This window comes from Macrobrachium nipponense, chromosome 12 (genome assembly GCF_015104395.2).
Source record: "Macrobrachium nipponense isolate FS-2020 chromosome 12, ASM1510439v2, whole genome shotgun sequence".
Taxonomy (NCBI): domain Eukaryota; kingdom Metazoa; phylum Arthropoda; class Malacostraca; order Decapoda; family Palaemonidae; genus Macrobrachium; species Macrobrachium nipponense.
In genome coordinates this window covers 90,527,664-90,599,752 of record NC_087205.1, presented here as the reverse complement: position 1 = coordinate 90,599,752, position 72,089 = coordinate 90,527,664, and positions in this window count along the sequence as shown.

The following is a 72,089-nucleotide window of genomic DNA, read 5'->3' as shown; positions in this document are numbered from 1 at the left end:
GTTCTTTGTAACTTCCTTTCGGCTCCTAGCTGCAACCTCTTTTATTTCTTGTACTGTAACTCCGTTCATATTCTCTTTCTTCCAACTTTCTATCCACCCTCTCCTAGCAATTGTTTATAGAAGTTTTCCTCCTGTTACACCTTTCAAAACTTTATACTGTTAACTTCCCCTTCAGCGCTGAATGTCCTCATAGATCCAGCGCTGGGCCTTTGGCCTAAATTCATTATTCTACAAGCAAAATGTAAATACTTGCAGTTGGATTTTTCAATAAGAATTTTTACAATTAATCCGCAAACACAGCTTGAGTGATGAAATATGCAAAGAATTTCATTTTCATTTGGAAGAAAGTACTTTTATCATACTGATACATAATATACTTATAAAGTAAGAAAGCAGACCTTATAAGTCATTTTATTTCCATAAAGAGTCTTATGGAATAAAAAAAAAACTTTATGAAATAAAGGATCTGAATTGTCAGTGTGTACTTAAAAAGGAGGAAACTGACTCGCCTCGATTAGATGTGCAAATGAGGAAAGAATTTCGATTTTGAAACTCGTCTCTGTTTTTGTAATTTGATCATGCCTTTCTTAAAGAAGCAAAAGATCACCGCTACAGGACATCATTATTTCTAAAAAATTTTCCTTGACCTTGAACTCAAGGCTTCGTAGTGACAAGCGTATATTTCCAAAAAGAGCAAAGAATTTGAGAAGTTAAGAGGGCATGTGGGTGGCTATTACAATTTCATATGTATCTAGTAAAAAGGACAGTAGATTCTATATATATATATATATATATATATATATATATATATATATATATATATATATATATATATATTTACATATATATATATATATTGTGTGTGTGTGTGTGTGTGTGTTTCCTCCTGTAACACCTCTAAAACCTTTTACTGTGAATTTGCGTTTCAGCGCTGACTGACCTCATAGGCCTAAATTGTGTGTATATTCTCTGAAGCAAACCCAGAATCGATCCCACTTGCATTCCGTAATATATCCAAATATAAACCTCTCCAAATGAAAGATCGTGGTATTAAAAACGTTAGCGTTTTCCTTATGAAATTTGCCTGAATTTTCTGTTCATTGATTAAATGTTCCAATGCAGTGGTTATTAATCTTCCTATGACCACTCCCCCTCTAAGAACTGCTATCACGCACCCTCTAAGCCATCTATCAGTGCGGTGAGCGGTATCTACAAAAGAAAAATAAATAAATCTTCTCTTCTGTGTTCGAGTTTGTTTTATATTTATCTTCCTCAAGAAGATATACATAAAACAAACTTGAATAAAGAAGACAAGAAAAATAGATAAATACAAAAAAAGCTAAATAGCTCAACGAAGGTGCAGTCGGATAATGTGGGGCATCTGCATAAACAGTGCCTACATTAGTTATAAATGAGACTTACATAATAGGATATGCTATAACCAGTAGACCCGAGAGCAGCCCACGAATGAGTAAAATAAAAGAAGACAAAAATATAGAATAACATAGAATCGAATAACAAACTGCCATTTTAACAGGTGTTTTTAGAAAGAAGACTTTTACTGGTTTGGGAACAAATTTCTTTAGCTTTTGTCCGTTGGTTTTTAAACTTAATGCATGCAAGACATTATTGTGTAGAGCTTATAATTTGTCATGCAACTGGGTCAGATTCCATGAGGAAGTACTTTTCTTGCAAAACTATTTTAGCAGAAATTGCTATCCATCCCACCTATTTGAGAAAATCTTGAGAGAGTTTTTAAATGACATTGTTAAATCGAAAACACCCACTTTCAATGTACCTAAAAAAGAACTGTATATATCTTAGCTCACCGTCGTACTCAGCAAAATGTACCCATACGTTAATTTTAATTTCATCTTCAAGAACCTGTTAAAAATCAGAAGTCTTCAAGTTCAAGGACACCCTACCGTAGTTGATGCGATCTTCAACGGTATATTTGTTTACTTGTCCCAAATGTAATTTGGGAACCTATGTCGGCAATTCGACTCGGCTGTTGAGGGTTTGCATGGTTTATTTATTAGAACGTACATGTAAAAAATAAATAATGTGCACGTTAAACAGTACAGAAAAAATTATTCCTAACAAAATATAGCATATATTTAAAATTTTCGTTAGTGAAACAATGAGTTTATTGTCCATAGAATTTACCAGGTTTTAATTTATTTATTGTACTGAATTTAGAGGTTACATTTCTATTCAATTATTTTGTGTTTCCACTTATAACTGAGAACATATGAAGGTGTCTAATTTGTGTCCTTTTTATTTGATCATAGTTTTTAGTGTAAGTAGTACTAATTATGGGTTTAATTGTGAAGATCACTTCATGTAAGTTAGGAATATAATGTTTACACCTTATGCATTAGAAGAAAATCTTGCACACACATCACGAATAAGCTAGAGGTCGGATCACACCTGTTTCGTCACTTAAGGACCAATAATTGTGAGAAGGGATATGTAAACTAAAAAAAAGAAAAGCCTCACAAAAAACATTAGATCTTACAGCTCTGATTACATAATAACATTATGTCGTTTTGCCTTTTAACTTTAGATTCCTTAGATAAAAATGAACTCTTTACGGCATTGAATACGATAATTGGAAACTTTTATGAAGAACCCCCGGGAGGGGCGGTGAAGGTATGGGAACAAGAGGGTAGGAGTGACATCCACCCTTCTCCTGCATACATATTTGTCCGCCCTGGGTGGGAGCATGATAGGTAGGGGATCAGGAGGGTAGGGGAGACAGCAGCACCTGGTTCCAGAGCATGTAGCACACACCAAGATCGTATGAAATAATTGGCATTTATAGAATGTTTCTTCTATCAAGTCTATCTGAAAATAATTTATATATAGATCAAGACCTTGTGACAATGGACATCCATACATAGGCGATATGTTTAGAAAAATGACTTTTTAGAGGTATACGGATGGTTCCTTAACAGCATTAAACGGTTAATTGGATGCTTCGAGAATTTTGGATTGTCTTTCAATTATCTTTGAGTTCTTTTCATAGCCTCTTTCTTTTGGTTTTTTTAAATTCTTTCAATTCTTTAACTTTTGTAATATTTCTGCAGTTTTCATATCTTGCAGTTCTGGGGAACTTCTTACAACACTCAGCATTAAGTATATTCTACCTTAGAACATAATTTGGCAAATGAAAATTGAGATACTGTGTTTCTAAGATTATATTTATTTACTCATTTCATGATACAGACAATTTCAATCGTGCTCACAGTTTTCCAGCTCAGTGTGAAAAACTGATAAACTTTTGCATAGCATTACAGCTTTCAGGAACAACATATTTTGCTTTGAATAAATGCACGTTTTCTCTAAGTTTCTATGTTTTTTTTAAGTTTCTATGTAGAAAAATATTTGAATTAAAGTTCTTTAAATCACCAATAACAAATCTTCATCAAATCTATATTTACAGTTCTTTGTGAAATGCTTACAAACGTTATCTTGCAGAATGCAGTTGTGTTTTACGTAAGATAGAAGTCTTTATTTCAATTCTGAAGGAAAATTTAAGTAGAATCTTATTTACAGTAAAACCTGACAACTATGAATAAAGTTGTTGTGTTCCTGTTGACTTTGAAGCCACTTAGAAGTGGAACTACATTTTAAGGAAATTCCTAACACGAGCATTTATATAACACACGAAAGTATATTTTAACATTGTAGAACTATAATAAATAAAACACAAAAACCTATTTTAACAACTATGAAATCAGCCATTTTTTTTGTAGAACTTTACCTTATCAATGTCAACTCCCCAAAATCACACATTTGACAATGAGAACTTAAAGTAACCTTTCCATATTTAATATAGTGTCTCATTATAAGCATTAGAGAGGATGCTTCAGATCAATAATATTCTAAGCCAAGGGTTATTTACAAAAGGAATAAATTTTGGCGAAATGCTCCCAGAATGATCCCTTCATTAAAGAATGATCAATCTTTAATTGTTCGAACTAGCATACAACAGCACAAAAACAACAGGATGAATAAGAAGAATCATGCGAGAGTAGTGTCTCCGTTTAATGTTTTCAGCAAACAAGTCAAGCACTGTGAATCATTACCATATTTGGACATAACTGTTCCCAGCAAAGTACATCAGCATGAAGGAAGCTTTTTAGACACTTTGGAGAAGTCCTCCAATTTGTGAACCAGTTTTATGTTTTACCTTCAGAGAAAACTGGGATTTTACTGATCACTTTCGTGTTGTTGATCTGGAGAGAGTATATAGGAGAAACATACTTCCGTTTTGAACAAATAATCTCTGCATTTCAAAATTAAATTTTTTACCTCGTGTTAAACTTGCTCTGTGAAACTGCATGATCACCCGTTAGTCCTTTGTTCCATAAATTAAACCCAGATATATTTTCGTGTACCTGTATAACATCTTCATCAGCAGTGACGAAAATGCTGGAACCGCAAGAAATTAGAACTTTCAAACTTTCATTAGGCGGTAGAAGCAAGCTCTCAATCAGGCTGTTTCTCTTTCAGAAAGGAACAAAAGTCCTGGAGAAACAAAGAAGAAGGACAACTAAGTCTCGTGCAAAATCTCAACAACAAAAGAATCTTCATTACTTCAAAATTAACATACTAACATCAACAAGTAGAAAAACAATAATAGTCTAAAGCTCTTGACCAATCAGGAATCAGTATCCCACCCTAAATTCTCTTCTCGTTACAATGATAACGCAATATTCCATACTGGAATGTTTTTGATTGAAATGAACCTTTTGGACACACAGATTTTGAAAGCCAGTTACTTTGTGGGAAGATGCGTGCATGTTTTTTTTTCTTCTCTAATCATTGCTAATACTTTGAAGCCATATTACAACAATAGGATAAAATATTTATCACATAATATCTCTTCAGAATTGGCCAACTGTTTTTAATGCGTCTGAAAAACCACAAAAATTACAGTCACATCACAGATATGTTGGAAAGTTTTCCAGAATAATTAGATAAATTGTAGGTTATGTTTAGCTTTGACAATGACAGCAATGTGATCACAAAATAACCCAAAATGTGTTTTACACGAAATTATTTCTTCTTATCTGAAACAACAACAATTCTTCAATGTGGGCAACGCGATTCATGCACACGTCTGGATTCTGGGCTCTATTTCATATGGCTCTCTTTTCCATCGTGACCTCCAGGGGCACAGATGGGCCTAATGAATGATTTTCAAGACACTTTGAATGACAGCATAGCCACTCTTCAACACAAACATACAATGTATATATATATATATATATACATATATATATATATATATATATATATATATATATATATATATATATATATATATATATATCATTGTCGAATGTCAAAGTATCAAGATTAAATGAAAAAAAAATGTGCACTGATTAGAGATCTTAAGTTGACTTCCAAAATGCTTTAGTTGATTTCGATGTGGCACAACTGCAGCCAACAAGAGATTTCAGTACTACTGCCGTCAGGATTGCAAGCTGAACCGCTCAATCGCTGGATGGTGACATAGCGTCCCATTATGGGCGGATCCTTGGTGAAGATGATCTCCAGTCCTGGTGAGGGGGGTCCAGGGAAGAATCCAAAGACCTCATACTCTGAGAAGTTGGCTTCGGTCTTATTATCGATCCCCACACGAGCTTCAGTGTTGTAGTAATTATAATAATCCTGATTTGTTTGTAAGAGAAGTAACATCCTATGAATTGGCCTCTCGTTGCGTAAATCCAGCTTAAAGTAAGGGTTGAAGCCGTCTGAGCTTATATAACAGTCGTCATAGGGGTCACCAAGATAGATCCCATCTACCATGTTTTCGAGCTTTCTCCAAGGAAACTTGGTCCGAGCCGGTGCCCCTTCTATGCCCGCCCCGACGGCATAGTCTGTGACCTTCCTCGTGTGTCAGGCGACAGCATCCTGGGTATTTTGCTCTTGATACCCACCCACAACATACATGTCGTGGAGATAGCAAAAGTCAGTAGATGAGGGCACGAGACAGCACAGATTGCACCAACTCACTTCTAGACATGATGACAAACAGGCGTATTTAGCCAACCGAGTAGGAGTCTGCTGCTGTATGAACTTGGATCCACTTTGTTTTGCAATCAGCAGCAGCGACTGAGAAATGGACACATACTGGAAAAGGTCTCCTGATGTAGAAGCCGTTGCACTCACGACGACAACCAGTAATGCAGCCAGGGACCAAACCGCCTTCCATTCCATTGTGCTCATGCGTCAGTTACTCTTACAAAGGCAACAGGGGAAAAAATGAGGTTTAAAGCGACGTCCTCGATGGTTATCTTTCGAACCCTAAGTTCTCCCGATTTTTCAAAACTTTCTCCCACGGAGGCCTCGGACCACTGAGGTTGACGAGGTATCGACGGCTAATGGAACGCGCTGTGAATTATCACGAATTTGTATTGGGAAATGATCGGTTGTCGTCGGATAAGTGCTTAAGACGTTGCGTGTTGATCAAGGTTCAGCAAAATCTTTGCACTTGAATTTTGCACCGCTCCTCGAATTAATCACTTAGGCGTACATTAAGGTACATTGAGGAGAGAAAATCACTCCACATTGTCCCACATGACTTCTGGCCTCCTCTCGATCGTTATGCCTGATACTTAACAGGTCATTACTTTCTGCATTTGCTTGCTAACTGTAACTCCAAAACTAAGTTTCCTTTGCTTCATATTCTTCTTTCTTTCACACACTCCTTTTTGCATGCGATTCATTTTCATGATTTGAATTCTTGTCAGAAGTATGGGGAAAGCAGAATGAACTTCTGATCATTTTAAAAGATTCGAATATCTTACCTGGAATATAGCAACGAAGACTTGGAAGAGGTCTAAGTATTCTATAGAAATGTAATATTCGCCAAAGATCGGTTTCAGCATTCTGTGGAAACACAATAGTCGTTATCGATTTGCTTTATTCTAAATAAGAATCTACTTGAAGGTCAATACACTGTCATCTTGATGACTATAAATGATTGATATCAATTTCAAGTCTAGATCCTCTATACTGTGTCGTGTTTAGAATGTGTCAAGTGTCACAAAGCTTCGCGCCAATAGAGGATTTGGGTCGCCAGCCCGGGTAGAAGCTAAAAGCATAAACTTGCCTGTTGCGAAATGACAAGAAATCCGAAGTGATCAAGACGCACTATTTCCATCTGAATGCATTTGCCGCCCTCCTCTTCCCCTGGCGACCAGTTTGGATGAAATTGGCCAGACTATTGATCAACCTGCATATTCCATTTTCCATCCTAACTAGTGAAATGTGGCGTCAATGCACAGTTTCTAACGACTAGTGCTGCTGGATAAATTCTTGCGTAGTTATAAAACTATCACACAGACACACACACGAGGGTCTCCTAAATCTTGCAGATATATTACTTTCTCGGTAGCCGAGTTCGCTCCCGACTGTCGCCAATGTGGAATCAAAGGAACTGATTTCTGGTGATTAGAAATTCATCTCTCGATATAATGTGGTTCGGATCCCACAATAAGCTGTAGGTCCCGTTGCTAAGTAACCAGTTGGTTCTTAGCTACTTAAATAAAAGATCTGTTCCTTCGGGCCCGTCCTAGGAGAGCCTTTAATCAGCTCAGTGGTCTGGTTGTACTAAGATATACTTAACTTGAACTTTCTGAGTAAGAGTCACGTTGCATCGTCAATTCCTTATTAGTAGAAAGTGTATCGGGAACAAGAACTTTTATAATTGCAAGAAAATGTTTTGCGCCTAATGGACGGGAAAAGCCTAGTAAACCAGTATCGATTAATTATCGACGTCACGTGTGATCATTCGTGAATTCGACCTACGTTAATACTGTGATTCCTTGAGAGGGTAATTGAGAGTAGGTAGGTTTGAAAGGTGTAACAGGAGAAAAACCTCAAAGCAGTTGCACTTTGAAACAATTGTTAAGAGAAGGTTAAAAGTTAGACGGAAGAGGGGGAATATGAACGGAGATACAGTAACAGGAATGAAAGGGGTTGCAGCTAGGGGCCGAAGGGACATTGCAAAGAACCTGAAGTATTGCCTACAGTACGCTGCATGAGGTGCACTGATGGCATACCTCCCTACTGGATTGCTCTTGATATAGGTACTACTAGAGTTAGTTGAGGAAAAAATTTACCCCTTTTGGCACTGGGGGTCATCGTCAATTTGGACACTGTAATGTTTAGGGTATAGTGCCTGATAAAATCGTGGATGTGACATACACACAGCATAAAAGCACACTCGTTCAATCTCAAAGTTACGCCATGAGAAAGTACTGTCCTTTAATGCTCCATCGTTTCGTCCACAAGCAAAAAGACCCCGTTGGAGGGTAATGCCGTTAGTGCTCCTCACTCGGTACACCTTAGGCATTACTTAAGGTAAGTTCTTTGGCCTAAATTCATTATTCTACAATCAAAAGTATATACTTGCAGTTGGATTTTTCAATAAGAATTTTTACAATTAATCCGCAAACACAGCTTGAGTGTTGACATATGCAAAGAATTTCATTGGGAAAGTACTTTTTTCATACTGATACATAATATACTTATAGAGTAAGAAAGCAGACCTTATAAGTCATTTTATTTCCATAAAGAGTCTTATGGATAAAAAAAAACTTTATGGAATAAGGATTTGAATTGTCAGTGTGTACTTAAAAAGGAGAAAACTGACTCGCCTCGATTAGATGTGCAAATGAGGAAAGAATTTCGATTTTGAAACTCGTCTCTGTTTTTGTAATTTGATCATGTCTTTCTTAAAGAAGCAAAAGATCACCGCTACAGGACATCATGATTTCTAACAAAAATTTCCTTGACCTTGAAACTCAAGGTTTCGTAGTGACAAGCGTATATTTCCAAAAAAGAGCAAAGACTTTGAGAAGTTAAGAGGGCATGTGGGTGGCTATTACAATTTCATATGTATCTAGTAAAAAGGACCAGTAGATTCTATATATTATATATATATATATATATATATATATATATATATATATATATATATATATATATATATATATATATATTTTTTTTTTATATAGTGTGTGTGTGTGTTTCCTCCTGTAACACCTCTAAAAACATTTTACTGGTGAATTTTGCGTTTCAAGCGCTGACTGACCTCATAGGCCTAAATTGTGTATAAATTATCTGAAGCAAACTCAGAATCGATCCCACTTGCATTCCGTAATATATCCAAATATAAACCTCTGCAAATGAAAGATCGTTGTATTAAAACGTTAGCTCTCTCCTTATAAAACCCCACGGGGACATTTGTAAAATACAAATTTGCCTGAATTTTCAGTTGATTGATTAAATGTTCCAATGCAGTGGTTATTAATCTTCCTATGGCCACTCCCCCTCTAAGAACTACTATCACGCACCCTCTAAGCCATCTATCAGTGCGGTGAGCGGTATCTACAAAAGAAAAATAAATAAATCTTCTCTTCTGTATTCGAGTTTGTTTTATATTTATCTTCCTCAAGAAGATATACATAAAACAAACTTGAATAATGAAGACAAGAAAAATAGATAAATACAAAAAAAGCTAAATAGCACAACGAAGGTGCACTCGGATAATGTGGGGCATCTGCATAAACAGCGACTACATTAGTTATAAATGAGACTTACATAATAGGATATGCTATAACCAGTAGACCCGCGAGCAGCCCACGAATGAGTATAATAAAAGAAGACAAAAATATAGAAGAACTCAGAGTCCGAAAGGTTTAAAATCTCTTATCGTCAGCTAAAGAGGGAGCACTGTAGGCATTACTTAAGGTTCTTTGCAGCGTGCCTGCGGCCTCTAGCTACGATCCCCATTCGTTTCCTCTACTGTACCTCCTTTCATATTTTTTTTCCCTTCATCTTGCTTTCGACCCTCTCCTAACAAGTGGTTCATAGTGCAGCTCCTGTGAGGTTTTTCTCCGGTTACACCTTTCAGACCTTATTACTATCAATTTCCAGTTCAGCGATGAATGACCTCATAGGTCCCGTTGCTTGGCCTTTGTCCTAAGCTCTATATTCAGTTCAGTTCAGGAGATTGATCCTCGAATTTCTATACCACATACTAAATAGTGTGAACAGGGCAAAGAAAACAAAAATAAACTGCAGGTCCTCCAAGATCAAGTCTGCGATTTGTCAAATAGACGTAGTATATTCGCCGAGTTATTTGCATTCGTAATAGCCTATCTATTTTTAACCCCCTTTTTTTGCACTTTCTACTACAACCTTAAGCTTAATTTAAGTGTTTTATATTGATGTTGTTGTTTATCTGGCAAGATTTACGAAAACTCACAAAACCCTTCAACTTTTCCATGGCTCGTTGGACGAGTCGGTTAATTGCTCGACTACCGCGAAACCAGAGGATTTTATTCTGTTGATAGAAATTCATTTCTCGATGTGGTTCGGATCCCAAAATAAGCTGTAGGCCCCGTTGCTAGGTAATCAATCGGTTCTTAGTCACGTAGAAATATCTAATCCTTCGGGCCAGTCCTAGGAGAGGTGTTAATCAACTCAGTGGTCTGGTGAAACTAAGATATACTCAACTTTCTATAAGGTACTTTGAATGCCTGTCGTTTGTTCTTTTTTATTTTTTTTCCCACGCCGTACTGAAGTTTTATACCTTTTGAAGATACCATGATTTGATTGTATTTCACATGTAAGACGTCATCATTACCGTCGCGAAATGTAGATCTGTTCGTAAGGCTGGACGCCAACAAATCAGATATTTCACATCCAGCAAGACATTATGACCAACGTGAGATATATTGTTTTAGTAAGACTGTAAACACTGACAAATGAGAAGTCGGTGGCTTTAATGTGCCTCTGATCAATATATAATCGGGATTGTTCTTTGTAGTCCCCCCCCCCCTCCCCGCCCCAACCCTCACCCACCATTGCACGTGTAAAATACTAGAAAAAAAAAGAAAAAAAGCATCCCCCTGACAAATCGCACAATGTTAGCCATATCACCGATGACAAGTAGTGGATGAAATGCAGTCCTTTGCCAAAGTAGAGCCGTAGTTGGCATCATTATCATCATCATCGCCTTTGTTGTGATACTTCCAGATCAATTTACCGGATGGCATTTTAAGCTCTTTAAAGATGACCGCCACCATTTTACCGAAATGGAGGTCTTTGGTGAATCTGTTGTAGCTCTACTCGGCTGACGTTTCAACATGAAATTCAGCCAGAACCACTGTGGATGAATATAGCGCTTTTAATCTAACGATGCCTGCTTTGTTGCGATCGCTTTGCACTGTTGTTCAAAAATTCGAGATAAACGTAAATATTAGTACCTCATCTTATTCATCCTAAATTAAGATCCAGCTTTAAAAGTTGTTTGGTAATATATATACTAGATTAACAGTGTTTCTCCTGACAAAAAATAACTTGGTAATATATGGAGTTTTGTTCAGTTGGTGTCGATATTACTGCAGTCGTGTGAATTTTGCTCTGCAATGCAGGTGAAGCCATTCAAACAAACGAAAGCGTTCAATGTGAATTAATGGCATAAATGTTTTTTTTTACATTTGTTGTAGATCCGAAGCCGAAGGAAAACCTTTTCATGAAAGCTTTCCAGTCGTTCAGACTCGTGACCAATATCAACTAAGCAATCTAGTTCGACAGTGTCCAATGCGTGAGAGAGAGATATGGAGGGGTTGTGGGCGGTGGGGAGCGGTTTGGTAGCCGTATTTCATGATTAATTGGAGGACAGAGACGAGAATTCCATTCGAAGAACAGAGGCGTAACTAGAAGTCTATTAATGGGGGCCACCTGGGGGGGCATAGCTGATTATGGGGGGCTACTGGGAATGCACAAATTATATTACTCGTTCTTTTTTTAAGTCATATGGAAAGATATCAAGGTTGTTTTAAAATATTTTAGCCTATCAATTGTGAATCACGTTTTTATATAAAAGAACGAAAATGGATTTATTTCTTTCAGTTAATATAGTAAAACTCGACTTATTTAAAAAAAAAAAAAAAAAAAAAACAGTTAAACTGCTTGATGTATAAAACAACAACAACATCAACAACAACAACAACAACAACAACAACAATAATAATAATAATAATAATAATATAATAATAATAATAATAATAATATGAAAATTAAGCTTAGGCTTTTACTACAAGCTTCATGAACTCAAAATGGGGGAGGTGGCACCAGCTTCAAATGGGGGTTACGTGCCACCCTTCCCCCTTGCAATTACCCCAATGCCGAACGACTTTCCTATGTATGTACGCTACGTAGCAGCTATATGTCTAGCACATCTGCAGCGAGGTGAGCTTCCGAGCGGCTCCTAACGTAGTTAGCCAGTGAAATCCCATTTTCTTTATCAGGAATTGTGATAAACGAAAGAAAATACCTCTACGCATAAGTTAATCTAGGGTAGCTAGTACCTAAAATATACAACCATTTATTTCTCGACTGCCCACATTATTTCCTCCGTTAAACAATAATGACAGTATGAAGTCAGATATAAGAGTGGGGTTCACTGGTGCATTATACTTTCTACCCTACACACATTCGATAGATATTTGACCTGAAATAGGCCTAAATTCGTGCCACTTGCTTGATTCAGCAGCCAATCTCTTGCAAGGTTTGATTTCTTAATTGAAATAAAACAAATAAATGAAAATTTTCGAAAGCATTGATGTTGAGCCAGTGAACAGCAAATACTTCGAGCGAATTACTTGGCATAGTATGAAATATAAAACTAGAATACAGCCTTATTATTATTATTATTATTATTATTATTATTATTATTATTATTATTATTATTATTATTATTCAGAAGATGAAACGCTGGTCATATGGAAGAAAAAGCCCACAGCTAAGGACCATTAACTTGAAATTCAAGCTTCCAAAGACTTTGGGGTTCATTAGGAACAAGTACGAAAAGGTGAAGGGAAATGCAAAAGGAAGAGATCTCGCCTATTAAAAAATTAATAAATTATCTAATAATTTAAAAATGCTGAGTAACAGAGACTAGGATCATGTCACTGATCTGGTTCACAATGTTCTTATAATATACATTGCCTAAGCATTATATGATCAGTGCCATCCTATGACGAAGACCTTCATATTTATTATGACATTTAATTGAAAGCCTATTAGCCGGCCTGTTTAAAAGTGCTGTATATTGTCTAGTAGAGACAACAATTAGAGGTGAAAAATCTATTGCAGCTATTGGCATGCTTAAACATTTGCAGCATTTAGTATGTCTGAATCTTTGGAGAATTGGTATGTCTGAATCTTTGAATTAATTGGTATGTCTGAATCTTTGCGGTAATTTGTATGTCTGAATCTTTGCAGCAATTAGTACGTCTAAATCTTTGCGTTAATGGACATGTCTGAATCTTTCCAGCAACTGATACATCTGAATCTTTGCAGTAACTGGCATGTTTTAACATTTACAGTAATTAGTACGACTGAATCTTTGCGACGATTGATACGTCTGAATATTTGCAGCAATTATTACGTCTGAATCTTTGCGCCAATTGGTACGCCTGAATCTCTATATATAGCAATTGGTACATCTGAATCTTTGCAGTAATGGTACACCTGAATCCTTAGTATAACGGTTGGTACGTCTGAATCTTTGCTGCAATTGGTGCGTCTGAATATTTGCATTCATTGTTATGTCTGAATCTTTGCAGCAACTAGTTCGTCTGAATCTTTGCAGCAATTGGTACGTCTGAATCTTTGCAGCAACCTGTACGCCTCGTGAATGTGAGCATTCATCCTTGCTAAATATGTCTTATGGACACCGTAAAAAGTCATTTCAACCAACTGCAACTCCGGTGTTGAAGATCGTGAACATGGAATAAATGCATATTTAGTCCCAGCAAATGCCAATCCAATGTTTGCGTGATCCTCTTGCTTACATAGCGAAATTGCTTGACTTTATTACTTGTCTGATGTGTGTTGCTATGCCATATAACCGAGGCGTTCGTCGTACCAATTGCACATGCTGTGATTAATTAGTTTTTATGTGTATTGTTTCCTCAATATGATAGTATAATTTCCCACCTTTGCTAACAGTTCATCGTGAGTTTCTCTCTCTCTCTCTCTCTCTCCTATTCGTTACTGTTTGGAAAAAAACTGCTAAATTTTGCCGTCTTTTATATTTTAATTTATCATTAGACTGACATCCACATCAGTCATTTATGGTCATCAAGATAATCATTTATTTCCCTTCAAGTGGATTCGTCCTTAAGATGGAAAGCATCAACTTACTTGTGGTGCTTGCTAAACTCTGCAGTCAAAGTGCGTCCTTGCACTAACAAATATTAGAATTTTCACTAACGACGATTAAAATAAAACACGCTATATTTCATTAGCAATAATTGTTCTGTATCGTGTAACAGGCACATTATTTATTTCTTACACTTTCATTATAATAAATAAATCATGAATATCCAACTTGTACGTAAATTTAACAATGCAAAACACCTTTTCAGGCTTTTTGGCTTTTCTAATACGGCTCCCCCCCCTCCACCACCCCCACCCCCCAACAATAAGAATAACAACAAAGTAGCTTGTAGGCTGACTCCCCGAGTACGCGATAAAATGTTGAACCCAATTTCAGGCGTTTATTGCTATATTTCGAGGTCACCAAACCCTACATTCCGGATAACTTATTCCACTCTTTGAAAATGATGGGAAGTTCATTCGGTTCTCCACAAGGGGAATGTTCAGAAACCGAGTGGATTGACACCACTTGGACTCTTGCAAAAATGTCTACCATGCGTCTGATTCACATTCACACGAGAGTGAATCGGGTGTCAACAGTATCGCGTTTTGACAGAAGAAGAATCAAGAGACTGGAAAGCGATAGATAACAAAGCTCGGAGAATATGAAAGGAGGTACAGTAAAAAGGATGAAAGGGTTTGCAGCTAGGAGCAGAAGGCAGGCTGCAAAGGACCTTAAGTAATGCCTACAGAGCAACGCAGCTGCAACCCCTTTCATTCATTTTACTGCATCTCCCTTCATATTCTCTTTCATCCATACTACTTTCCACCCTCTCCTAGTAATTGATTCATAGTGCAACTGCCAGGCTTTCTTCCTGTTACGCCTTTCAAACCTTTTACTGTCAGTTTCCGTTTCGGTGCTGAATGACCTCATAGGTCCCTGTGCTTGGCCTTCGGCTTAAATTTTATATTCAATTCAATTCAGTTAAAATGAAAAATTGAAATGAGGAGGGTTAAAAGTAGAGTAGAAATTCATTGACAATATTTTGTGATATCCAGTTTAGAAGCATCTCTCATTTTAAGGGTCACAGTTGCAGAAAAGGGTGATGGACAAGAAGGAACCATTTTGAAGTGCTGTGAAATAATTTCAAGCTAAAGACGTTTAAAACTAACAAAGGAGGGAATAAAGCTCTGCACCCCACGCGAATAGTGGTGTAGTGTGCCCGCAACTGTGTTTGTGGAGTGAGTGCTTAGGAACCAGGAACCGCGTATTTTGGAGTCTTAGTTACGAAGTCCTTTCCTTTTGCTCGTTGTTTATATGTACGTATGCACGTACGTATGTATGTTATATGTATGCTACATACATAAGAACTTTCTTTCTAACCTAATAAAGTTTACAGGACATAGAAAATTATAACATATTTCAAGTTCGAAACATTTAGTTACGAGACTACTATTTACATAATCTATTTAAAGAACAACCCAAACAAATTTATAGGGCATAAAAAATTACATTTCCTAAGTAAGAAACAGTTTTTTACAAGACTATTTACGTCATTTATTTACACGACTAACCTAAAAAAAAGTTTATCAGAGAAAAGTATATCATTCTTTATGAACATTCTTTTGTGAAACTTTATATCACTTAAAAAATACAACCTATTTACAAGACTATGACATCAATTTGATCATTAAAGTATTTTCTTTGATTTAGACCTATCAGATTTAATTCAATTATTTATTGTTCGATTGTTTGTATGGTGTTTCCTCGTTGCATGGAACCAGTGCTTATCCAGCAATGGGACCAACGGTTTTATGTGACTTCTGAACCACGTCGAATTCAATTCTTTAGAACTCACTCATTCTGAAAAACATGCGACATAGTACAAAATATGTGATGACATCAGGAGGTGGAGAGAGACACTACATATTTTTCAATATGGACACTACATATTTTTCAATATGCTGAGCAATGTTTGCATTTCATTTCCCTTCATTTCGAAAAAAAAAAAAAGTCGGCTCTTGGTATTTCTAGTTTATCGTGTTGTCTTTCTACAACGTTGATCCATAAACTGATATGGTGGGAACTTGAGTGTTATGTAACCACCAATATAGCGAAGGCCTTCTTCATCAGCAACCTTTTACAAAGTTTTCGTCTGTTCCTCAAAATCCCGAGTATTTGTAGTTTCTTCTTCAGTTATGTCTTCATCTTCATCCATAAAAGCAAACATCACGACAGACACAAGAGTTAATTTTTCAATGGATTCCGAAACATTTCGTCCATTGATTCGTTTTTTTTCTAGTTATTGAACGGTTCTTTAGACACCACAATCATGGCATGCATTGCTAGAATTGCAATTATTTCCAGTGAGAGAAACTTCTTTCCCAAGATGCACAGACCTTTCCTGCTTCACTGGAATGCAGTCATCCTTTTCTTGGGCATTGAACGGGAGGGATGGGAAGCGCAGCATCTCTTACCCGAATCTGTGGTGACAAAATCATCTCAGACACAACTTAAGCCTTCAGCATCTTAACGCAGAAGGTCCAGCTTTTAATCTCTGCTATATACTCACTTCCATCAAAATGCTTACTGCATATTCGGTGTGTAGAGGGACTGAATTCGTCTTTCCTTCGACAGAAATCAATCGATGTTTATCTTGTTTCAAGGTCTTGAGGGATGGGAAAAAATGAGATGCCGTGATTTTTTCTGCCATTTGAATAGCACCAAAATACCGCACAGAATGCTGGCATTCTTAAATCATTGGAAATTGCAATGTCTAGTTGAAGAAGTAACAAAAACTTCTTCAACGTCTGATATGATAGTGACCCAAGCAATGACCTATAATGAACATTAAATAGTAGTCTGGTGTCTGTTGTGATCTCTGCCTTGCAGTGTACCCAGATTTTGGGGCGCTAATCCGTTCCCCTCCCCCAACAAATGACTTAACCTGTGTATACAATGATTCAGCTTACATTCATTCCATTAGAGCTTCCGTGCAAAAGTTAATTGGGAAATTTTTTCTCTACTATGCGCAAGGTATTGGAAAAATATTTGAGGTTAATCGATAAGTTCCCTTTACAAATTCCCGTTTTTCTGCAGCGCGTTCCAATAGTCGCCGAAACCTCGTCTACTCCAGAGGTCTAATCCTCTGTTGGACCAAATTTTTGAAAATCCGGGAAATATTTGGGTCTTAAAGTTTGGAATCGATAACGTCTCTTAAAACCTCATTTTCCCCCCCTGTTGCCTGTGCAAGAGTAACTGACTCATGAACACAATGGAATGGAAGGCGGTTTTGTCCCTGGCTACATCACTGGTTGTCGTCGTGAGTGCAACGGCTTCTACATCAGGAGGCCTTTTCCGGTTTGTGTCCATTTCTCAGTCGCTGCTGCCGACTGCAAAACAAAATGGATCCAAGTTCATACAGCAGCAGACTCCTGCTCGGTTGGCTAAATACGCCTGTTTGTCATCATGTCTAGAAGTGAGTTGGTGCAATCTTTGTTGTCTCATTCCCTCGTCTACTGACTTTTGCTATCTCTACAACATGTATGTTGTGGGTGGGTATCAAGAGCAGAATACCCAGGATGCTGTTGCCTGCTACACGAGGAAGGTCACAGACTATGCCGTCGGGGCGGGCATAGAAGGGGCACCGGCTCGGATTGACCTTCCATTAAGAAAGCTCGAAAACATGGTAGATGGGATCTATCGTTTTGGCTCCTCTGACGACTGTTATCTAAGCTCAGACTACTTCAACCCTTACTTTAAGCTCGATTTACGCAGCGTGAGGCCAATTCATAGGATGTTACTTCTCTTACAAACAAATTCGTTATATGTTAATTACTACAACTTTGAAGTGCGCGTGGGGATCGATAACAAGACCGAGGCGAACTTCTCAGAGTACGAGGTGTTTGGATTCTTCCCTGGACCCCCCTCACCCGGACTGGAGATCGTCTTCACCAAAGAACAGCCCATATTGGGACGCTATGTCACAATCCAGCGATGGAGCGATTCAGCTTGCAACCCTGACGGCAGTAGTCCATTTACTCAATTGACTTGTGCGCTGCAGCTGTGCCACATGGAAATCACCTAAAGAATTTTTGAGGTCAAGTTAAGATCTCTAATCAGTGCACAGTCTTTTTCATTATTTCTTGAGAAATTAATTTAGGATTAACTATTATTTTTTTACTTGTTGATGTTATTATGTTAATTTTGTAGTGATGAAGATTCTTTTGGTCTGTTGTTGAGATTTTGCCCGAGACTTAGTTGTCCTTTTTTGGACGCTAGATCCTGGTTGTTGCCCCAAGACTTTTGTTCCTTTCTGAATGAGAAACAGTCTAATTGAGAGCTTGCTTATACCGCGTTTATAAAAGTGTGAAATTTCTCCTAATATCCTGTGGTTGCAACATTTTTGTCATCAGTGATGATGACGTTTCTGCAAGATACAGAAAATATCTCTGGGTTGAATTCATGGCGCAAAGGACTGACTGGCGATGTTGCAGTCTCACAATGTTTGGCACGACGTCAAAAACTGAATTTTAAAGTGCATAGATGATTTTTTTTTTTTTTTAGAAAAATTAGTTGCTGATCAGTAAAATCCCAGTTTTCTCTGAAGGTACAACATGAAACTGGTTCATAAATTGGAGGACCTCTGAATGGACTTGTCCAAAGTGTCTAAGAAGCTTCCTTCATGCTGATGCACTTTGCTGGGAACAATTATATGTCAAAATATGATATTGATTCACAGTGTTTGATTTGCTTGCTAAACAAAATTACACGGATACTGTATTATCGCATGATTCTTCTTATTCATCTTGTTGTTTTTGTGCTGTTGTATGCTAGTTCGAACAAATAAAGATTCCTCATTCTTTAATGAAGGGATCATTCGGCGAGCATTACGCCAAAATTTATATAAACCCATTGTAATTGGCCCTTGATTTGGAATATTGTTGATCAGAAACATCCTGTCTAATGCTTATAATGAAACACTGTATTAAATATAAAAAGGTTACTTTAGATTCTCATTGTCAAATGTGTGATGTTGAGGAGTTAGACATTGATAAGGTAAAGTGCCACAAACAATTGTAGTTTTCATAGTTGTTAGGATAGATATTTGTTTGTTATTTAAATGCTCGTGTTAGGAATTTCCTTAAAATGTAGTTCCACTTCTAAGTGGCTTCAAAGTCAACAGGAATACAACAACTTTATTCATAGTTGTCAGGTTTTACTGTAAATAAGATTCTACTTACATTTTACTTCAGAAGTGAAATAAAGACTTCTATTTCACATAAAAGATAGCTGCATTCTGCTAGATAGCATTTGTAAGCATTTCACAAAGACCTGTAAATGTAGTTTTGATGAATATTTGTAATTGGTGATTTATAGAACTTTAATGCAAAATTATTTTTCTACACAGAATCTTAAAGAAAACATTCACTAATACATAAAAAGTTTAATATTGCTAAAAACTGAAATGCTATGGAAATGTTTATCAGTTTTTCACGCTGAGCTGGAACACTGTAAGCACGATTGATATTATACCAGTATCATGGAATGAGTAAATAAATATAGTCTTAGAAACACAGATCTTAGTTTTCATTCGCCAACTTATGTTCTAAGGTAGAATATACTTAACGGTGACTGTTGTAAAATGTTCTCCAGAACTGCAGGATAAGGAAATATGCCAAGAAGATTTATCTATCATCCAAACAAGAAATAATGGTAAACAATGCTCAATACTTTTAGATACAGGCAGTACAATAAATATTATAGATAAACAAACATTAATAAAACATTTAGGCTTTGCAGGTTCAGAAATACAAGGTCCTGGTAGAACTATAAGAGGAATAGCAGGAAAACAGATTAATGTTTTGGGTAATGTTACACTGGACATAGAGATTTTAGACAAAACTTTTAAGGAAGCGTTTGTAGTATTAGAAGAAAGATTTTATCCTACTCAAGCTCTGTTTTCATATAAAGCCTATGGAATGAGATTAGAATAATGTTAGATTGTGGAGAAAATAAAATCAATTTGCAACGCAGAGATAGAGAAAATGCTTGTTTTCAGCTAAAAGAAGGAAAGTCTTGCATTAATCTGATCAATTTATCTGAGACGACATCTTCTAGAGAAGCGAACATCCAAGAAACTCAGATGAATAATAATGCTAGCCCGGATAGCCCAGATTTAATGGATAATAGTGAAATAAGTAGTAGAGATACAGTTTTTGAAGAAATGCCATTAGCCAGGAATAATTCTATGATAGATTGTGCACAAATAAATAGCATTAACAATGCAAGCCTTGATACTCAGAGCTCTGAACAAATTATTGCATCTGAACAAATTATTGCATGTGAATAAATTATTGCATGTGAACAAATTGATGAAGATGAATCACAGATTGATTATGAGCACTCGATAATAGATGATGATGAATCAGAAATTGATTGTACATATCTCATAATGGACGAAGGTAAAGAAGAAAAATATATCAATGAAATCCTGTTATTAGGAAAAATAAATAAGACTGAATTAAATTCAACAATACTAGTGGGTGAAAGTTCAGATCAAACGGATGTCTGTTATTTCTCAGAGATAACTAATGAAGACTTACCTGACTTTGTTAGGATGGACAATTCCCTAGTTCACATGAATGGTACTAATTGCGAGACTTACGTCCAGAATTACTCAGACAAAAGACTATTACTAAGGTCTGGTATAGAGTTTTGTACCGGAATTGTAGTGAATAATCCTTTACTAACACTAGGTGAAAAAGCATTCTTCTCTTGCACAGAATGAAGAGTCCAAGCCTTTAAAAGCTTTTAGTACTCATAAGGAACATTTACAGTTTGAAGTCATGCCCTTTGGTCTTACATCAGCCCCATTAACCTTTACCCGATTGGTGCTCCAAATCTTAGGAGATATAGAGGATGTTTCAGTGTATCTAGATGATATAGTCATTTCTAGTAAGGAGTTGGATAGTCACTTTAAGACATTAGAAATAGTGTTAGAAAGACTGAAGAGTGGAGGATTAAAGATAAAAATTAAGAAATGTCAATTCATGATGAGATCATTAGAGTACTTAGGACATGTCATTAGTGAAAATGGACTGCGTATGCAGGAAGGTAAAATAAGGCAATTGTAGCGTATACCGCTCCTAGTAACTTGAAAGCCCTTAAGAAGATTCTTAGGAATGATAGGCTATTACAGACCTTTTATTAAGAAAAGTGACGTCACGGGGTCTAATTGCTTTCTCCTGTGTCCAAGCTCTTTCCAAATAGGAAAACGTTTCGCCTGTTTCCTCTAGACCTTGGATCTATGGTTCCAACGGCGTTTGTTGACTAAATATAAACTCCATTACCTAGAGTATGCTTGATGTAAAAACACCCTTTGGTAATACTTACAACTTAGATTAAAACTATTCGTTTTCAGAAAAGCTTGGTAGTTGCTTATTAATTAATGATACAACTTTGAAGTAGTTAGGTTTTGGATAGTATGTATAGACTAATGAAGGACACATCTAAATTAGAATGTATATTTATAAAAGGATCAAGTGAATCATTTTATGGGTAAAAGATTCATTTAAAAGTGATAGGTGGAACAAAGTAGTCTATCAAAAACCAAACAAAAAGTCACGGATTAATAATCCCCCAAATATTGTAAAAACCATATAAATTATATTCATAAAGATAATGGTATTGCTTGTGAATAATATCAGCATCAAAATATTCCGGTTTTTGTAAAATACTGAAAAAATAACAAGCACGAAATTAATCGTAGCTTCGAGAATTTAGCTTTAAAAAAAAAAAAGCTTAAGCTGGTATCACACGAGTCATTTCTTGCTCGCGGTTTTGGCCAGCATCCAGCCGATGCTCGCGAGCAAAAGTGTTGTATCGTCACACTAGGAACTCGTTGGTTTCGAGTAGCCGTAGGAAAAAGTAAACAAAACTGATCAGCTGATATTATCATGGCGCCCAGAAATTGTCGGAGTGTTGCAAGATGTGCTGCAGTGGTGTATTTCTCGGAAACTTTAGCATCTTTGACTTACGGCTTAATAGGTGAATAGTTTGTCAGAGTAAATCCTGGGGCGAGACGGCAGTCAAAGCAATTAATAAGCATTAGGTTGCTGCTTGTGTTAGGGTTTGCACGGAAAAATTAAATCTAAGAGGCTGTACAATAAACTCCGTCTAAAAACTCAGTTGTCATTCGCTCATTATCTATGATCATCGGAGTTTAGTTAACTGCAATATTTTGCAAACTTTCATTAACTATAAAAAAAAACACGGCCTTTATTTCAGACTAATCGATTCAATGCTATGGACAAAAGTAAATACAGTCTACTTTCCAGTGATTCAAAGAGTAAACCCGAAAATATAGCCACTCATTTTAATGAGTAGAACGTTATTCCCGAGAGTCTAGCATTATTAAACGATACGACATTAAGCATTAAAAAAAAAAAAAAAAAAAAAAAAAAAAAAAGAATCTTCCATCCGATACCATATTCGGAAGCATCTGAAACTCGGAGTCGGCCCTCCTTACTCCATGGTCCTTCTCGAAATCTGGTCATGGATCGACCCTCCTCGGAATCTAGCCATGGGTCACCCTTGGGTCACCCTTAAACCCCTTCCACTCGAGGGGGAAAGAGACGACGGGTAATCTGACGAGTTAAACAGTCCAAGGCAGGCAGTAAGTACAGGCAGGCGAACCTGTATGGCACTATTGGACCACACTCGTGGTCGCCATCCACCCACAAAATTGGTTACAGTCTCTGCCCACCGTTGCATTTGCCCGTCGCGTGGAAGGTGCTTACTTGAATTCCGGTTTCGTCTTTGGTGATGAGGGTATGTATGCACGAACTGAATTTGCTTGTTGTTAAGCACGGGACAGTTGTTGTAATTGCTACAATTTACCCAAGCCATGATCGTCTTACAATCCTACAAAGAGTAGTTGCCAAAATCATTACCCACGTTGCTGAATAACCACTGGTTCCATGCAACGTAAAAACACCATTCAAACAAACAAACAAAATCATTACCACATTTTTACTTGTCAGAGTTTTTCGATGCTTCGATAATGTCTTGATATTTAGCATTAAATTTTTCTTATAAAAATTTGTCATAATTTTTCTCCCGTTACCTAATATTATCCTGATTCATTTATTATTTCAAAGAAATGATTTAGATTTAAAATAAAGATTTAAGCATCCAGTAAATAATTCAAAAGAATCAATGAAGCGTTTTTATAGCAATCCTCCAAATACTTACGAATTCCTTTTTCCAGGAAATTTAATAAAACTTGAAATAATCATATTCAGTTTTTATGAAGTACAGAATGTCAAGCTATATGACATAGCATGACTGGTGCATGAATCCGAAATCACACTTTTTTTCACGGAATTAACTTTATTTTAGCTTGTAATTACTCATATTTATCTGTTAAAATCTTGAGGGTCAACTACTTAACGGACGCATGCATGCTTATTTTAAGATATTACAATCTCTGGTTCAGACAACATCAGCTGAATAAGCGATTTCTGTCAAGTCTGGATTTACTCCAATTAAACCTTCCTCATCCAGAAAAGTGCAGTTATGATATAAATGACAGTGAAAAGTAAGCCAAATAGCATAATTATTTGATAAACAAATGTTATCTATGAGAAGGGTTAATGTATTTCACAACTAATATTGCCAATATTACCATTAGTATAGGGCAACTCTAATTTCCTGCCCATGAATGAAGTTCTATATATTACAAGCTTACAAATACATTCCAGCTTACAGCTAAAGATTGCATCAAAAACTTTTTCTCCCTTGATTATGGTATTCAGACTCCATCCACCTTACTTCCTACCTTACACCTTACAGTTCGTTCGGGTTGCCCCAGGTCCCTCAGTGTGAGGCACCTCTAATGTCTACCAGAGAGTTGCTAGTACATCTTCCAGGTATTATTTTGCATCTTCCAATCTTGGATGGTTTTCTGGGATGCAGTTTAGATATTTGTCGAGCTTATTCTTAAACACATCTACGCTCACTCCTGATATTCCTCAGATGAGCTGGCAACGCATTGAATAAGACGCTGCATTACGATGCTGGTGCGTAGTGGATTAATGTCCTGTGTGCTTTCCTTATTTTTCCTTGTATTGTTTTGGGCACTATTAATCTACCTCTGCTTGCTCTTTCTGATATTTTTAGTTCCATGATATTTTCTGTTATTCCTTCTATCTGTTTCCATGCCTGAATTATCATGTAGCGTTCTCTTCTCCTTTCTAGACTATATAATTTTAATGATTGTAGTCTTTCCCAGTAGTCAAGGTCCTTAACTTCTTTTATTCTAGCTGTAAAGGACCTTTGTACACTCTCTATTTGTGCAATATCCTTTTGATAGTGTGGGTACCATATCATATTGCAATATTCAAGTGACTACGAACATATGTTTTATAAAGCATAATCATGTGTTCAGCTTTTCTTGTTTTGAAGTGCCGTAACAACATTCCCATTTTTTGCTTTACATTTTGCCAAAAGAATTGCTATTTGATTCATTGCATAACATGTTTTTACCTATTTTCATCATCACACCAAGGTCTTTAACTGCTTCCTTATTTGTGATTGTCTCATTATTAGGTCCCCTATATGCATATAGCTTTCCTTCTCTGTCTCCATAATTTATTGATTCAAATTTATCAGAGTTAAATACCATCCTATTTTCCTCTGCCCAACTCATATACTTTGTTAAGGTCTCTTTGTAGAGCGTTCCTATCTTCATCACAAGTAATTTCTCTACTTATTCTTGTGTCATCAGCGAAACTACTCACTACCGAATCCTTAACATTACTGTCTATGTCTTCAATCATAATAACAAACAGTATTGCAGCTAACACCGTACCTTGTGGCACACCGGATATTACCTTGGTTTCATCCGATTTCTCATCGTTTGCAATAACTATCTGTTTTCTGTTGTGTAAAAATTCTTTTAACCATCTTCCTATTTTATCTACGATATTGTGTTTTCTAATTTTCTTTGCTAATATATTATGGTCTACTTTGTCAAAAGCTTTTGCAAAGTCTAGATAAACCACATCTGTTTCATTTCCGCTTTTCATATTTTTGAATATGTTCTCACGGTGGACTAACAGTTGGGTTTGTGTACTTTTTCCGGGTACGAAACCGTGTTTGTCCTATATTAAACAAATTATTTTTTTATAAATGTTTCATAATATTTTTCTTCATTACCCTTTTCATACACTTTCATAATATGTGATGTTAGACTCACAGGCCTATAATTACTTGCTCAAGTCTTGATCCACTTTTGAAAGTAGGGGTGAATATATGCTAATTTGTGCTCATCATAAATCTTGCCTGTATCTACACTTTGTCTTAATAATATTGCAAGTGGCTTTGCGATAGAATGAACTACTTTCTTTAACAAAATAGCAGGGATTCCATCAGGCCCTGCAGCAGCTCCATTTTTAATTTCATTAATTGCCTGCACAATATCAGCTTCATTAATTTCTATGTCAGCTAGATATTCACTATTTTCGTCCCTTACTTCTATATCATTATCTTCATTATCTATTCTAGGGGTGAATTCTCTCTATATCGTTCTGCCAGTATGTTGCAAATTTCCTTTTTTTCATTCGTTAATCTCCCTTCAATTCTCAGAGGGCCTATTTCTATTCTTCTTTTATTCATCTTCTTCGCATATGAGTATAATAGTTTGGGGTTTTGCTTGATATTTAATAGGGTTTTTTCTTCCAATTCCCGTTTTTCATTTTCTTTTGATTGTAAAATCTTTTGTTCTGCATTTTCTATCTTACTTTTTAGTTCTATAACTTTCCATGCATTTTTTTCTTTTGCAAGACCTTTTTTCCACTTTCTGATTTTCTGGAACAAGATCCTTCTGTCTCTTGGTATGCATGAATGATGTTTACTTTTCTTCTTCGGTATATATTTATCCACTATTTTCTCTAATATTTTATATAATATCTCCGTATTTACCCTTATGTCATCGCTTACGAAAATGTTATCCCAATCTTTGTTTAATTCTTCATTTATTTCTGACAATTTTATATTTTTACTGTAGAAGTTGTATTTTCCATATCCTTCCACTTTTCATTTCTTGCTTATCTCTGTTTTCACTTGCTTTGGGAATGAAACTGTTTAATTCTATGGAACATTATGGTCTGAAATACTCGCATTATAAACTATTATTTCTTTAACATAATTCACCTCGTTCACAAATACTAGGTCTAAAGTATTTTCCTTTCTTGTTGGCAGGTGATTTATTTGTTGAATGTTGTATTCTAGTAGCATATCTAATAGCTTTTCGAATTGCCTCTTATCTTCTGCACTACTATTACTCGCTTTTTTATATGTATAAGTACATCCACAATCTCCTATTCGTTCTTTCCATTCTACGAAAGGAAAGTTGAAGTCACCAGATAGGAGAATAGTCCAGTCCTTGTGATTTCTACATATATCATCCAATTTTTCAATTATTAAGTCAAACTCTTTAGTATTAGGAGGTCTATATATTACTATGTTCATTAATTTTTCAGATTCAAATTCTACCGCTATTAATTCACATTCTGAGTTACTATATTTCTCATATATTTTTTCCTTTTGTTTTTTGTCTTTCCCATATATTGCGGTTCCCCTTGATTCCTATTTTTTCTATCTGATCTATAAGTTTGGAACCCTTTTATTTGATCATCATTGCCCAGTCTCTTGGGAATACCAGGTTCACTTATTATTTCATTATATCTATTTTCTTTTCAATTTGGGTTAGTTCTTCTAAGTACTCTATTTTTCTTTTTGAGTTACTCGTAACTAAACCCTGCGCATTCATCACTATGATGGTTTGCGTGTTTTTCTCCTTCATTAATATTGGTAGTAATAAGGATTTTCCCATGTCTCTTTCCTGTTCTGGTATGTTGTTCTTTTTTCATTTCCAGAAATTCTAGACATTAAAAAATCCAACTTTTCCATAATATTTTGATTCTTCCTTTCATCATAATTATTCATTTTGGTGTCTGAATCTGTAATTTTCTCCGTTTCTTTCTTTCTGCAATATCTTCTTGCATAATAACTGATAAGTTATACTTCCGTATAACTTACCAGTTGTACCTTCTTTGACTTGCCAATGCATCTAAACTATCAAATCTTCTTTCATCCATGAAAAAAGATACTTGATCAAACGTCTAAACCGTAATTTCCGTAGGGAGGTAGTGCCGTCAGTGGACCTCATGCGGTGCACTGTAAGCATTACTTAAGGCTCTTTGCAGCATGCCTTCGGCCCCTAGCTGCAACCACTTTCGTTTCTCTTACTGTACCTCCTTTCATATTCTCTCTATGTTACTTTCCACTCTCTCCTAACACTTGATTCAAAGTGCAACTGCGAGGTTTTCCTTCTGTTAATCCTTTCAAAACTTTTACAGTTAATTCACATTTCAGTGCTGAATGACCTCACAGGTCCCCGTGCTTGGCCTTTGACCTAAATTCTATATTCAACTCGACTCATAAAAGGTCTAAAACAATAATGTGGCTTTAACACCCACCAGTATCATACCATCTTTTAAACCCTTCTGCTCTTTCTTTCCCTTCCCAAGTACAGACTTTCATTTCTTGTGATTCCTTTTGCCTTCTCTTCACCAGGCCACTCCGAGCGGATTGGCCTGACACAGAATCTTGAACGGACCACATCTTCTTGGCGAACAGTCGTTCAGCTTATTTTGGAAGAGGATGAATATTCTCTCCAAGAATCCATCGTTGTTGATTAAAACATCAGCTGGCAGTTCAGTGTCTGTGAACATCGTCCCATCGCCCCAGATGAATCTTGTCTCGTCGATCTTGCTGAGGTCAGAAACGTAGTAAACGCTCCCTGTAACGAGAGAGCAAGTCTGAGCCAAGTTTCAGTTCCTTGAAGTATGCTAATTATGTAGTTATTAAAATGGACGTAGTAATATGAGTTCATTACCTAGTGGTTAAGTTGGAGATGATAAAGCCCCTTCCACATGACGGGCACTCTGATATGCCCGCAATTCTCTCGCTTTTAAACAGTGTTATCACATCAAACAATCCAAGGCAGGCAGTAGTCACAGGCAGGCGAACCTATGATTTGGACCACACTCGTGATCGTAATCCACTCGCAAAATTGGTAACAGTGGCTGTCCGCCATGCATTTGCACCTTGTGTGGAAGGGGCTTAAGACTAACAATAAGAAAATTGCTTGTAGTATTCTTTTTAAGAATCAAAGAAAAATATGATGAGAATTCTAGCTAATCGTTTTAAATTCTTTACATACTCCAGTTCATTAAGACAAGTAATTAGGTATACAATAATTAATATTTTAATTCAATGAAGGTCAATTTGTATGAATGATCTCATGAAATTGTTGGGGCACGAGGCAGTCTTAAATCATTAACAAACCAAAAATTTATATTTAGAGGAGAATGTTACCCTGAGTAGACTTCCATTAATCAAAATGCCAACTTGAATATGTGACTCATCTCTATCCACTTAACTCCACCAACGGTTTCAGACAGGGCTCTTATTATAAGTTTCAAACAGTGAACATACTGTGTAGGTATGGAAATACTCTGAAGACATATCAGCAGTCCCACGCAGTCACCCCAAAGGTTTTGAATGCGCAGCAAAATGGCAATGGCAAAACTTTGTGGGAGAATCGTCTTGGTGTTTGGTGAACCTTAGAAAAACAGATTTATGCAACGCCTGTCTTAGTTTAGTGTCTCGAAAATGTGACTGAGAATGGAGTCATAGAGTTGAAGTGAAACGCAGAATACGCCAGGGCAAAGAAGGCAGCAACATCTGCTCAAAAATTCTGAAGAAAAGAATTATGTTTTGACGAAGCAACAAAAGATGTTGAATAAAATAAAAAATATTTCGAAGCTCGGTGTATGGAATATGAACGTCTGATATAGAAAAAAAAATTTATCTTTGTTTTTTTTCCTTCTTGTTAACGTGGTTACGTCATGTAGAGTACGTAGGGCGACAAGCTTGTAAAAAAAAGTGTGCATCATATGGATGAAGAAGTAGAGGAAGAAAGAGTAAAGTGTACATTGGGTGATGTGGAAGAGGAGGTGAAATGGAAGAGACTTGGCTTGCATGAACTACGTGTTTACAAAATGGAACAGACTGGGCAAAGTGCATGCACAGGGAAGTTAACGAGTTGCTGGTCAGAATTATATGTAGATATTAAACAGCTGATTTGTGTGTGTGCGTTTTTTTTTTTTTTTTTTTTTTTTTTTGTCCAGGGGTATGATTCTTGCTTCAGAAAGAACTGCTGCGTAGTTTTGCTCAGGAGCCAAACTCGCTCAGGAAGTATCTTTGTTGTACCTCTGCTGAAATAGCAGTGAAATGGGTGCTTGGCTGCTAGTGTAGTTAGTGATGATGGTGGTCGCAACTATGGCACAAAAGGATGCGGGTTGGGAACTTCATCCCAGAAAAAACACTTGCTGAGATAGGGAGGGCAACACCTTGGGGAGGCAGAACTTCTAAAGGGAAAGGTACATCTATACACGCATTATATATATTGTGTGTGTATATATATATATTATATTAATATCTATATTATATATTATATCATAATATATATATATATATATTGTAAAGAGTGAAACCTCTCACACACCATCTCATAAGCCAAAGTCATGCAATATCAAATTAATTCATTTGGTATTTTATTTTTCGCTGTAAGTAAAATTCGCACCTACAACCTCTCCCTCGCCGCTGCTTTAAGGAAAAAAATACTTTAATCTGCTTTCCTTGTTCGAGTTGACTGTTGAAGACCTTAATTAAATTCCAGTTGCAGACCAGGGAGAAATGCAAATCCTTGCCCAGGCAAGTCAGCTGGCAGAGAGGCAATGGACTGAGCATGTGCGTAGCGCCCTTTTGGAACTTGGGCCACGTTGTAGCCCATGCCCGCACGAAATGCCCACACCACCACCATCTGGAACACCCCTGTGATCTCCAGAGGCTATATAAGGCCTCGGATGGGCAGACTTGGCCTTAGAATTTGTTGGACGCTTGTCCAGGACTCCTGTCCTCCACCCTTGCTCTCTTGAACTGCCCCATCTTAGGCACGTGGCTGTAGTGGACCCTAATATATCTTTGCTGTGATCTCATTCACTTGGCCTCCCCATCGCTGGCCACCTTGAAGTATGGGAAACTAAATCTCCTGACGAAGGTAAAATGGCAGATTTAAGGTTTCTTAGTCATTCACATCCCTGTTACTTTTTTTAGATGCCTCAGTCCAGGTAAGTAATCATGGGTTTTTTTTATTACAGATTATGAGTTAGTCAGCTGTGAAATTCTGTAAATCATCTTGTGTGCAATATTGGCTTCCCCACTGCACCCTCTCCTTACGGCACCGTTCGTAGCAGGCTTCCAATGTGTTTCCTTCAAAGATATCCCACTCATTGCTTCTCTCATCTTGTAGTGAGTGACTATTGTATTTGGTCCCAGCTCCGATAACCATTCCTTCTTTGATATGTTTTCTACTCTAAATATGATTAAGTTAAACTCCAGAGTTTATATAAACACTCCTTTTAGAAGCAGGCCTTCAGCCAAGTTAATGAATATTTTTTTTACCTGACCTCAAGGCCAGAGTCAGTGAAATTCATATCAACATATATATATATATATATATATATATATATATATTATATATAGATATATATACTAGATATATATCCATATATCTATATATCTATCTATATATTATATATATATATATATATATATATATATATATATATATATATATCATGCGCATTAGTGTGATTCTAGGGCATAGAAGTTAACTCACCATCGCTATATGTGTAATGAAGAAGGCAAAGGTTTTCATAGTTTTGATGATAATCAGTCTGTGGCCTGGGATAGAAGCGCATTTTGCTTTCCCCTCAACGTCGCTAAACTTCTGGTTCAGTTCCACGTAAAGAAAGCCGTCTCCTCCCCACTTGTAAACGCCGTCGATGGCAGCTGAAAGCATAAGAATGATACAGTTCCCGGAGTTTTTCGTTTCAGTTCGGTGAGGTGATAAGTCCTTCACCGAAAGGCTAAGATATATTCGTGTTTCTGATTTGGAGAAGCTCTTTCGCCTAAATTGTTGGGTCTCAGACTCAATCGAACAACACAGGAACTTACATTGCTTGAAGTAGTACTTCGAACCGGTGTCATTCACTGGTGTGGTCAGGACCGGTCCATTTTTGGCAAGTCGACATTCGGAACTACCGTCCATCAGTGTGGTCATTGACCAGGCGTTACACTCTTGACCAGCGGCGATACAGGCGTATTTACAGTCACCTGTCCGAATACAATCTGGTAAGAATATGACACATACACAAAACCATATGCACATAAGACGTGTGTGAGTGTATCTGTAAATGTTTGTACTATAAAATTGCAAGCAAATACACTGAACTCGTGCTTTAAGTCTCACATTTTTTTATATTTTGTAGCATGTATGAGAGAAATACGTGATCAGTTAGCTACAACACATCACAAAGATGTCTGAGCGAAAAAATGTGATGAGTCAGAAAGCAAATGATAAATTTCTCTGCAACTCGCATGTAGCCAATATGTGGCAAGAAAAGCGTTATCTGAATAGTGAGAAGGGGAATCGTTTTTCTTGTTAAACAAGCAGTCTGATACAAAATCTAGACATAGACAACTTAGTTACCATTCTTGGCTGTCGGACAGCCAAGTAGCAAAGAGATCAGGGAGAACGGATGAAAAGTAAAAGACAGAAAGAGATGTAGCGGGCGACAGCCACTGAAGAACCTTACAATTCACTTACCTTTAGAGCATCTCACTATACGGTAACATAAAATGGGATCAATGGCTATCACACACTGTAAGGAAGCCTACTATATAGGGGCTATAGTAGATTCACATCAACCGTCCATTTGATGTCTAGGCCCATCCCTTACGACGCTCCTGACTGGCTGTTGATAAGCCAGTCACAGGGCTCGAAACTCTCAGTCTTTCGAGATTGTTTACATGGGTAGGATGTATGCTCTACCTCTCCTGAGGGTACTTTTGAAAGACGTATCCATCAGGAGAGGTGGAGCATAGATCCTATCCATGTGAACTCTCTCGAGAGACAGTTTTTCCGGCCGTGTGATTGGCTTATCAACAGTCAATCAGGAGCGTCGTAAGGGACTGGCCTAGACATCAAATGCACGGTTGATGTGAATCTATATAGTGGTGAGAGAGGCTGTCCCAGGCTGGCTGGATGGCAGCTAGTCTAAACTTGGAGTTTATTACCCCAACACTACATTTGTTTTACAAAGGAAAATAGTCTATGGGTACATGTAGTGTTGTATATAGTAAGACTGTTTTTGGCCAAAACCTCTCTAGCTGAACAATGGCCTCTTCTTTAAGGATAAAGAATTCGAGCCGACTCCAAATCCCAAAAGAAGCAAGAAATTTAAAATTTGGAATCTATGCCTATTTTGGGAGTTTTCCAGCTCTGTTTGTAGCCACAATACGTAAGCACCAAAATTCCAGCCTGAAAACATTAATAATCTTAAAAAAATAAAAGAAATATCAAAATAGATAGTTTCTGATCTTAAATGTGTTGAACACAAAAGAACTGGATCGTGACAGAACCTAACAAAAATTATTCCATTCCCAGCAGTATATCCAACACGGCACCTTAGTTCCCCGTTCAGCGAGTGGTTTACGCGCTCGCCTACCGATTCGGTAGTCGCGAGTTCAACGGGGAATCAGAGGAATTTATTTCTGGTGATTATAAAATCATTTCTCGATATAATGTGGTTCGGATCCCACAGTAAGCTGTAGATCCCGTTGTTAGTTAACCATTTGGTTCCTAGCTGCATAGAAATATCTAATTCTTCGGGCCAGCCCTAGGAGAGCTGTTAATCATCTCGTTGTTCTGGTTAAACTAAAATATAGTAACCTACTTTCTTTTTCATTTGGTAAGGGACTGATGAGATAAGGAAGCCCAAACCTGTATGTTAACAGGATGAATTTGCAAACAACACCCTTGGGCACATTACTCCACAGTCACCAGTGTTCTCATTGTTCACTGTGCTGTTGTTTGTATTGATTAAACGGATCCTACAGAGTATGTGGCGATTTGCATTTTCTTCTAATCAAGTGCCAAAAAGGCCATAAGATGGCTAACCAGCCCTGCCCCAAGATCTGGAAGCCTAGTTGTAAAAAAAAGAATATTGTAAAGAGATGATATGTACAGTTATAATTGAACAACCATTGAAACCACAAAAGATTATTCTATAATATACAAGATGGCTAATCAGTCCAGCCCCAAGACCTGGAAGCCCAGTTGTAAAAAATGAGAAGAATATTATAAAGAGATGATATGTACAGATACAAATGGACAGCCATTGAGGCCACAAAAGATTATTCCATAATATACAAGATGGCTAATCAGTACTGCCTCAAGATCTGGAAGCCTAGTTGTAAAAAATGAGAAGAATATTATTAAGAGATGATATGTACAGATACAATTGGACAGCCATTGAAACCACAGAAGATTATTATATATATAATATATACATGACCGTCAGCACACTCACAGACTTTAGAGACTGGCAAAATCTTAGGAAGCGTCCGGTTTGGCAATCATCTTTTCTGCAGCTATGAAGAAGGAGAAGACTCCGCCTTCAATTAACTGGACGCATCTCGGCGGTCCCCAGATGCCCAGGCCACGGAGGGTATGGTGATGGTCGCCACCACTGCGATCAAAATGAACTTCTTTTCCATCATGCGAGCAAACGCTTTCCACTTTTTCGCCTGACCTGGAATGACAAAAGTTTGACTTTATTCCTTCACTTTTTTAGTTTTCCTGTAAGAGAAAACTATTGAGATGGGTTTTTGTCTGTCCGTCCGCACTTTTTTCCTCTGCCCATAGATCTTAAAAACTGCCCTTAACCGCCCTCAGATCTTAAAAACTTGAAAAACTGCCCCTCCGCCCTCAGATCTTAAAAACTGCCCATCCGCCCTCAGATCTTAAAAACTGCCCCTCCGCCCTCAGCTCTTAAAAACTGGACCCGGTGCTTAAATTACTCCGCCCTAGCAGATCTTTAAAAACTGCCCCCTCCGCCCTCAGATCTTAAAAACTGCCCCTTCCCCAACCGCCCAAATCAGATCTTAAAAAAACTGCCTGCCCTCCAGATCTTAAAAACTGCCCCTCCCGCCCTCAGATCTTAAAAAACTGCCCTCCGTCCCTCATTATCTTTAAAAAAAACTGCCCTCGCCCTCAGATCGTAAAAAACTTGCCCCTTCCTCCCCTCAGACTTAAAAACTGCCCCTTCCGCCCTCAGAATCTTAAAAACTGCCCCCCTGCCCTCAAAAAGATTCTTAAACTGCCCGTCCGCCCTCATTATCTTAAAAACTGCCCCTCCCGCCCTCAGATCTCTAAAAACTAAACCCCCTTTCGCCCTCAAAGATTTTCGCCCTCCGCCCTCAAGATCTTAAAAACTGCCCCTACTCCGCCCTCGATCTTAAAAAAGCTGCCCCTTTTCCCCCCCCGCCTCCCAAGATCTAAAAACTGCCCCTTCCCGCCCTCAGATCTTAAAAAAGCCGCCTCCGCCCTCGATCTTAAAAACAAACTGCCCCCCCGCCCTCAGATCTTAAAAAACTGCCCTGTTCGCCCTTCCTCAGGTCTTAAAAACTGGCCCCTCCGCCCTCAGATCTTAAAAAACTGCTGAGGCTAGAGGGCTGACAAGTCGGTAGGTTGATCATCCAGCCTCCAACCGTCAAACATACCGAATTGCAGCCCTCTAGCCTCAGTAGCTTTTTATTTTATTTAAGGTTAAAGTTAGCCATAAATCGCACGCCTGGCAACTGTATAGGACAGGCCATCACCGGGCCGTGGTTGAAGTTTGATGGACCGGGGCTCATACAGCATTATGCTGAGATCATCGAAAGATGGTGGCCTTGATTATACGCTGTACAGAAACTCGATTGCGTCGAAAAAAACATCGGCGCATTTTTAACTTGCATTTCGTTGTGGAAGAATATTTTTTTAAGTATTGTCACACACATCCCCCCCCCCCCACCCCCCCCCCCCACCCCCTTCCTTCCAGGAATCTGTATAAAACATTAAAACCGTCAGGCATCGTATGAGAACCATCCATAGGGGGTATTGCCGACAGTGCACCTCACGCGGTCCAGATATGCAGGCATTACTTGATAAGGTACTCAGCAACGTCCCTTCGGCCCCTAGCTGCAACCCCTTTCATTCTTTTTTACTCTACCTCCCTTAATATTCTCTTTTTTATCTGTCATAGTGCAACTGAGATGCTTTCCTCCAGTTACACCTTTCAAACCTCTTGACCGTCAACTCCCCTTTGGCGCTGAAGGAACTCATAGGTCCCCAGCGCTTGGCCTTTGGCCTAAACTCCACATTTCATTCTTTCGTTGAGAAACCCATCGTCACGAAGTCATATAATCGATGGGGAACTGGTTCACATGACTGCTGTGCTCAAAAGGTAATCTTGAAACTGCGGAATCGATTCCCTTTCCCTATTCTTCTCCAAAAGGTGGAATGCCCTAATGCAGTAGAGCATGAGATGGATTCAATTCACGTGAGAACTATTCATACAAACATTCACACATAAAGCGCGATGTCTATTCACTTAAATGATCAAGGCTAGAAAGTCGATGTCTGTTTGAATAACTGACGCATGAATGAGGTGATGTATATCTACTTCATTCCCGTATTCAAAAGGTAATGATTATCTAAATAGCTATCAACTACGTAAGATGATATCCGTCTGCATGATAATTTCATGTTAATGCATAATATTATTTCACAAGATTGATGGCGCCCGCTATGCTGCGTTGCCCGTCATGTCTCCCCTACTTCCCCGATCCCCTACTTACTCTCCCCAACCCGGGACAGACAAACAAGAAAGATCCGATCGGATTTTGTTTTTATAGATTAATTTACATCTGGTTGTAGTTCATCGCTGATGACATTAGAGAGGAGAGGAGAGTCCGCGTTGGTCTTCCCTTCAGTTCTGGTGCTATTCCTCGGAGAGTCAAGAAACTAACTTCATTGCTATAGTAGATTCACATCAACCGTGCATCTGATGTCTAGGCCCGTCCCTTACGACGCTAATGATTGACTGTTGATAAGCCAATCACAGCGCTGGAAACTCGCAGTCTCTCGAGAGATGTTCACATAGGTAGGATGTATGTTCCCTCCTCTCCTGAGGGATACGTCTTTCATAAGTATCCCTCGGGAGAGGTGAGACATACATCCTGCCTATGTGAACTCTCTCAGGAGAGAGACTGAGAGTTTCCAACCCTGTGATTGGCTTATCAACAGCCAATCAGGAGCATCGCAAGGGACTGGCCCAGCCATCAGATGCACGGTTGATGTGAATATGTGAATCTACTATAGTACCATTTCGCGAATGAAACAAATTAGAAAGACCAAATAAACGTGATCTACATTGACTGGTTTTATTTAAATTGTCATTTAAATGAAAAAAAAGAAAGATCGGTCTTGATAACTCATCGTCAATAATTATTGGTCGGAAAGAGTCTCGTGATGGGACTGCATCCCCACTCTTTATTAATTAAGGTCACTTGTCTGGTCATTTGAACCTGTGGGAAAAAACGACTAATAAAAACAGATTTTATTTTTGGAGAATAAAAAAAATCGAGTTTAGGCAGCATTCAAAAATTTCCCATTGCAGGGAATGTAGTTCCATCGGTGAACAGTAGGGGAAAAAACTCCAATTGTCCCTCAACACCTATGTGCTAATCCCCAGGTAGTTCATTTTTCTACCTGGGGATTATCACCTAGGTGTGAAATTTTTCACCTCTTAATGAGGCGTTAATTACTTTTCACACCTTTGGTTGTGAAAATTGACCATAAAGGTGTGAATATAACGAATAGGTGTGAAATTTCACAGGTTCCCACAGTTGTGTCCTGCCGCACAAAACTCTGCAGGGATGAAAACCCTGATTTCCATCCTGACCCCAAAGGACCTCATACTCTATGGGAGGTAAAAACCCTGATTTCCATCCTGACCCCAAAGGACCTCATACTCTATGGGAGGTAAAAATCCTGATTTCAACCCTGACCCCAAGTTCCTCATTGTCTACAGAGGTAAAAAAACTCTGATTTCAACCCTCACCCCGAATTCCCTCCACTAGCCCCCCAATGATGCCTTAAAACTTGAAATACACAGGTTCCAACATGTCCCCCCCCCCCCCCCGAATTCACACATCCCAAAACGCAAATTATTTTAAGTCAATAGAGTGCACTGAAAATTAACTTAACAAAACCCATTTCAGTCTTAATCATTTATGCGATGTGTATATAGATGTATAATATTCTATACGTAAAGAAGTTAAATGGAAAATAAGATTACATACAGAATTGTTATTATTTTTGTAACAAAAGTCATACAGAAATACATGGGGAATGGTATACATGAACTAATATTCCATACAAAGTCATACAAGAAAACACTGGTAAAGGTGTACAAAAACATACACAGACATGATATACATTCGTTTTACGAAAATAATACATCATCGAGACACATTGCTAGTATATACTACACACATCATCCCCAGTTTCCCAATCATGTGTGAAAGATAATTCATCTAATACATTTAAGCTTTTAAATCTTGATAACAAGTTCTTCATATATAAATCTTCCACACATCTTTCTAATTGACATCCGATTGAACCTATGTAAATGGCCCATCAAGAACCAAGGGAAACTTATTAAGATCTCATAAGACTAGAATCTTGACAACTTCACATTTTTACATGTCCGTCGTATTTCTCCATCGCACACCCACCCTCCCTCCCCCAACCCTACACAATACCCAGGAGAAACACTTTAGAGTTTTTAACTTAATGTTCTTGCACTAAATGTTCAAGAGGCTTGTTTTGAAACTACTTACAAGCTAACTGGTGCTTTCCTTCGCCTTCGTCACGACCTGTTCGAAGCAAGACTGCAGGGGGACTGCCAATGTCCGTGAGGAAAAAGTAGTTTGTCAAGTACTCCTTTTGGATATCCAAGACCAAACTTCTAACTCTTGCAAGAAATAACGCAAGTTTCACTCAGCTACTTTTCATGATATTACTTAGAAGCAATTACCTAATGGAAAATATTGATTTTGTAATGAAAGGATTTGCTACCCTTCTTACACCACATGTGGTAGTGTGATTCATATACATGCATTAAGTCACAAATGTCCTTTAATATCTAATTTGCTCTACCTCGGAATTAATATATTTTCATACAATGTTAACCGAAGGGGAATTTTTTAGCAGGTGATAATGTCGTCCTCCCGTGTATTCGAACCAGCGGACAGCCAGAGAAGAAATCAGGACCGCAGTGACAGTATCGACGTGGCAAACAAGTGAGATTATAGGATGATACCGATTCCATGCTTACAAATCTCTGTCGCATATATATCATACATGCATACATAGATATATACATATATGCATTCACGTATCTATCTATCTATCTATCTATCTATCTAGCTATTATCCTATAAATAATATATATATATATATTATATATATATAATATTATATATAATATATATATATATATATATATATAACTTCCCTGGAGACAGAGAGTCCAAGTGACAAGACATCTCAGCTTAAGAATGCTGATGTACCTAAGCAGGTCAATGATCGTCCTGTAGTTATGTGCGTTCCTTACCTAAGCATATCAGTGCCAGATAGCTTGTCCAGGTGCCTTTGAAAACTGGCTGCAACCAGTTACCGAAGGGCATGAGTTTGTTTGTACATGTGCGCCTCTTTCGTTCTTAACGGAAGGTAACTAGGCAGAAGATGGAGACAGTTACGGGGAGAAAAGGCAAGATGCCGGATAGCTCTGCGAAAGTTATATTTTGTTTCAGTGTGTGATATTCCAAGCTGCAATGGGTAGAAATTATTGTGATTTAGCCAAAAGGATGGCTTGTTTCTGTTTTTGACATTTTTGTAAAGATGTTCTATTTCATTTAATCTTTGACTTTGTCTTTACAATTGTGTTGTGCTCACTAGTGTGTTTTCTCCTGTCTTTTAAACAGGCGGATCTAGGTGGAGGGGACTAAGTGTCCCTAGTGAGGGGGTACTGTATTTTGGAGAGGAGATAATTGGTGTTTGACTATTACTGATTAAGACTAATATTTCACGGGGGGGTTATCTGAGTTAATTGAACTATGAGTTATTCTATTGATTATCCTGTAAGAATCTGAATTATTCAGTTAGTACTTTACTTTGAATAAACGTATACTTGTAGCTCTGACTCTGATTTGGTGACCTTAGATGAAGGAGTGGAGGGAGAGAGAGAGAGAGAGAGAGAGAGAGAGAGAGAGAGAGAGAGAGAGAGGAGAGCGAGAGAGAGAGAGAATAGGCCTATTGTCAGGGTCTGAGGGAGAGAGAGAGAGAGAGAGGGGGGAGAAGGTGTTACCAGACTTAGTTCACCTTCTGCTCTTGGCTAAACGCTTACCAAATATGAGAATAATGGGGGCGATGCTCCCGTTGTTAGAGTGGTGGCAGCGGTGGTTGAACGAAAAAGCCTTTTGTGAGATGGGTATTAGCTATAAAATGTTGTTTTCAGAGTGTCTGACTCTGGGAATGTTATATTTCAGTTAGTAACTTATGGGGGTTAAGGTGTGTCCATCCGTGGTTATGGTACTGAGCCAGAGAAATTGTACTGGAGTCATCAAATTTGCCCATACTGATGCCTCAGGCTCGGTTGGGCAGTCAGTCAGTTAGAAATGAGATCTTTTGAGTGCGTGCTGCTAAGTGTTTTCTCGCCTGTAATGCGGAGTCTTTCAAATGGTGTGTGTATTAGGTGTTTGTAAATGCTCAGATTCCGGGTTTGTTTTCATGGTGAAGGGGTGTGGGGAAGTTTGGGTGTGTGTTTTCTTTTTGAGGGCTGAGGGGGGTTGAATCATTTTGTGAGTTATGGGTTTTTATTGGTTTATATCCCACCAGTTTTTTTTTTTTTTTTTTCCCCATAGGAGTGGAATGTTATGTGTTTTTTTTTTTTATCTTGGTGCATGTTTAGAAGAGACGCATTCGTCTTTGTTTTAATACATACGTGTGTATTTGAATGGTTTTCATACATGCGAAACTGTTGTTTGAATTGCAATTTTTTCTTGGAGACAGAGAGTGCCCACTCGTTCTTACGCGCTCAGCGCAATTTCTGCTGAACCAACCCAGAGGGGTATTGCAAGGGGAGGGCGAGTGGTGGTCTGCCTTGGGGGGCATTGCTTGACCGGAGGGAGGGTGAAGTCTCTTATTATTATTTTTCATTCCTTGGATAAGGAATTTTCAATGCCAGGACATCAGCTGATAATGATTGGTTGATGATGTGAGATGCCCGTAGGGTTTTTTTAAAAAGATTTTTTTTTTTCTTTCTCTTGAGTGAAGAGGAAAGGGAATGAAGTGCATATATATTTGGTGTAAGTTTTCCTTATGCTTTGGAGAATGCTTTTACGCAATATTAGGGGGCACAATTATAATTGGGGATTCGGAGATTGTTTTTTTTAATGGAGATTTGATTGGTATTAGGGAGATTACTTTGAAATGGTGCTGAGTGATGGTGATTGCCAAGTGGTGGTGAATGGTGATGCCCGGTGGTGCTGACTGATGATGAATGCTGACTGATGTTGTTAGGTGGTGTCGCCATTGGTGGTGGATGGGTATCTGATGATACCGGTGAGTGGTGTTGATTTTTGGTGTGGCAATGGTGGTGCATACTGGGGAAGTGGTGTTGATTTTGGTCTGGCAATATATAAATATTGGGAATGGGAATAATGCCCAAGCCCTTACTTGAGATATTTTGCAGGAGAATTATTACTACGGAGAATTATTATTATTTTCATTATGGGAGATATTTTACAGGAGAGGTACTTAAGTAGAATTATCATTACTTGAGACATATTTTACAGGAGGTTTGAGATATTTCATGGGAGATTATTTTATAATTATTACAGATAATTATATTATGGAGGATTATTTCAATGAATTATGGGAGAAGTTTTGTGGTTAATTATTTACGGAGTTTCTATGACTTTGGAGAATATGTCAGTGGTTCATGGGTGATGAATCTTGCTGATCTTGGTGAATTGTGCTGAATGCTGATTTTGCTGAGCTTTTTGTGAGTTTTTGTGCTGAATTTTTGGTGAATGGCAAGCATTAACATTGGTGATGTTTTTTATACTAATAACCGGTGAATGTATTTTTTTATACCTACCAACCTGGGTGTTGTAATGCTATCAAGGTGGTGATTTTTTGTGTGATTTTTTGTGTGTGTGTGATTTTTGGGAGGACTAACGACACATTTTTTTTTTTCGTTTTTTTGTGAGTTCAGCAGAGAATTGCTGACATCTACGGTGAGTCACGGGGATAGTTAACAGTGGCCTGATTTTCTTTTTTTCTCTTTTTTCCCTTTTTGGATGTTAGCTATCGCTGGCGCAAGTTTTTTTTTATCATGGGCGAGTTTTGAATTTATTTTTTCTCAATCCGAGCAGTTTTGTGTGAATTTTTTTTAAATGTCTCAGTTCGTGACTTGGAGTCATTGTTCGGGAACGTGTTTATAATTTCAGCTGTTGATGCTGCAGAGAGATTTATGGGGGAGTTTTTGCATTTTTTTTAATGCATATGAAATGGCACTACACTTTTTTTTCTTTTTTTTTTTCTGGATATTTGTGTTCCAGGAAGTTGTGGGTTTCTTGCACAATACTTTTGTTGTATTTGAGACAATTTTGTTTTGCCAGAGATAGGAAACTTGGCTAAGTTTCTAGTGGGCCTAATGCCGTAGTGCATATGGAGAAGTCTATACTTAGACACTTTGAATTTGGAGTTTTTGTTATAATGAGTTGTGGCCACACTGGTGATTTTTTTAGAATTTCCTGGGGCAATTGTATTTGCCGAGTTTTTGCCTTTCTTAGCAGCTATGCTAAACAGAGAGTTTATAGTTTTTGACTATAACATTGAGTTATTTTTCTGGAGAATTGGAGATATAATTTGAGGTACAATATTTTTGGACATTTGATTTTTTTTTTTTGGGGGGGGGAAATAATTCCACAGTTTAGGCCTATGGTGGTGAGAGCTATGTTTAGTTCAATTGTTTTGCAGCCATTTTTGTTGCAACTGGAGACATCTTTTTTGAGGAGACATGGGGAATATTTTTTTAGTGGTGTCAGCTAGATGCTTTGAGTGCATATTTTTTGGGAGATGGAGTTACACTTTTGATTTATCCTGCTTGGAGATTTAATATTTTTTGGAGACTTGTTTTATTCCACATGGAGTTATTGGTGAAATAGAGGTAAGTATTTTTTATTTGCCGAAACAGAGTGAATATTTTTTGCTGGATGGTGGTTTTTATTAACACTTTGGTTATTGGTGAATGATGAGGGAATATGGTGGTGTGGTTATCAATTAAATGGAGGTAATATTTTCATCGCTGGGGTGGTGTTATTATAATATGGTGATTTATACATATATGGAGATGGCATTAATCTTTGGGGGGTGACTTTCTTTTTTATGTGGTTATGATTTTTTTTTTCTGGAGTTTTACGAGCCAAGGGTTCTTTTTGGCTTTTGTGACTAATTGGAGGCGAGTGGCATTACTGCATTGTGGTCTATGGAGATGTTGCATTTTTTATATTCACCAGTGAGTTATTTTTGGTGGCATATAATTGCTGTATTGTGAGTTTACTGTAGTTTTTTATCCTGGATAGTGATAATTTCTATATAATTGGGCAGCATCATGTGAGAGTTATGTCTTTGAGACAATTTTTGAATACCTTAGTCATATCCTGGAGATAATTTTGTGAAATGTGCTTACGTGATTTCAGTATAGAACTTTTTTTTTGAGAATCATGGGTTTCTGAAGTTGCGAGTCTGACTGGACATTCTACGCTGCACTTCAAGCACAACGTGTCCGCAGGTGGATTTTTTGCTGAGAATGCTGTGATGAGTCCGGTTGCCGACTCTTTTCCTCTAGTGGTGATGCTCAGAGTTTTTTGTAATATCTGGAAATGTTGACCATGGCATTTCATGTAAATGCACGTGTAAGGGGTTCCTTTCTGGCCTTGTCCGATAGATGAAAAAGTTGCAGTGGCAAAATTCCGTAACTATACATGTGGCATTTATGGGGAAAATGCGGGGTTATGCATATCATGCATATGTTATGTTCTTGTTATCTTTTTTTTATTTTCCTTTTTTTTCTTTTCCTATGAGAGATGTAATCGGGGATTGAGCTTTAAATAGCATTTCTTTTTGGATGTGGGAGAGTGTTTATTTTCTTAGGGGTTTGTGAATTGCATAAATGGGTGTTTGACATTGAGTCTCATTGAAATTAATTATGTGAGCGGTGAAGAGTGTTTTTACTGATTTTGTGGGTTGTTGAAATATCAGAGCTTGAGAGAATATTTTTCAGTGATGATTTTTGGGTCTGGGCTCGTTACGTGATTTTTTATTTTTTTTTCATTGGCTCATTACTTTTTTCTTTTTTTTTACTTGTGAGAATTTGTGAGTTTGAAATGCGATGACAGAAGTCCGTGGAGTTACTGTGAGTTCTGGAGTTGTGCTGGTGTGTGAATTTGGTGAATTTTTTGTTGTTGTTGGAGAATTAAGTTAGAGAACTTAATATTTTTTCTTTGTGGGGTTGTGATAATGACTTATGATTTAGTGGTCATATTAAATGGAGTTATTTGGGAGACGTTCAGTTAGTATTTTTGGGAATTTTTGAGATTGTTATTTGATAGAAGTATGTCTGGGGTTAGTTCTTTTTTGATTGACCGATGACTTGACTGACATACTTAAACACACCATAATCGTCGTTCCCCGACGCTAGCAAGACGCCCACCAGCCGTTGCAGAGATGTTGCTGTCGTTTGCCCAGGGTACTTAAGAGAGTTTCTACGAGTCTACAGAGTTCTACAGCGCTTTTGGGTCTACAGAAGCCGTTGGATATCTTCCGCTGGGAGACATTTCGCCTTCCTACAGCGTGCTACGAGTCTGTGCAAGCAGTTGCAGACAAAGAGGGATATTCAAGAATCCAAAATGAGAAAAGTTTATACACCCAATTGTTTTTGGAGATGAAGCATGGTAGACAATTACTTTGTACTGCCAGAGATGTGCAGTTATTACTATATTTTGTGTTTAATGAGCCAGCCAGTGTTTTTTTTTTATATATATGAGCTGTTTTATGTGGCCTGTGGCTAGGCTGGGGCTAGCCAGGATGGTGACTGAGCTAATCTGTAAAAAGGAGGAATGTACAGACTTATCATTTTTAACTTCCCTGGAGACAGAGAGTCCAAGTGTCAAGACATCTCAGCTTAAGAATGATGATGTACCTAAGCAGGTCAATGATCGTCCTGTAGTTATGTGCGTTCCTTACCTAAGCATATCAGTGCCATGATAGCTTGTCCAAGGTGCCTTTGAAAACTGGCTGCAACCAGTTACCGAAGGGTGTGAGTTTGTCTGTACATGTGCGCCTCTTTCGTTCTTAACGGAAGGTAACTAGGAGAAAAGGCAAGATGCCGGGGGATAGCTCTGCGAAAGCTATATTTGTTTCAGTGTGTGATATTCCAAGCTGCAATGGGTAAGAATGATTGTGATTTAGCCAAAGGATGGCTTGTTTCTGTTTTTGACATTTTGTAAAGATGTTCTATTTCATTTAATCTTTTGACTTTGTCTTTACAATTGTGTGTGCTGACTAGTGTGTTCTCCTGTCTTTTAAACAGGCGAATCTAGTGGAGGAGACTAAGTGTCCTAGTGAGGGGGACTGTATATTGGAGAGGAGATAATTGGGTGTTTGACTATTATGATTAAGACTTATTTCACAGGGGGGTATCTGAGTTAATTGAACTATGAGTTATCATTCTATTGATTATCCTGTAAGAATCTGAATTATTCAGTTAGTACCATAGATGATGGAGTGGAGGTTGCGAGGGAGAGAGAGAGAGAGAGAGAGAGGCTATTGTCAGGGTCTGAGGGAGAGAGAGTGATAATAATAATAATAATAACCTTTATTCCAATAATACATTGGGTTTTCTATTTACATCAGGTCATTAACCAAGGTTAGAAAGCGTACATTAAAGCTATTAAAACAATAAAATCATAGTATACTATAACAATATACACACATACATACATATATATATAAATATCTAATTATATCTTAATATACAAAATACACACACACATCACACACAATTACACACACACACACACACACACCCACACACACACATATATATATATATATATATATATATATATATATATATATATAAATAAATATATATATATATGTATATATATATATATATATATATATATATATATATATATATATATATATATAAATCTTGAATTAGGAAAAATTGTAATTTTGGTTATAAAACATTGTTCCTAGAACAATAATTAGTAAAATTACTCCAACATAAAATGTTCTCCTAGATAATGGTATGTCTTAAAAAGCGGTTATTGACGTGAGACGTGCGGCTAATGTTCAGGTACGGTTGTTTCCTATAAAAACAAAACTTATCTACGAAGATTAATTATTGTTTAAAGAGTTTTTTCTTAGTTTATTTTTAAAAGATCTTAGGGATTTCTTCGTCTTTCAATGAGCCAGGTAAACTATTCCATAACTGTGGACCTTTAGTATTTATTTCCCTTGATCCTATATCTGGACACTAAATTATTTGCTTGTCTTGTAGTCATCCCTGTCCACCGGTCAACGGTTCTAAAATTATAAAGCCAGTTTCGGAAAAACAATTTTTCAAAACTTTAAAAACAAAAACACAGACATCAAAAGTGTACTTTTTTTTCACTTTCAACCAACCCAGTTCTAGTAAAAATTGGAGATATATGATCATATTTTCTCACTGTACCCATGGCCACCCGAGCCGCAAAATTTTGAAGTTTATGTACTCGTTGCATAAGGACGTTGCTTGTTGAACCCCATATTATATAGCAGTAATGAATTAAACTTAATACTAACGATTGCACTACGATTAGGCGAGTTTTCTGGTTCGAATAAATTTTTTTAGTCTATTGAGATAAATAAGTGTGCCCCATGACTTTTCTGTGCAGTTCATCAATGTTTTTTCGAATGTCATGTGTTTATCGGAGTGCACTCCAAGATTCTTTACGGATTCCATAGGTTCGATGATGGCCCATTAAAATGATTTTGATGTTATCACCGATTTCGGATAGATATTGCCTGGAGCCTAGGAATACACATTGCGTTTTACTTTCATTCAACAATAAGCCATTTATTTGAAAATACATCTTCACTCTATATAAAATCTCCTCAGCTTTGCGTACTAAATCTTCCAAGTTATCGATGTAACCATCTATTATTATTTGAGTGTCATCAGCATACTGAACAATGAAACAGTCACTTAAAAAATTTCTCAGGTCATTTTTCCATAGATGTTAATAAAATTGGTCCTAGGATTGAACCTTGAGGTACACCCAAAACCGACGTTTTTGGGGTTGAGAAAACTTTTTTGAGTCTGACAGATTGTACTCGATTACGTAATAGTCTGTGAACCAGGATGGATCAATAAATTAAATGTCTGACATTTCCCACCCGCAAAATTTCATGGTTCACATTATCAAAAAGCTTTCGACAGATCGAAGTAGTAAAAGGGAAATTTTCTTCTTGTCTATGTTATCGTAGATTTTATCCGATATTTTTAATAGTGCTGTTTCCGTTAATAGTTTTGGTCGAAAGCCATGTTGACTTTTAGAAATGAGGTGATTACTTTTTAAGTATTCAATTAACTAATTTGATACTATTTTTTCTAATATTTTAGATAAGACCGGAGGTAAAGAAATTGGCCTGTAATTAGAAATTTCGTCTCTATCTCCGTTTTTAAAATAAGGAACAACATGGGGATTTTCCACGTTTCTGGGTAGATATTAGTTACGATAGATGTATTAATAATTATAGTAATGTAAAATAAAATTATATATAGAGTATCTTTTATAAAACGTAGCGGTACGCCATCGGATCCGTACGCATTTGACTCTTTGAGAGAACTAATGACTAGAATGACAGTATCGCAGTCAACATGTGACGGTTTAAAAGAATATAACTGATTGTTTGGGAATGTATTCATTACATCGATTTGTGCTCTTTTATTATTCCTGGCCAGTTCTTCTTGCGTTCTTTCATATGTCTTTCTTCCTACATTCGCAAAATACTTATTAAATTTCTCTGCCTTGTCAGTTAAATCTTCATTTTCTATTTGAGATTCTTTGTTAGTATTATTGGGCAGAATTGAACGCACTATTTTCCAGGAAGTACGTAAGTTATTCTTATTACAATTTTAAGTTCGTTCCTGTAGTGCTGTTTCCATACTGTTATCCATTTCAATTTTTACTTCCTTCTTTTTCTCTTTAAAATTATTTCTCATTATTGTATTATTCCTATCCTTCTTGATATCGTTTTGTAATTTATCTCTTATTATTATATTTTGTTTGATGTTATTAGTTATTCAGGGTTTACGGGGGCGGGTGATTACTTTCGTTACTATTGGAGCACATTTATCAATACATTTGGTTAAAACATTCGTTAAAATTTGTACTTTTTGAGAACTTACATTATCAGTGTTTAAAATACCATTCAAAGTGGGTGTTTCTTTCATCACCAAAATTACAGATACTCACTTGAGAATAATTCTTAAGACATCGGAAAGTTTCATGAATGGGTTGTTTCTTAGGTTTACGTAAATTTAAGGTAACTATGATAGCTTCGTGGTTCGCCTACTGGCTTGGAATAACGTCCCGAATCGAGTACCATTTCCTTATTATTAGTAATTTGTAAATCTATCAACGTTGCTGAGTCTGAAGTTACTTCTGGTTTGGTTGTAATGAGTTGGTGTAACTTTAGGTTTATTTACAACTTTATTCATTTTTTGTTTTGTCTGTTTTGAGCAAGTCGTTGTTAAAATCTCCAAGTATAAAAATAGGCTTGTTTCGTAAAATTACATTTTTAAAAGAATCGGAAATATAATTAAAAGATGAAACATTTGCTTTTGGGTGACGATATATACAACCTAAAATAATTGACGGTATTTTACGGTGTTGTACTGATAACCATTCAACTTCAATGCCTTCCTATTTTTCAATGCAATTATTTATTACATTTACCTTTAAATAATCTTTGACATATATGCAAACTCCAACTCCTCGGCCATGATCATCTCAATAAAGTTGATAAGAGGAATATTAATATATGCATCATTCATATAAGGATATAGCCACGTTTCACTCACACATAAAATATCAAAATTGCCTTTTTCTAATAAATGTTCAACTACATGTTTATTGCTTAAAAGTGATTGTCCATTAATATATATAATAGTTATAAAATTACGGCGATTGGTAGACCTAAACTCTTCGGCACTATCATCTTCGCCATCTTTCTAGTTCTTGTGCAAAATACTACATAATTTGCTCTTATGACCATATTCGTGGCAGTAATTACATTTTAGTTTATGGTCGTATCTACAATTTGACTATTTGTGGTTAAATTCACCACAGTTGTAGCAACCTCTTCCGTATGTCGGTCTATTGTCAGAAAAATTATTCCTGGGAGGATAACGATTAAAATGGTTCAAACTTCTGTTTCTTTGTCTATTCCTAACACTATGAGTCTCAACTTGATCTCTCCTATTGTTTCCAGTTCTCAATTTATATGGCATTGGATGGCTGGGGTCACTTCCATATCTAAAGTTTCTATGGTTTCTTACATTGTGATTTCCATAGTTATCCTCTATTACAGATCTTTTTCCACCATTGTTTTGTTTGTGTGCCATCCATTTAGTCTCATTCCAGTTTTCTCTAATAATACTACCCTGAGATGTGGATACGATTGCATCCAATAACCTGACTGCTCCTATTCTACTTAAATTATCATATGACAGACCATCTTTGTTATCATAGCAGTTTTCATCTATGTCTCCCGTTCCAAGCCTGAAATAGTTCTGGGTCCCAATGTAAATAACACCGTTGTCTTGACACCAGCCAAGCAACTTAGTATTAAAATCATTAATTTTGTTAACAAGATCATCTGATTTCAAGCTTGGAACAAGCTCACATATTTTAATGCTGATATGTTCATTTTTACTTTTCAACTCTGCGACAATTTCTCCAATTTCATCCAAAAACCATCTCTGATACATAATTTTCCCAAGAATGTCCTGAGCATCACCATAGATAATACATTCGCTTAAGGGGGGTGATCAGATTTTCCTTTATCCATGACTTAATTAGAGACATATTTGCTTCAGGGAGGGTCCTAATTAGAGTGTTTTCTTTAAAGTCCCTTCTTCTTACTCCCTGTAAACTCGAATCTCCTATAAGCAACGTTTTCTTCTCATCTAAAATAGAACCGAGTCTATCGCCATGACCATCACTTCTTTCGACACTCCTCTGTAATGCTTCTTGCAGTGTTTTGATTTTCTCCGCTGCTATAAAGACTAGAGTTTTAAGTTCTTGGATTTCTTGTGTCCTTTTCTCTCAGGTTTGTTACGTTAATGACATAAAAGTTCTCAACTTGTTTCTGTTACGATTTTTCAAATTTCCTCAGTAGTTCTGTATATCGTCGGTCTTCATTTTTCCCCTTCTAGATCAGTGTCATACCTGGTGTGTTGTTGATCCTTGTAAGTTCGAAATAATAAAGCTTAGTTTATCAATTAGGTTTTTTCCTTAGTCCGTCCAAATCCCACTTATTTGTAATTGACTACAGAAATTTTGTATTTCACCTTTTATGTAATTTCGATGTAGAACCTCCAAGTTGGATTCCTTAAGGTAGACAACGGTGGATGATTTTTCGACAAGGTCCCAGCTGTCGCTCCTTGTAACAATTGATCGTTATTTTCTTCTGTAGTTGTTCGACTGGACATTTTTATATATTTGCTCACAAGTGAAATGTTCCTAAGATTAAAACGTGTATTAGAGGATAAGTTGTACTGGGTTTTAATCTCATATGAGAAACAGCAATGCTATTCTGGAGAGTGTTAGTAGTGACGTAATCAGGTCTTAGTGCGCATGCGCAATTAAGGTAAATTTTTTTGTGACCAGGAAGTCTGTACTATTTCTACTAAAATCTTTTAACTAGTTTTAATCAACTAAGTACAAAAAAAAAATAAAAAGTAACTATATTACGACACGATCACGTTCACGTACACTTTCAACAGACAGTCCACACGTTTTTGTGGTCCAAACACTGGATATTCCAAACAAATTAGGAGATAATAAAGGGGAGCGTTTTGTCATAAGACGTTTCTTGATGCAACTAGAGAGAGAGAAGAAGAGTGAGAGAGAGAGGGGGGAGAAAGTGTTACCAACTTACCAGACTTAGTTCGCCTTTCTGCTCTTGGCTAAACGCTTACCAAATATGAGAATAAACGGGGGCGATGCTCCCGTTGTTAGACATACACAACCACACACACACACACACACACACACATCTATATATATATATATATATATATATATATATATATATATAGTATATATATATATATATATCTAATAAAAGGAGCCCATAAAAACACCAAAATGTAGAGAGAAAGGTACTATATTTCAGAGACTGCTGTCTCTCTCTTCAGGTATATGAATGAGAAAAGTTTACAGAAAAGGTGGTATTTATACCAAGAGATCCGTCCACAAGTAAGCCAATTTAGGTCACCCCGATAATAATCTTCCTTTAATCTTCTTAAGCGTTGGTTGAATGAAAACTTCGTCAACGACATCTGAGATCCATGCCCCTTTTGAGATGTTCATTACCCGCTTACTCTTTTATTAAGGCCAATTCCATCATTTGACTCTTGTACCGGCAGTTGCTGCTATAAATTACATGTGACAAATTTCAGTTTATTCTATGGTTATGTTCATTTATATGGTTGAAAATAGCCCGAGTTCTGTTGTCCATACCTAACTGACCGTTTGTGTTTATTATTCACTGGGGAAGTGATTACCTGTAAATCCGATGTAAGATTGGTCACAGTCCTGGCATGGGATCTCATAGACCCCGAGTCTTTGGAGATGTCTTTTGTTGGAACGTTAATCAGGGATTTGGCTAAGGTATTTGGGTAGGTAAATGCAAAAGGGTTGGATTTCCCAGGGTGTGGGTTACTCTCTTAATCGTCTCCAGGTGAGGAATTTTTATTTTATTGTTGGGTGTGGGTCTCTGGTCTTGTCTTTAGGGGGTCGGTAGAAAATTACGTTTTGCTTTTTGAATTGCTTTCTCAATTATATGGTCAGGAATACTTTAAAGATGAAAGTTGCTTGCGAATTAGTTCAAATTCTTTTTCCAGGAAAAAAATCTGGGGAACAAACATCGCATTAAGGCTCTTAAGAATAGGTTTGCTAGCTACACCCTATCTTGATAGTAATGTCGTGATAGCTAAAGTAGTGAATAATATGAAAGTGAGAACGTTGGTTTTCTGTATATGGTAGATTTGTATTCTGTCGTGTCTCTGATTATTAAAACATCAAGAAAAGGAATTTTGTTGTCTGTTTCCCATTCAACTTTAAATTTGATGCTGGGCACTAATGCGTTTAATTTTGAGAGGAATTCATTAAAATTACCCCCCCACTTATTATCCCAAAATGTTAGGATGTCATCCACGTATTTCATCCACAGCAGTGTTTTGGGTTTTTATTGCATTTATACTGTAGTTTCAAAGTATTCCATGTACAGATTGGCTAAAACAGGACTTAAAGACTACCCATACTACACCCGAATTTTTGCTTGTAGAATGATTCCCCGAATGAAAAAATACGTTATTAGATGCACATAATTCAACTAACTTTATTATTTTGTCAAGCGCCAATGGGAAATTATCTGAATAGGGGGATAATTTTTCCCTTCCTTAAAAACTGAAGAACGTCCCTGTACTGGTACTTTTGTGAATAGGGAGTCTACGTCAAGGCTTAAAAAGTATTTTGTTGTGAAGTTGGTATATATGTGCATCTCTGAATTTGTGACAAAAATCTTCCGAATGTTTAATGTGACTGGGAGAAAAAGTGCCTAAAAAAGGAGAAAGGAGGCCAGCTAACCATTTAGAAATTTTGTAATTGAAAGCTCCGGGCGCATGAAACGATTGGTTTGAATGGAAAGATTGTCTTTGTGAGTTTTGGGAAGGCCATAAAAGTAGGGTAATTTAGGATTAATTACTTTAAATTTCTCTAATAGTTCAATACTCTTTTTGTCTTGGCCAATTAATCTTACTTTCCGAAAAAAAGTTCAGTGGGAACGTTCTGGAGGGGATTTTTCGCCAGTTTTTCGTAAGTATTTGTGTCGCTAAGGAGCTGGTTGATTTTGTCGAGGTAGAAGTCTTTGTCCAGAGATTAATACAACACAAACGGTCAGTTAGGTATGGACAACAGAACTCGGCTATTTTCAACCATATAAATGAACATAACCATAGAATAAACTGGAATTTGTCACGTGTAATTTATAGCAGCAACTGCCAGTACAAGAGTCAAATGATGGAATCGGCCTTAATAATAAAAAGAGAATCAGGTAATGAACATCTCAAAAGGGGCGTGGATCTCAGATGTCGTCGACGAAGTTTTCATTCAACCAACGCTTAAGAAGATTAAAGGAAGATTATCAGCGGGGGTGACCTAAATTGGCTTACTTGTGGACGGATCTCTTGGGTAAAAATACCACTTTTCTGTAAACTTTTTCTCATTCATATACCTGAAGAGAGAGACAGCAGTCTCTGAAATATAGTACTTTTCTCTCACATTTTGGTGTTTTTTATGGGCTCCTTTTATTAGATGGAACTTCTGTTGTTACAGAACATTTTTACCAGTCATACATATATATATATATATATATATATATATATATATATATTATATATATAATATATATATATATATATATATATATATAATATATATATATATATATAATATATAACTCACACATATATGTTTATATATATATGTGTGTGTGTGTATCCAACGAACAAAATATAAAAAAAAAAAAAAAAAAACACGCCACAGTATATAGAGTTCCTCACTGCTGTCAATGAAATATATATCGTGCGAATGTGAATAAGAAAGGTTTCCCGAAAGTTCGTGCTCAAGATCAGCCACTTCCATGAATCAGCAAATGGCCCCCTCTCCACGATAGCTCAGAAAATAACATTAATTTTTGCATTTCCTAAGGAGAGCCGATTCAAGTGATTTCCTCTTGCCAAGATCGAATTACTTCTTTGTTCAAAAGTCGCATCAACCTGAATGGTTTCACTTGCACAGACGTTTTTGCAAGTACTGTTTTTTTTTTTTTTTTTTTTGGTTACTTATCATGTCCTTTTCTCTATTTCCTCTTTTTCAAGAGGACGAAAAGAGAGAACCATTCTGCTATAATGACGAAAACGAAGGCAACAATTCGACTCTAAACTTGAAGGAGAGACGAACCTCTCTGTACGATACTGAAACGATGAACCGAAATCTACTTGGCATATGGCCCTATCCTGGCCATAAAATTTAAGTTAAAAAAGATTCAATAGCACTGATATGAAGTCGAGAAGCAAGTAGAATTTAGAATAACAACATGGGACCTGCAAGAGCGTGTTTGAGAGGACTCACACAAAAATTATAATGTATGACAAAGGTTCTCTTTATATCCAATTATGTATAATAAATGGTATGAGTGTTTATATATGATTTACAAAAATGATGTGTCTATATAGACAAATCATAATTCGTAGATATTATATGTGGTTCGTGTCGGGCGAGGCCTCGGGGACATGCGAGGTGTTACTTGTGCTTCCATGGGTGCTCTTCTATTTCTTGAAGGGCGCCGTTTGCCTAGCGTTCACAGACGGGCATTCCTCTCTCTGCTGGTGGAGCGTGGGGGGTATGGAACCCGACTCTTATTGGGGGTTATCAAGTGTTGGTTTTTGGATGGCGATACTCATCGCTTCCGCTCTTAAGAACGGACATAGCAGCTTCCTCCGTGGGCGACCTAGGCGCCTTTGATCCGTTCAGACATAGTTTGGCAGTGTCAAATTTCCGTTGAGATGTGCCCGGACTGTTAAATTTCAGTTCAGACATAGTCAGACTGTGTCAAATTTCCTTTCAAACATGGCCAGATCGTGTAAAATTTCCATTGAGACGTTCCCAGACTGTGTCAAATTTCTGCCCAGACATGGCCGGACTGTGTCAAATTTCCATTCAGACATGGCCGGACTGTGTCAAATTTCCATTCAGACATGGCTGGACTGTGTCAAATTTCCATTCAGACATTGCCGGACTGTGTTAAATTTCCATCGGGATGTGCCTGGACTGTCAACTTTCGTCGGGACGTGCCCGGACTGTCAAATTTCCGTCAGGACGTGCCTGGACTGTCAAATTTCCGTCAGGACGTGCCCGGACTGTCAAATTTCCGTCCAAACATAACCAGGCTGTCAAATTTCCGTTCATACATGGCCAGAAGGTGTCAATATTTCACTGAGATATGCCCAGACTGTGTCAAATTTCCATTGAGAAGTGCCCGGGTGTCAAATTCATATTCGGACATGGCCAGTCTGTGACAAATTTCCATTCAGACATGGCCAGACTGTGTCAAATTTCCTTTCAGACATGGCAGGATAATGTAAAATTTCCGTTCAGACTTACCCGGACTGTGTCAGATTTCCATTCAGACATCGCTGGACTGCGTCAAATTTAAGTTCAGACATGACCGGACTGTATCATATTGTCGTTGAGACGTGCCCGGACTGTGTCAAATTTCCGTTGAGACATGGCCAGACTGTGTCAAATTTATGTTCAGGCATGACAGGACCGTATCAAATTTTCGTTGAGACGTGCCCGGACTGTGTCAAATTTCCATTGAGACATGGCCGAACTGTGTCAGATTTCTGTTTAGACATGGCTGGACTGTGTCAAATATCCATTGAGACGTGCCCAGACTGTGTCAAACTTCCGTTCAGACATGTCCGGGCTGTGTCAAATTTCCGTTTAGACATGGCTGGACTGTGTCAAATTTCTGTTGAGACGTGCCCAGTCTATGTCAAATTTCTGTTCAGACATGGCTGGACTGTGTCAAATTTCCATTGAGACGTGCCTGGACTGTGTCAAATTTCCTTTAAGACATGGCCGGACTGTATCAAATTTCCTTTGAGACATGCCCGAAACTATGTCAAATTACCATTGAGACATGGCCGGGCTGTGTCAAATTTCCATTGAAACGTGCTCGGACTGCGTCAAAATTCCATTGAGCTGTGACCAGACTGTGTCAAATTTCCATTGAGACGTGCCTGGACTGTGTCAAATTTACATTGAGATGTGTAAAGACTGTGTCAAATTTTTCCATGAGACGTGTCCGGACTGTGTCAAATTTACATTAAGATGTGACGGACTGTGTCAAATTTCCATTCAGACGTGCCTGGACTGTCAAATTTCTGTTCAGACATGGCCGGACTATGTCAAATATCCATTGAGCTGTGCTGGACTGTGTCAAATTTCATTGAGAAGTGCCCGGACTGGTGTCAAATTTACATTGAGATGTACAGACTGTGTAACCTTTCCATTGGAGGACGTGTTCCTGGACTGTGTTTCAATTTCAAATTTCCATTGAGGGGGGGGGGGGTGACGTGTCTGGACTTGGTGTCAAATGTACATTGATACAGTGTACGGACTGTGTCAAATCTCCATTCAGATGTGCCCCGGACAGTCAAATTTCCGTTCAGACATGGCGGACTATGTCAAATATCCATTGAGACATAACCGGGGACGTCTCAAAGTTTCCTTTGAGACGTGCCAGAACTATGTCAAATTACATTGAATCATGGCCAGACTGTCAAATTGTTTCCATTGACCACGTGTCCGGAACTGTTTTTTCAAATTTCCGTTGAGACGATCTTGGACTGTGTCAAATTTTATTGAGTTGTGCCGGGGGACTGGTGTTTTTTTTCAAATTCCGTTGAGATGTGCCTGGACTGTGTTAAATTTCCATCCAGACATGCCCGGACTATGTTAAATTCCCATTCAGATATGCGGGACTGTGTCAAATTTCTGTTGAGACATGGCCGAACTATGTTAAATTTCCATTGAGACACACCTGGACAGTGACAAATTTCTGTTCAGACATGGCTGGACTGTGTCACATTTCTGTTGAGAGCTCAGACTGTGTCAAATTTCCATTGAGACATAGCCGAGTGTGTCAAATTTCCATTCAGACATGCCCGGGCTATGTCAAATTTCAATTAGATAGGCTGGGGACTGTATCAAATTTCCATTGAGACATGCCCAGGCAGTGTCAAATTTCCTTTCAGACATGGCTGGACTGTGTCACATTTACTCTTTTTGAGACATGGGCCGGACTGTGTCAAATTTCCGTTCAGACATGGCCGGACTGTGTCAAATTTCCGTTCAGACATGGCCAGACTGTGTCAAATTTCCACTGAGACATGCCTGAACTGTGTCAAATTTCCATTGAGACATGGCCAGACTGTCAAATTTCCCTTGAGACGTGCCCGGACTGTGAAAAATTTCCATTGAGACGTTCATGGACTGCGTCAAATTTTCCGTTCAGTCATGCCCAAACTGTGTCCACATTTCTATTCAGACATGGCCAGACAGTGTCAAAATTCCGTTCAGAAATGGCTGGACTGTGTCAAATTTCTGTTCAGACATTGCTGGACAGTGTCAAATTTCCTTTGAGACAGGAATGGAGGTATCAATAACATGCTGGTGTATGGGCCTCCTCTGTTTTCTGTGAGCCAGCATTCGCTTGCCAAGGGTCGGAGTAGTGTGTCCAGTGTAGGTTTTGTTGTGAGATTGACGCATCTCTTCCAGGCATATGAATTTATACACTGCATTCATACGAATTCGGGAGCGAGGCTATTTTCCATTATTGGGGCTGCTTCCAAGTTATATGCATTCCCAAGTTCCTCATTGGATGAGTCGGTTACATGCTCGACTATCGATCTCAGGGTTCAGGTTCGATTCCTTGCTCTGCCAACTAGGAATCAGAGGAATTTATTTCTGGTGATAGACATTCATTTCTCGATGTGGTTCGGATCCTACAATGAGCTGTAGGTCCTGTTGCTAAGTAACCAATTGGTTCCTAGCCATGTAAAAATATCTAATCCTTCGGGCCAGCCCTAGGAGAGTTGTTAATCAGTTCAGTGGCCTGGTTAAACTAAGATATACATAACTCATAATCATGCCTGCAAAGCAAGCGTTGATAATTGTCGCCAAGTTGTCCCAATCTTGTTTTTAATCACCGTCTCGATATTTCGTTCTGCTTAACTTGTATTCTGTCTACTAATCCGTTTCGTCTCTCCAAGAGGCGCAGTGAGTGTGCGAGACCAACGTTAATCCATTGGGAAGACTGGAGGCAGTCTTATGAAAATCAACTTCAGAGAGCTGACTGACCCTCGAGTGACTCTTGGCCAAAGGTTTTCATGCAGCAGTTCGAAGTTTGATCTGGATTCAAGCAGATGCATTACAAACTGTGTATTTCTTATGCAAACATTCATTCCCCCGACAGTCTTGCTTCGAATAGGACGTTCCTGACGAAGGAGAAGGAAATTGTATTCAGTGTGCGAGATTTTCTATCTAAGAGAATAAAACCTCACTGGAAACATTGCCGTCAACATCAGGTAGAGCCGGCCACAGGAAAACCCTAACTAACTCATAAGTGATTTCTAAACGATCCTCTATATGGTTAACCTCACATGCAATTAATTTAATTAGGAAGATCCCGTGGGTAGCATCTTTGTCCCAGAAGGATGGATTGGCATTCTGTTTCTGAACTACGTAACTTATTGGACTCCTTTTTGCTCAATCTATCCGTGTCGTTATAATGAAGTAAAAAATGTTCTTGGCATTTTCGTGACAGCTCTGCTTTCATGACAATAAAAGGTTGTTCCTATCAAAGCTTAACTTCGATTAACGTAAATCAGTCCGTTGTATCAAGAGTTGATTGTTGCAAAAGCAAAGAATTAGTCATAAAGGAATTAATTTCAGAGCTTTCTAGTCTTAGAAGAAAATAATTTAGCAGTCGGTGAGAACTACAACTTATAATTCATCTATTAGATACTCAAATAAATAAGAATTCTGTCGACTTTCTTCTGTTCATACATACATACACGCATACACACACACAGGGACACATATGTACATGTGTATAATTATATATATATATATATATATATATATATATATATATATATATACATATATATATATATATATATATATATATATATATATTATATATATATACACATGTACATATGTGTCCCGTGTGTGTGTATGCGTATGTATGTATGAACAGAAGAAAGTCGACAGAATTCTTATTTATCTGAGTATCTAATAGATGAATTATAAGTTGTAGTTCTCACCGACTGCTAAATTATTTTCTTCTAAGACTAGAAAGCTCTGAAATTAATTCCTTTATGACTAATTCTTTGTCTTTTGCAACAATCAACTCTTGATACTATATATACATATATCAACTCTTGATATATATATATATACATATATATATATATATATATATATATAATATATATATATATATATCACATGTATATATGTCCCTGTGTGTGTGTATGCGTGTATGTAGTTATGAACAGAAGAAAGTCGACAGAATTCTTATTTATTTGAGTAACTAATAGATGAATTTAAGTTGTGGCTCACCGACTGCTAAATTATTTCTTCTAAGACTAGAAAGCTCTGAAATTAATTCCTTTATGACTAATTCTTTGCTTTTGCAACAATCAACTCTTGATACAACGGACTGTATACACATACATAGGGACATACACACACACATTATGTATGTATACACATACATAGGGACATACACACACACATTATATATATATATATATATATATATATATATATATAGATATATATGTATGTAGATATATATATATAGATATAGATATATATATATATATGATATATATATATATAGAAATATATATATATATATATATATGTATATATATATAGATATATATATATATATATATATATATATATATAATGTGTGTGTATGGTCCCTATGTATGTGTATACTCACATACACACATAATATATTGCTACTGTAAGCCTGAAAAACTGTATATTAGCCATTCTTTCATGAAGTTTTGTTTGCATGGTGGTTTTTACGTTGCATGGAACCAGTGGTTATTCAGCAACGGGACCAACGGCTTTACGTGACTTCCGAACCACGTCGAGAGTGAACTTCTATCACCAGAAAATACACATCTCTTTACTCCTCAATGGAATGGCCGAGAATCGAACTCGCGACCCCCAAGGTGGACGCCAACACCATACCAACCACGCCACTGAGGCGCATGATTCTTCATAAGTATTTACACAAACTGAGAAGAATATCTACAGCTAACCAAAAAGAACAAAAATAAAAACTACAATGTTTCGAAATGGTGTCGGTTAAATATCGAGTGAACTATGATGAACGAAGTTTTAACAAGACCAGATGGTTACCATAACGTTAGTGTTCGTGCTTAAGAATTCTGGTGTATTCATTAGCAAATGGCCTCTCCACAATATATTCGAGAACAAAACTTTCCCGTCCATTTACTTACAAGATTGGATTGATCCTTTTTGTTACTTCAGGTAATTAACCACTTTCCAAAATGAATATGTTGTGCGTGGAGCGTTGCTCTCAGGTTATTAAGACTGATAGGCTCGTGCCTGAGAAATATTCTCTCGTATTCAGGACCAACAACCAACAGGCCCTATTTGTTCGTACGTTGCTATATTACTGGCGTAATTTTGTGTTCACTGCGAAGATTGCTAAGAACATGCGTAATTAGAAATTGGCGTGATTTATCTGCTTTTTTTTAAGATATTTACGAGGCTTGGTAAGAGAAATAACCCAAAATCAGACGCTTCTCGGTTTTCGATGTTTACGGTGTGACGTTGCGAAGTCCACCTCAAGGTTTGAGTAGGATAGACCTAATAAAGTATCTATATCAAACCAATCATTTGACAACATTCGTGGTTACAAATCAATATATAGGTGAAATGATAACGAACGAGAAAGCAACAATTGACCGATCAAAAGTCGACTTTGACAACTCGGCTATTCAAGAGAGATTGAAGCTGACATCGATCTGAATTCTGGTTCTGTACTAAACACTGACAACTTACCAATTAGTTATGATGTTAGAGATGGCTGATGTCGGGCTAGTTGAGATTGCTGACTTATTATTCCCGAAGAAATGTAATTACAATTTTTTTTTTTCATTTAAAAGGTAAAACTGATGACAGGGGAGAGAAGTGTGGATTCAGATGAGGATTTGTTATGAAAAAGGTTTGTGGAATTTGAGAGTAAAGGAAACAAGTAAAAAATGCACCGAAGTTTCTTCGGCTCAATCGAGTTTTCTGTACAGGGTATAATAAAGGCCACCGAAAATAGCTCTATCTTTCCAATGGTCTCGGTATAATGCTGTATGAGCCGCGGCCCATGAATCTTTAACCACGGCCCGGTGGTGGCCTGGCCTACATCATTGCCAGACGCACGATTGTCGCTAACTTTTAACCTTCAGTAGGCTAAAAATTACTCCGGCTACTGGGCTGCAATTTGGTGTGTTTGATGATTGGAGGGTGAATATATAACGTTGGCAAGTTGCATCCCTCTAGCCTCTAGTTTTTAAGATCAGTGGTCGGACAGAAAAAGTGTTGACGGAAACACAAAGTCGGCACAATAGTTTTCTTTTCAGAAAACTAAAAAAAAAACTGCAAAAGCCGTAGCTTAATCCAGATTAAGGTGCAACTGACTGTTTGCTGGGCAGAGGGTTATTTGGAGGGGGGCTGAGGGGGTGGGTGAGGGGGGGAGGGGGGAGGGGGCTGGGAATTGTTACCCGTTTTATGACGCATGTGAAGACTCTCAGGATTTGTAAATGGGTGAGTGGAGAGGGTTTGGTTTCAAGGTTGGCCTGAAACGAGAGAGTGCTGTATCTTCTTGTATCTTTAAAATCTTGACGTAAGACGAGATTCGAGAAGCCGGAGCAGTAACTACTGCAACAACGTTGTGGAGTGTATGTTTTGATTTCTCTCCTCCCATTATTAACACACCAATCTTGGATTCCTTTCTGGCTTTGGCCGACCACCAGCGATCTTTCTTCTTCTTCTTCTTCTTCTTCTTCTTCTTCTTCTTACTTATCCCTATTCGAGGTCGCCGTTTTTAATGAATCTCTTCCATCTACCGCTGTCCTATGTCATTTCCTCCCGTACTCCCTTCTCCCTCATATATCTTCTCTATGCAATCTCTCCACCTGGTCTTAGAGGTAGGTGAAGTGGAGAGAAACTTAACGTTTATAGTTGGAAGTTCTTATTATCACAGTATGTAATATATATATATATATATATATATATATATATATATATATGTATATATATGTATATATACATATGTATATATATATATATATATATATATATATATATATATATATATATATATATATACATACACACACACACACACACACACACACACACACATATATATATATTATATATATATATATATATATATATATATATATATACTGGAATATAATTTAGGATGTAAATAAATGAACAACAGCGAGTGATAGCACAAATATTTATTAACAACAGTTATTCTGATGTGACTGACAACTCTAGCGTAGGTAGGTAAACATCATGTTGATAGTAAAATCAATCATTTTGATAACATAAAACTGAAGGGATTTTAGCTTCTAATGATTGTGCTTCAATAATTCTTCGCCTATACCAAACTCTGAAACGTTATCAGCTACAACAAATACAAGTAAGATAAAAAAAAAAAAAAAAAAAAAAAAAAAAAAACTTTCGAAAAAATTATACATTCGGTCTAGTATTGGGGCTTATTAAAATCGCCTTGACTCCTGTTGAGCTCAGAGTTACGGAGGGAGGAGATTCTGTCACCAGGACAAATTGCAGAAACTCATAGGCTGCATTCAAGGCCAGTCATCGACCAATTTTTCTGTAAACCTCGTTGTGGTATAAGAGATAATTCGAAAGAAGCTGGAAAGTAAACTGTGCTGAGAAGTTACTCGACCTTCTTCGTCTTTCCCACCATTATCCCTACATTAAGGGGTCGGTTGCCCAATGCCCATTCTCAACTGCCTTCTATCAAAAGCATCATCCTCCACCAACATCAGGCATGGTTTATTTGCTCTTGTTGTGACAACCACGGTTATTGGCATTGGGACTCACCCTTGACTAAGAAGTCCACCAACAAGGCAGCAGTTTCCGCAGTTGTTGGCAGTGAGCCTAGCCTTTTACTAAAAAGTAAGACTATAAAAGCAGCAGTTTACACAGTTATTGGAAGCGAGCCTAGCCTTTTACTAAAAAGTAACACTGCAAGGCAGCAGTGTCCACAGTTATTAGCGGTGAGCCTAGCCTTTTACTAGAAAGTAAGACTGCAAGGCAGCAGTTTCCACAGTTTTTGGCAGTGAGCCTAGCCTTTTACTAGAAAGTAACACTGCAAGGCAGCAGTTTCCACAGTTATTGGCAGTGAGCCTAGCCTCTTAATAGAAAGTAAGACTGCAAGGCAGCAGTTTCCACGGTTATTGGCAGTGAGCCTAGCCTCTTAATAGAAAGTAAGACTGCAAGGCAGCAGTTTCCAGCGTTATTGACAGTGAGCCTAGCCTTTTACTAGAAAGTAAGACTGCAAGGAAGCAGTTTCCACAGTTATTAGCGGTGAGCCTAGCCTTTTACTAAAAAGTAAGACTGCAAGGCAGCAATTTACACAATTATTGGCAGTAAGCCTAGCCTTTTGCTAAAAAGTAAGAATGCGTGGCAGCAGTTTCCAGAGTTATTGGCATTGAGCCAAGCCTGCCTTTTACTAGAAAGTAAGACTGCAAGGCAACGAGTCCACAGTTATTGGCAGTGAGCCTATAGCCTTTTGTTAAAAAGTAAGAATGCAAGGCAGCAATTTCCAGAGTTATTGGTGGTAATCCTAGCCTATTGTTAAAAAGTAAGACTAAGGCAGCAGTCTCCGCAGTTAATGATGGTAAGACTAGCCTTTTGTTAAAAAGTAAGACTGAAAGGCAGCCCAATTTTTCCACAGGTTTTACGGGTAAATTAGCCTTTTGTTAAAAAGGTAAGAAATTGCAAGGCAGAGTTTCCGCAGTTAAAAAGGCGGTAAGCCTAGCCTTTTGTTAAAAATAAGACCTGCAGGCAGCGTTTCCACAGTTAATGGCGGTAAAAGCTTAGCCTTTTGTTAAAAAGGTAAAGAAACTCCAAGGGCAGCCAGTTTCCGCATTAATGGCGTAAGCCTAGCCTTTTGTTTAAAAATAAGACTGCAGGCAAGCAGTTTCCACCGTTTTTGGCGGTAAACTAGCTTTTGTAAAAAGTAAGACTGCAAGGCAGCAGGTTTCCCTGCAGCCTATTGCCGGTTTTAGCCTAGCCTTTTGTTAAAAAGTAAGACTGCAAGTAAGCAGTTTCCGCAGTTAATGGCGGGTAAGCCTAGCCTTTTGTTAAAAAGTAAGACTGCAAGGCAGCAGTTTCCACAGTTATTGGCGGGGAGCCTAGCCTTTGGCTAAAAAGTGAGTGTCAAGCTTTTATTTGCATGGATGGAAATGTAATTAGGCGCTTGCTACCTAACACTTTTTGCTAGACTTATTGGTGGTAAGCTTAGCCTTTTGTTAAAAAGTAAGACTGCAAGGCAGCAGTTTCCGCAGTTAATGGCGGTTAGCCTAGCCTTTTGTTAAAAAGTAAGACTGCAAGGCAGCAGTTTCCACAGTTAATGGCGGTAAACCTAGCCTTTGTTAAAAAGTAAGACTGCAAGTCAAGCAGTTTCCACAGATTGGCGGTAACCCTAGCCTTTTGTTAAAAAGTAAGACTGCAAGGAAGCAGTTTCTGCAGTTATTGGCGTAAGCCTAGCCTTTTGTTTAAAAAGTACGACTTCAAGGCAGCAGTTTCCTCAGGTAATGTAGGTAAGCCTAGCCTTTTGTTAAAAAGTAAGACTGCAAGGCAGCAGTTTACACAGTTAATAGCGGTAAGCCTAGCCTTTGTTGAAAAGTAAGACTGCAAGGCAGCAGTTTCCACAGTTACTGGCAAAGTAAGCCTAGTCTTTTGTTAAAAAGTAAGACTGCAAGGCAGCAGTTTCCGCAGTTAACCCTCTTACGCCGACTGGGACGTATTTTACGTCAACATTTTTTGTCTCCCGTGTGACCGATGACGTATTTTACGTCGACTTACGAACGTTTTTTTTTTTAAAATACTTATAGGCCTTACCAGCCTAAAACTTTTCGAATCACGCGCCTTTGGGGGATGCTGGGAGTTCACGGATCAAGGTGTTGTTTTGTTACAATCGTTACCGCAGGCGCGCAAGCACGAATTTCTTTTCTTGCGGCACTAAAAAGTATCTGTGACACATCTCGGAAATGATTTTGGCGTCACTTTGACATAATTTTGTACCATTGTAAATTAGCCGTTACATGAAGTATTATATATTAAAATGTGCGTATTTTTATGTAGAATACAACCGCAATAAAATATTCATCATTGTAGCTTTTATCAATTTTGAGATATTTTCATATAAATAACGATAATTGCCAAAATTTCAACCTTCGGTCAACTTTGACTCTACCGAAATGGTCGAAAAACGCAATTGTAAGCTAAAACGCTTATATTATAGTAATATTCAATTATTTACCTTAATATTGCAACTAATTGGAAGTCTCTAGCACAATATTTCGATTTATGGTTAATTTATGAAAAACTTTTTCCTTACGTCGCGCGGTAACTCTTCCGAAAAAAAATCATACATGCAATTGTGGTAATGTTTGCACCATTTTAAAATTAGCCGTTATATAAAGTTCTATATATGAAAATGTGCGCATTTTTATGTAGAATACAACAATATAATACTCATGATTGTAGCTTTTATCAGTTTTGAGATATTTTTCATATAATAAAGATAATTGCCAAAATTTCAACCTTCGTCAACTTTGACTCTACCGAAATGGTCGAAAAACGCAATTGTAAGCTAAAACGCTTATATTCTAGTAATATTCAAGCATTTACCTTCCTTTTACAACAAATTGGAAGTCTCTAGCATAATATTTTCGATTTATGGTGAATTTATGAAAAAATAAACATTTTCTTTACGTCCGCGCGGTAACACTTCCGAAAAAACAAAAAATCGTACGTGCGATTGTAGTAATGTTTGCACCATTTTAAATTAGCCCTTACATAAAGTTTTATATATGAAATGTGCAATTTCATTTAGAATACAATTAAAAATAATTGAATGTTGTAGCTTTTCTCATTTTTGAAATATTTGCATATAAATCACGATAAATAGAAAAAAAACCACGTTCGGTCAACTTTGCTCTACCGAAATGGTCGAAAAACGCAATTGTAAGCTAAAAATCTTACAGTCTAGTAATATTCAGTCATTTATCTTAATCTTGAAACAAATTCGAAGTCTCTAGCAAAATATTTAGATTTATGGTGAATTTAAAAAAAAATCTTTCCTTCCCTCCGCGCGCGGATTCTCCGCCACAAATCTCCGAAATACGTACGTCCCATTCTCGGAATATTTTGATCCGTTTCATATTAGGGCATTTCATAGAGTTTTATATATGAAAATTTGCAAAATTTCATGTAGAATAAAACGAAAAATATTTGAAGGTTGTAGCTTTTCTAATCCTTCGAAATAATTGCATATAAAAAATATATATTATATATAAAACAATTCGACATTCGGTCAACTTTAACTCGTCAGATATGGTCGAAAACTGCAATTGTAAGCTAATACTCTTACAGTATAGTAATATTCAATCATTTGTCTTCATTTTGAAAGAAATTGGAAGTATCTAGAACAATATTTAGATTTATGGTGAATTTTTGAAAAAAATATTTGTTTACGTCTGCGCGTTACGAATTCATGCATTATTTTGTGATAATATTTTCTGTGTTTGCCTTTATCGTTTTACAATGTGTTATATACCACCAAAAATGATTGCAATTTAGTGTACATGACAACGAAAAAAGAAAAAAAATTAACTTATCTTTAACCGTTTCGCGCACAGCGCGATTTTGAATATAATTAATTATATGAAATTTCGTTTTTGCGCTATCATATATCGCATTATTTATATATGATAATGATGATTTTTTCATTTTTGATGGTTGCATACTAAACCTCAGGCAATGACAAAAAAGGAGCCAAAAATGAACTCTTAATCTTGAAAACTAAGCGCACTGTGATGTTTTGAAAAAAATATTTTTTCCTCTTCCGCGTTCACTCTGAAACCCCTCCGGCACACGGGAGACATTTTTTATTTACCGCTCCGGCGCTAAGAGGGTTTAATGGCGGTAAGCCTAGCCTTTTGTTAAAAAGTAAGACTGCAAGGCGCAGTTTCCTAAGGTAATGGAGGTAAGCCTAGCCTTTGTTAAAAAGTACGACTGCAAGGCAGCAGTTTATACAGCTAATAGGGGTAAGCCTAGCCTTTTGGTAAAAAGTAAGACTGCAAGTAAGCAGTTTCCACAGTTACTGGCAGTAAGCCTAGTCTTTTGTTAAATAGTAAGACTGCAAGGCAGCAGTTTCCACAGTTATTGGCGGGGAGCCTAGCCTTTTGCTAAAAAGTGAGTGTCAAGCTTTTATTTGCATGGATGGAAATGTATTAGGCGCTTGCTACCTAACACTTTTGCTAGACTGGTATCAAGTAAAAAGAATTATAAAAATTATTAATTTATTAGCAATAAATAGAATAATTCATAATACTAATAGATGACACGTAGGTTTGAATGTGGGTACACTCTTGAAATTATCTAGATGGCTGAAGATGGTACGTAGTGGTTTAGAATGTGGGTACATTCTTGAAATTGTCTAGATGGCTGAAGATTGTAGATCCATGATGACAGATCTTGCATCAGGTAAGTAAAACGGTACATCCAACAGGTCATACAAGTTAAGACAAGATGTCAAACAGACAAGACACCATAAGGCAAGATAATGTCAAGCAAGGCAAGGCAAGGTGAGGTAGAGTGTCTGCAAAAATAAATACACAAACAATATCTTAGAACAAAAGATCACTGATAACATATCACTATTAACCCATAATAGCTTTACATAATTAATTACATAGAACATAAGGTGTACAACAAAGAGCAAATAACTTCTTACCATGTGAAAGGTTGCGAGGTTCGTAAGGTAGTGGCTATCACTTGGAAAGTAAATCAAAAGTAAACAATAAGTAATACCAAGGACACTAAAATAACGAACAGAACAACCAACGCCATCTAGTACAACGAATGCAAACAACACCCAAGGATGATAGAATGGACACTCAAGATTTTAGTTTTAAGAAAGGAAGTACCTGACAGTGAGACTTCAAGGCAACAGTTTCTGTAGTTATTGGTGGGGAGCCTAGCCTTTTGCTAAAAAGTGAGACTGCAAGGCAGCAGTTTCCACAGTTATTGGCGGGGAGCCTAGCCTTTTACTAAAAAACACTGCAAGACCGCAGTTTCCTCAGATATTGGCAGTGAGCCTAGCCTTTTACTAAAAAGTAAGACTGCAAGGCAGCAGTTTCCACAGTAATTGGCAGTAAGCCTAGCCTTTTGCTAAAAAGTAAGACTGCAAGGCAGCAGCTTCCACAGTATTGGGCTTAAAGCCTACCTTTTGCTAAAAAGGTAACTTGAATGCCGGCAGGTTCCACGTTTTATGCAGTGACCTAGCCTTTTACTAGAAAGTAAGACTGCAAAGCAGCAGTTTCTACAGTTATTGGCAGTGAGCCTATAGCCTTTGTTAAAAAGTAAGACTGCAATGCAGCAGTTTCCACAGTTATTGGCGGTAAGCCTAGCCTTTTGTTAAAAAGCAAGACTGCAAGGCAGCAGTCTCCGCAGTTAATGATGGTAAGCCTAGCCTTTTGTTAAAAAGTAAGACTGCAAGGCAGCAGTTTCCACAGTTATTGGCAGTAAGCCTAGCCTTTTGTTAAAAAGTAAGACTGCAAGGCAGCAGTTTCCACAGTTATTGGCGGTAAGCCAAGCCTTTTGTTAAAAAGTAAGACAGCAAGGCAGCAGTTTCCGCAGTTATTGGTGGTAAGCCTAGCCTTTTGTTAAAAAGTGAGACTGCAAGGCAGCAGTTTCCGCAGTTAATGTCGGTAAGCCTAGCCTTTTGTTAAAAGTAAGACTGCAAGGCAGCAGTTTCCGCAGTTAATGGCGGTAAGCCTAGCCTTTTGTTAAAAAGTAAGACTGCAAGGCAGCAGTTTCCGCAGTTAATGGCGGTAAACCTAGCCTTTTGTTAAAAAGTAAGACCGCAAGGCAGCAGTTTCCACAGTCATTGGCAGTAAGCCTAGTCTTTTGTTAAAAAGTAAGACTGCAAGGCAGCAGTTTCCGCAGTTAATGGCGGTAAGCCTAGTCTTATGTTAAAAAGTAAGACTGTAAGGCAGCAGTTTCCGCAGTTAATGGCGGTAAACCTAGCCTTTTGTTAAAAAGTAAGACTGCAAGGCAGCAGTTTCCACAGTCATTGGCGGTAAGCCTAGTCTTTTGTTAAAAAGTAAGACTGCAAGGCAGCAGTTTCCACAGTTATTGGCGGGGAGTCTATCCTTTTGCTAAAAAGTAAGACTGCAAGGCAGCAGTTTCCGCAGTTATTGCAGGGGAATCTAGCCTTTTACTAAAAATAAGACTGCAAGGCAGCAGTTTCCACAGTTATTGGTAGTGGGGCTACCCTTTTACTAAAAAGTAAGACTGCAAGGCAGCAGTTTCCACAGTTATTGTCAGTGGGGCTAGCCTTTTACTAAAAAGTGAGAGAGTCGTGGTGCTAGGTATGGTTCTGTTGGAATATTTGAGTATGGAGAATTTTGCTTCAGAAATGTTTAGTAGGTGTCTCAGTAAGTGTTTTTGACTTGGGTGGACATCTGCCATCTGGTAGGTTTTCCCTTTATGATGCATATCAAAGATTTGAATGAATCTTCAACTATTTCCACTAATTAGAGCTTTACAAACTTAAAAGAAGAGGAAAAAGTGATGAAAATGTTTTCAAATACTTAAAAGTGTCTAATTTTAAGGTATTATTCTAAATTTTTCATGTCCAATTATTATGGGTTTTTTTCCCGTGGGTTGCTGAAATGAAATGAAGATATGGTTGTCCTAAAATAGTTTAGAGTGTTAAAGGAGGGTGTATCAGACTTCAGACCAGATGAAAAGCCATGTATCATGTGCAATAAAAGTGATGGGAGTGTGTCAAGTACTGAAAATGGCAGAAGAAAAATCAGGGCAGCTGCAAAGATACGCAATGACATTGTTATTAACCGTTTAAAGGTCCATTACGTGAGGCTGTAGTGTTTTCCTACCATTTAAGTAATGCCTGCTATATACAGTACTGTCAACAGAGGTCCCTTTTAAAGATGCAAAATAATAAGAAAAAATAGAATATGAAGATGAACCAAGGAAACGATCACGACACCACAGTCCTCAAGCAAGTGTTACTTCTTATCTAGACCATTTACGCATCATCTGTATCCAGAAATCTCATTAGCAAATTTTCCAGAAGTATAGAATAAGTGAGAGTCCAAGAGTTGAAGAGCCTTTGTCTCTTGCAAGATGTATCAAGTGTTTTTGGGTCCGATTTACTGTGTCACGTCAATTGTATATCTGGGTATTTACAGAAATTCAAACGGAAACTTCAGTCAGATGGCAAAAGCACACCTCAAGTATCAGAAAAGGTAGCAGCGTTTTCTTTCATAGCTCCTGATATTAAATCTGGTCTAGATAAGGTTATGGATACACCTCAATTACATTAGACACCAGTTTAATATACAAAATGAAAATATCAGAGTCAAAATCAAGGAGCTAAAACTACTGTTGGGTGATTACTTTGGAAATGATATTAAGTTTTTCTAAGCCTACAATGGCTAATAAACCACTCATATTTTTTTTCTTCAGTCCTTCAAACAGAAGAAGAAGCAGATGTCATAAGATTGTGGTAAGTAATGCTTCTCCAGAAAGTTTTGATTTGAAAATGGTAAATACATTTAGAGAGAGAGAGAGAGAGAGAGAGAGAGAGAGAGAGAGAGAGAGAGTCTGAACCGGGTTGTGTTGTTAATGAATGAAAGATATTTAAACAGACTGACGTAAGGAATGTTTTTATCCAACTAAAATATCGATGAATTTTCATTTCCTTTGTAGAAATAATTGGATTAAGAGACGATGGAAATTGGAATAACAGTCATTTTCATAATGAAATTGACACTACGGATTATCGTCCAGTTCTCATTTGCATACAACGTGAAGCCGAAAGGTACTGAATGCCCTGAAGCCTTCTCTTTGTTAAAAGCGAGTAAATCCTGATTCCCTAAGCCTAACTCAACTTGATAATAATTCTTACATATTGCAACAGGATCTAGGACATTTAATTTTGATCTTATGACGAGTAAGCTGAAAAACCCAGTTTCACATATGATTTGAATGTTTTATACCAGCACCTGACTAAAGGCTTTTTCTCAAACAGAGCATAAGTTCAATGAACTCTACCTTAATAGCATCATTAACAAAAGCAACATCTGCATGGAGGGTCTCTCATTAGCTTTGAGTTTCCTTCAAACACTTCGGGAAACTATCTATTTTATTTGGCAGTGAGGAAAGGCAATCCACTCTTATAAGCTTACCATCTGAACTACGTACAGCAGAGGTGCATCAAGTATTAAATATGAAGCAGTCGTGTAAGATTCGAGAGTAAAGGCAGAAAGCTGTAAATGTTGTACTTGGATAGAGGATACTATTCTGATGAAATTGACTGAGCTGCAGTATTGATTAGTTATAATGGGTCACTATGTAGAATCAAACAAAAAGTTCTTTCATTTTTCTTCTTAAGATTGAAAAAGAAACCCACAAAATTACTGTGTATAACGTGTTTACTTATAAGTATTTACATTTTATTTTACTCAACACTCGAGTACTTTCAGGCCCAATCTATGGCCCATTTTCAAGAGATGTGTAGGTTGTCAGCCTGGGTCAAGGGCCTTGACCCAGGCTGACAACCTACACATCTTTTGAAAATGGGCCACTGATAGGGCCTGAAAGTACTCGAGTGTTGAGTAAAATAAAATTTAAATACTTTTAAGTAAACACGTTATACAGAGTAATTTTGTGGGTTTCTTTTTCAAATATGTAGAATGCTATTTGGCGAGAGTGCTTGGACGTTTTTGTGACGAAAGTGAGGACAGTCAGGTTTTGCAAACGAGGGAGTGGCGGGTTTGGTTTTAAAGATGGACTGAGACAAGAGAGGAATATCTCCTTGCATCTTTGAAATCTAGATGTACAACTTAATCAAAGAAAACGGAGTAGTGCTGCAGATACAAAGTCGTGGGATGAGGAGAAAGGGTCAGAACTATCCATCGCTGAAGTATGTTTTGCATCGTCACATCCCAGTTCTTACCTGAGAATCTCAGATTCTTTCCTGGCTTTGGCTGACCACCTGGGATCATAAGTATAAAGGCAGGAGAAGTGAGGTCAAACTTCAGATTCATAGTTGGTTTGTCATTATCAAAGTGTACTAGGTTTGTGTCATAAATAAAACAACATAACTAGTGCAAACTAATGCTTATTCATATATTTGGTAATAAAAATTTGTTCACATTCTTTAAATAACTAAATTCACGTAACTCTGAAACCTTTAACGACATGATTCATTACACATTGCTATATAGGTCAATAACATTATTAGAAGTAAAATTAGGTAACTGTGATAATATAAGATTCGAGTGATTTGAGTTTCTATTATGCTGCCTGCAATAATAGATTAGTTTTAACAGGTTATTGACATTCAGCTGGCAGTTAATAATTTCACGCAATTTGTTAAAGGAAATACTTTTCAAACATTTACGGGAATATCAAAAACGTT